General features: G+C 39.6%; 1 protein-coding gene across 1 annotated transcript; it reads right to left on the minus strand.

The window, feature by feature from the left end:
- Positions 1–37,438: 37,438 nt before the first annotated feature.
- Positions 37,439–56,301, minus strand: SERPINB5 (serpin family B member 5). Its single transcript, XM_036742228.1, has 6 exons — positions 56,134–56,301; positions 50,591–50,728; positions 46,049–46,166; positions 43,176–43,318; positions 38,422–38,589; positions 37,439–37,831 (listed from the first exon to the last, which is right to left on the minus strand). Exons 1-6 carry the CDS (start codon positions 56,299–56,301, stop codon positions 37,439–37,441), a joined length of 1,128 nt encoding a protein of 375 aa, XP_036598123.1.
- Between the last annotated feature and the right edge of the window lie 15,788 nt (positions 56,302–72,089).

Raw genomic sequence — 72,089 nt, forward strand, 5'->3', positions numbered from 1 at the left:
GAATGTTGATGTATGAGTATGAGAAGTTATTTATAGAAACCATGGTGATTCATTGTTGGTGCCCCTCCACCACCTCTCCAGGTGTTGTTGTAGGATTTCAGATTAGGGGACTGATCTTATTTCTTTAACAGAGGTGTGGTAAACTTAAAACAATCTTAAAAAAAAAAGTTGTTGCAGTTCTATAATTAGTGTGCTGTACCATCCAAATGGAGCCAGTTCAACCAGTTTAATATGTATTTTTCCAGTGTTGAATCTCACATTGTGCCCATTTAAAAAATTTCTTTTCCACCTGAGAAATGAATGAGGCAAAAATATCACCCGTTTTTCTTTGAGATTTCACAATCTTTATGTTACCTTTATGTACAATTGTTCGTCTGAAAGAATAAAAAGTGAATTCAAAGAGAAGGAGGAGAAAGAGGAGGAGGAAGAAGAAGAGGAAGAGGAGAAGGGAGAGAAGGAAAGAAGGAAGGAAGGAACGAAGGAAGGAAGGAAGGAACGGAAGAGTGCTGGATTTGGAACCAAAGGACTTGGGTTCAAATTCTGGCCCTGAAATTTACTACCTCTATGACTTAGAGCAATTCACATATCCTCTGTAGGTCTCAATTTCCCAACCTTAAAATGATGGGGTTAGATCAAATTATTTCTAAATCTGTAGTGCTATAGAAGGAACAACAGAGGAAGTGAATGTGAGGAGTAAAATGAAAGGAAAATTTGTTGATTATGGAGCAGGCATTCCAGAGGGCACAATAGAATGGGAAGACAGAGATGGGATTTTGGAGGGGTAGCATTAAGGTGGATGGGAAATGCATTGCTACTGAGGTTACCACCATCCTCCCAGTCACTCAGGCTCACATTCCTAGTGTCATCTTCAATTCCTTCCTCTCTCTCATCCCACAAAATCAGTCTGTTGCCAGATCTTGTAATTTCTTCTTTCATAGCATTTCTCACATATACTCTATTCGCTTCTCTGACAGTGTCATCACCCAGGTGCAGGCCCTCAGAACATCATTCCTTGACCATTGCAATAACTTTCTGGTTGGTCTCCCTACCATGTTTCTTCCCACTCCAGTCCATCTTCCACTCAGCTGTCAAAGTGATCTTTCTAGGAGCAGGTCAGACCATGTCACTCCTCTCCTCACACACATTCAATAAACTCTAATGACTCTCTCTCATCTCCAGGATCAAATATAAAATCCTCTGTTTGTGTTCAAAGTCCCTCTCCTCCACCATTCCAGTCTTCTTACACCTTACTCACCCCCATGTACTCTGTGATCCAGTAACACCAGCCTTCTGGCTGTTCCTTGAACATAACACTCTATCCCCTGACTCCAGGCTATTTTACTGGTTGTCCCTCACACCTGAAATTCTCTCCCTCCTCATTTCCACCTTTTGTCTTCCCTGGATTCCTTCAAGTTCCAGCTAAAATCCTGCCTTCTACAGAAAACCTTTCTTGATTCTTCTTAATTCTAGTGCCCCCCCCTCCCACCACCATTGATTATTTCCTATTTATGCTTATATATCTCATTTGTACATAGTTTGTACTTTGTCTTCCACATTAATCTGTGAACTTCTTGAGAACAGGGAATGTTTTTTGTCTTTCTTTATATCCCCAACAATTAGAACAGTGTCTGGTACAGGGCACGTACCTAATAAATATTTATTTACTAACTGATTATCCCTTAAAGAGGAAATGATAAGGGATATGCCTGCAGACTTGATTTTTTTCTCATCAAATCTAGTTACACAAAAGACCATTACAAATAGTGAATTTTAAATGTGTCCACTTATCCAAGCAATCTCCATCACCAGAGACAGAGCCAGACCCAAGCAGAATTATGAAGTAGGTAAGTAATAACAATAACATTTTATATTCAAATAATACTTTTGTGTAGGCTATCTCATTTCATCCTCACAATGACATCCCTATGGGGTAAATAGGACAGGTATTATTATTGCTATTTTACAGATGCAAAAATTAAGTCTCAAAGGGATTAATAACTTATCCAAGGTCACACCTAGTAAGTAGTAGGTCCAGTATTCCAAAATAAGCCTTTTTCAATAAGGCTGGTGTCCTTTTTTCTCTGCTACACTGCATCCAGGTAAAGCTATTCTTCGCCTTCTCCACCCCTCTTTTGGGCATGATTTTACATTTTTTAAAGAATGCCTACTCCCCACCCCCAAGTACTTAATGCCTTCATGCCACTGCAAGATTTCCCAGGGATTGGGCCTTAATGCTTCATATTTTCAACCCTGTCCTACTTCCTCCCCAATCAAAACTTGCCTCTTCCAGATGTTTTTATCAGATAAACTAAGCAAATAAAGATAATTCCTTAAGCAAGAAAAACTCAAATATCCTAAAAGTCCTTTAAAAAATGACTAAAATAGTGGGAGCTACTTTGTACTTTGAATTAGAAGACTTGGCTCTGTCTGTGTGACCCTGAACAAATCATTTAACCTCTTTGGGCTTCGGTTTCATGATCTAGTAAATAGTATGTATTTTTAAAACAAAAGATATCATTTAATATAATGGAGAAATGCTAAAAGTCTTTTATAATAAGATTAATATTAAAACAAGAATATCCACTCTCACCATTATTATTTTATATAATTTTTAAAATGCTAGCTATAGCAATAAGAAAAGAAAAAGGAATTGAGGGAATAAACAGACAAAGAAGAAATAAAATGATTACTTTTTACAGATGATATGATGGTCCACTTAGGGAATTCTAAGAATCATTTGTGATTTGAATTGAATTTTGAATTTGAATTTGAATTGAATAACTAACATTAATTAAAATAACTGATAACTTCAGCAGGGTAACAGGATGTAAAATAAACCCACATAAATCATTAGCTTTTCTGTATATTACCAACAGGAAAATGTAAAGTATTGCTCCTTTTGTATGTGAACAGTTTATTTCTGAAGGGGATAGAAGAAGAATATTTATGTAAGGAAAACTTAAAAATCCACTTTTGAAGAAACATAAATCTCTCAGATAAAAGGTGAGGAGAGATGAAGACTGCTCAGGGGACCTGATAGAGAACATCACATTGAAAGGACTTATTTGAGAGAAGAACAGTACCTTACAAAGAGAAAAAAATTCTGCTGAAAATAACTACAGAATTTATAAAATATTTGGATGCTCCCTTACCAAGATACAACCAGGGATTATGTAGATATAACTACAAAATATTCTTTACGGAAATCAAAGTAGAACTAAGTAATTGGAGAGATATTAATTGTCCATGGTTGAACAATGCCAACAATAAAAATAACCTAAACAACCTAAATTATTTTACTTATTGAACATTATATCTGTCATACTAATGAAGGGTTGTTGAATGGAATTTCAATTTCATCCTCTTTTTTGTTTGTTTTAAATTTTTATTTTCTCATTCTGAACTTGACAAACACCAACAAATATGAATATTTCCACATGCAAAGAAGAATAGGAAAAAGAGAATTGTATATGAAGCCACAAAATTCTATTAGAGTTTTTTTTTAAACAAGTATACAATGCCCTCAACATGGTTCCAAAGCTGTCTCACTTGCCTGTGTCTCCCTCTGAACTTCTCTTCTGTGCTTTTTAAAAATGCTTCACTCTCCCTCTTTTCTCTAAAGTTATTGCAATGGAGCCAAAGGGTCACTTGATCCTTTTACTCCCTCCTCCCAACAAAAAATAAATAAAAGGAATAGTCTGATTCTTTCCAGACCACACCTTTGTGTTCTTTGTTCCCAGTCTCTCCCCTGACCTTCTTAGGGAGATAAGAAGTATACTCTAAGGCAATGCAGTCTAACTATAACAATGGCTTTCTTAGTTTTAGCGTGGTGCAAAGTAGTCTAGGATAAAGTGAGTCAGCTATTTTGAGATCTTGTAAATAAAACCTATTAATTTTAAATCACCTCCATAATATCTTTTCACCATATAACTCACAGATCTCCCAGTTGGAGGCCTTTTGCTCAATAATTCATATGATGAAGGTGGGTCAGGAGGACAATCCTCAGGGCTAGGAGAGTTCCTAATACAAGAGTTTGGACAAGATGATCTCTTAAGGCTCTTTTAGGTCGCAAACATTTTGGCATTGCATTTGTGGAAAGAGACATGAATGAACGGGGATAACATTGTGTTTTGTTTATATTTTTAATTTTATATGTTTTGATACATCAGTAACTTTACAACAAACAACTCACCCTCTTACTTACAATACCATCATACAGTATAAAAAAGCCAGTTAAATAAAAATTTCATTCCAGTCTATAACAGCAGTTTGGGGACTTAAAAGAAGTTTCACACAACACTATTATCACTCAAGAGAAGGTTTTATTTGAGATACCAAGGAGTGGAAGCTGGAACAGTAAAGAACACCACCGTGGAAGTTACCAGAACATTGGGCCATGTCAGAAGAAGCAATTGGGGTTGGGTAAGGCATGATCTGAGATCATCCTGAAAGAGACCACCCTAGGAATTGGTACGCTTAGGTTTTGTTAAGCTCTTATCTCCCCTAATCAAAGAGTGACGTGGGCAGCTCCAGTGTTCCAACTCATCATGGTGAGGGTCATGGTTTTGTAGGAAGGAAGTAGATTCTTTAAGTAGGTCTTATTGGTTTCCTATCTTTAATGCCATCAATAGGAAAAACATCAAACGTTGGGCAGGGAAAAGCCCCAGCTATACAAGCATGTGTGAGAAAATTTCAAGTAAGACAGTTTCCAGGTCACTAACTAGGTTTTTGGTTTGCTTTTGGTTTTGGCTTTTTTTTTTTTCATTTTTATCTTTTTCTTTTCAAGTGTTGTTTGTTCAATGTCCAATTCGCTGATCTCTTGCTCTTGTCTTTTATTGATTAATGTGTTTAGAGATATGAATTTTCCCCTAAAGACTCTTTGGCTGCACTCCAAAATTTTTATTCTACATGGAAGATTTTTTTAAAAGGAAAGGAAATCACCACCTCCCCCAACTTCATCCGGAGTAGAAATCTGCCAAAAAAAAAAGGGGGGGGTGGGGGGTGGGGAGGAGCACAGGCCAGAAGGAAAAAAAAAAACTACAACCCAGGGAAGGTTTGGGGACTACTACATTCACTTAAATGATTATGACAACTAAGTGTCCGTGTCATTTACCACTGTTATAGTTTATAGTAAGGAAGAATAGGCGTCTTTATACTTTGGTTGTGTCAACCGAACCAAACCAGGCTCTAACCTGTGGATGGCTGGAGCGGAACAGAACAGACTAGAGACAGGAGAGTCAAGAATGAAATAGAAGTGACAGAAATGGCTTGCAAGCAAGGACGCACGTGCCAGGGCCCCACCCCTACTGGGGGGACCCCAGTTAATATGGACAAATTTCAATTCTTATAGCAATGGTTGCACAGTGAGATGTAGCCCTGACAATGAGAGGTAACAGCAGTAATGTGACAATAGTCCATAGTAGGGCTTCATGACCAGAATATGATTGAGCTCAGAGAATGACTGGTGCTGGTCAAAGCAGCATGATAATTATATGAAACAATTCCGGGATTTTGCTGTGGCTGAGATCACCCAGCTTGCTTGTTGGGCCTTAGCTCTGGAAAATAAGGTGTCTCCTAATATCTTAACAATTGGTAATTAGATTGGGCATGTGATTTCCCTGGCATAAAAACCTAACAAGGAAACTCCCTCTTACCAAAGTGGATAGTCACTGTCTCAGCAAATTAAAGCCTTAAGCCAGAAGTTCTTAACCTGGAGTCCCTGGAATGATTCCAAGGGGATCCATGAATTTGGATGGGGAAAAAAAATTATATCCTTATTTTCACTAACCTCTAATAAATGAAATTTAACATTTTCTTCACTAATGAATGTAAGCAACAACAATCTTCATTCTAGTCTTTTTTAACTTTCCAATATTTTAAATATTGTCCTAGTTATGTCAATAAAGAATTGTATATTTTATTGTATTGCAAATTATTTTAATAACTATTTTGATGTAATTGAGTGCCTTTATGTTTAATTTTGTGTGTCTAAAAACATTTTTTCTGAGGTGTCCAAAGGCTTTATCAGAATGCCACAGAGGTCCCATGACAAAAAAGATTAGGAACCTCAGCCTTAAAGAATTACCCAAGGCCCTAAGAGATAAAGGGTTTTGCCCAGGATTATGCAGCTAGATCTTGTCTGAGATGGGGATTTAAACTCTGGTCTTTACGGATTCTAGTACTATCTCTCCATCTACTACTCCTCAGCAACCTTCTCTTTTTAACCTTCCTAAACTGGAAATGAATATTTTTCCTTATATTTTCCCTCAGTCGTTACCTTTTCATTCAATCTGAGCTCCCCAAGGAACTCTGTGAGACTATTAGATTGGGAGCTTCTTGAGGACAGGGACTTTTTGCCTCTTTTGTGCATTTAGCACAGTACCAGCCACATAGAAAACACTTAATATATGTTATTTGATTGACTACAAATTGGTAAAGGGAGTTTCCTCACCTGAACGTTTCCTATACCAATGAAATCACAGGTCATGTTCCACCCCTCCAAAAAATGTTGTCTTCATTTATATTGTGGCAGTCATTGTCTATATTAAACAATGTTTAAAACAAACAGCAGTGCCTCTGCCCCACCTACCCTTTGATGTCCCAGCTCTGAGTGGTGAGATTAGGGACATGTATTTAACTAGCCCACATTCAACCACAAAGCTCAGTTGGAGAGATAGCTCACCTGGCCAAAGTCCTGTCGGTTCTACAGCTAATCCCTGCTTCCTTCAGACCCTATAGCACTTACCCCTGAGCCAAACTGGGCCCAGCAGTTTGCATCCTACAACCAAGCAATGTCTGTGAAAATTCGCTGGGCCTTCTATGCCCCTTTCTCCTCAGTTTTAATCTCTGAGGATGGGTCCTCCACCCTTTGACATCCCTAGGGGAAAAGCTCTGAAATTTGCCCTCTAGAGACAAGGTCATCATGATTGGTGCTGTTAAAATAACTTGGAATCTTCTAGGAGGAGGGGGGAGAAGGGAGTAATGTCCACCCTGGGCACTGGTGAAAGAGATCCTCCTCATGGGGAGGGAGCTGCTGACTTCTTCCTTCCTCAGAGTAAAGATGTAAAGGGGGAGATGGGAGAGGGAAACTACTGTCTGTTTAAAATGTAAGCACCGGAAAGAGTCTTTCCCACAATTTAACACCTTGTTCAACTCCTCTTCACAGAGCTATTGGGTTGCAGAAGAGGAATTTCTCCCTTATATTAGGTTCCACAAGAATGAGAAAGTAATAGCATTTCTAGCTACCATAAAGTGGTAAAGGCATTAGTGAAAATTGAAAAGGTATTAAATTTATGGTTAGAAGACATGAACCTTGATTATGTATCTATCAGTGACAAGTCACACAAAAGGGCTCTTAACCTCTACCACTGCTCAAACCCTCCACCTAAGAGTGAAAGTCTGCTGATGAGAAGGAATTCGAAGCCAAGCATTTTAAGGAATTTTTCAAGAGAACCCGACTATGTGTAATTTTGAACCTTACAGGATGATTTTAGAGCCTATGCCATCTTACCCCACCCCATCCTCAAGTTCTTTTGTTTCCCCTTCACTCTGAATCAGTTCAGATGTCTCTGAATTCATATTTGTATTTTTATTTTGGCACAACATTATTCCATTTCATTTAGAGACCACAATTTTTTCTTCAGTTATTGGACATGTGCTTTGTTTGTTTCCATTTGTTTTGGTATACATGGAACCTTCCTTTCTTTCTGTCATTCACCTCTTTAGCATGCATACCCAGTAGTGAGATTACTGGGTCAAAGGGTATGAGTGATTTACTAACTTTTCTTGATGAATCCCAAATTATTTCCCAGTAATTAAACCAAGACACATCTTTTGGGGCTGCTTATCATGGCATTCTTTAAAGAAAGTTTATACTGATTTTTTTCTTTCCTGCCACAGAGCTTTGTACATAGTAAATGCTTAATAAATGTTGATTGACCGAAAATACCTCAGTAGAAGTCTCCACTGTAACAAAGTGCTGTTTAGCAAAATAAACTTTCTCATTGACCTTACCTGACAGCACGGACCTTCTTCCACTCCTGTACCATCACCACTTCTTTACTGAGAAGAGAGGACTACGTTTCACCATTGGTCCTATGCAGTCAAGATTGGTCCTTGTGTTGATCCAAATTCCAAAGTATTTTAGTGTTGTTTTCCTTTATATTATGGTGGTCATTCATGTATATTATTCTCTTGGTTGTATTTATTTCACTCCTCATCAGTTCATACAAGCGTTCTCAAGTTGCCCTGACTTTTGCCCCATATTCTTTCTCATCCGTATAGAAATTGCACTGAATCTGCTTTCTTCTACTGTGTACTTTTAGAAGCTGCTTCTTCTTCTTCTTCCAAAAGCTCCAGAGTGAAGCAAAAAACTGGGAAGTGTTTTGATTCCGATAAAATGTTTCAGCATCACATACCTGGAAAAGTAATCCCTCATCATTCACTGGTTCTCTGACAAGCATCCAGAAAAGGAAAGCAGAGTTGACCAGAAAAGCACATTGATGGTTTGTTTTCACTAACCAGAAAAATATCTATATGAACATAGCCTAGGTTTTAAATCAGGGACACAATATTGCTATATTTAATTTGCTTGTAGGCTGGGCAGAAGGGATAGAAACTGTGAAGTATGGAGCCACCTGGTGGAAAGTTACACAAGAGGTTCTAGATTCTCCAGCTCTAGGTTCTCTAGATCTCTGTTTAATCATATACATGTATGTGTGTGTATGTAGTATAAATTGTATTAAAATTTATATAAGAATCCCAGAATCTCAGATCTGGAAGGGAACTTGGAAGTCTAACCCTCCCATTTGATAGACGAGGAAACTGAGGCCCAGAAAAGTAGAATCAAAAAGCTAACAGAGTTGAGAGTAGAAGCAAAGTCTTCTGAATCTCAATACAGTGTTATCACACCTAAGTTACCAAGACCATATAGACATGAAAAAATAATAATTCACAGTTTATTTAATTTGCATATATTATTAGCTCATTAGGTCCTCAGAAGGATAACTGACATTTATATAGCACTTTAAAGTTGGCAAAGCACTTTACACACGTTACCTCATCACAACCTGAAGCACAAGTGTTATTATTATTATGCCCATTTTACAGATGAGGAAACTGAGGCTGAGAGCCCTTCAGTGACTTGCCCAGGGTCATCCATTTTTTTTTCTTCCCTCCCCCCCATGGCTACCATTAAACACAGATAGGTGTATATATATATATGTATATATATATACATACACACACATGTATTTATATGTATACAAACATATATACTTGTATATATGTAAAATTATTCTATGTATCTAGGTCAGGGTTCAAGCCCAGGTCCACTGCATTATGCCATAGTTTCAGGCAAGAAAATAAAAGTGGCAACACAGATCTTTGTCCTTCTCAATTAAACTGTGCCTGATATATTATCAGGGAGCTAAGTAGTGCAGTGGATATCGTGTCAGGCCTGGAGTCAAGAAAACCTGAATTTAAATATGGCCTTAGACACTTATAAACTGTGTGAACCTGGGCAAGTCACTTAACCCTGCTAGCCTCAGTTTCCTTGTGTGTAAAATGAGCTGGAGAAGGGAAATGGTGAACTACTCCATTCTCTTTGCCAAGAAAACCCCAAATGGGATCATGAAGAATTGTACATGACTGAAATAGTATAAGAAAAAGATAATTGCACATGAAAGTTCAAATCTATTATGTACAACTTGCTATTCCTTTTAAATATATAATAAAGTTACATAAATTTTTTTCCATTTTTTTTTTCTTCCTTCCCCCCCATGGCTACCATTAAACACAAATAGGTGTGTATATACATATATATATATATATACACATATATATGTATATATATGCATATATATATACACACACACATGTATTTATATATATACAAACATCTATACATGTATATATGTAAAATTATTCTATGTATACTTCTATTTATCAGTTCTTTCTCTAGATGTACATAGCATTTTTCTTCATATGTCCTTTATAGTTAATTTGTGTGTTTATAATAGTCAAAAGGGATTTCACTAGGTGGCCTCAGACTCTTTCAGCTCTAAAGCTGTGATTCCATTACCCTGGGGGGCATATTCTCCCTCTTTTATGCCTCACTTGAGATGACCCTTAAGAACATTATTGAGTAAAGTTATCTCCATAGTCTTATCAAGCAAGAGTCTCGTAATCTTAAAATATCCATGAGGAAGGCCTTGTCTGAGGAAAATATTTAAGGCTGTATCAAATGCTTATTTAAAAAAATTATTATCAAACAGTAAGTAGATTCAGTTCTTGTATTCCTCACACCGTTCAGTCAGTTGTGTGACTGTGAACTGCAGAAAATCATCTCCCTTCCTAGATTTTGCTATCATGGTACTCTAGCATTGGTCTCACCCTGGAATTTTCCACAGAAACCTGGGACTCTTCGCCCATGACTACTAATTCCTTCTGTGGCATTCTGGCCCAGGAACATCCCTTTACCATGCTGGCTCTCTTCTCCCATTGTAGAGGTCCGTCAAAGCTTCCATTTTGGAGAGGATCCCAAGGAAGCCAACCTTCACTCCCTTCCAGTCTCTGTTTCTGACTTTCCAGACTTTGACACAATGCCTCTGTGCTGGTACCTTCCTCCTCCTACTCTCCAGTTTTTTCAATACCCTTTTGTGTAATGTATTTTCCCATTAGACTGTAAGTTCCTTAAAGGCAGGAACTGTCTTTCTATTTGCGTGTTTCTGTAACCCTAGCACTTAGCACGGTGCTTGGCACATAGGAAGCAGTTAACAAATGATTCTTGCCTTGCCTCCCTTCAGAATCTTTCCTCTGGATCATGTCTCTCATGTTTAACCTCTCCCAATGTACTGACTCTTTCCTTGCTGGCTACTGACATGCTCAGGTTTCCCATATTCTTAATCAAAAAAAAAATCTGCATATGGCCCTGCCATCTTCTCAAGTTAATATGCTAAAACTCTTCTCCATTTCACATTCACGTTTCAATCCCTCACAAACTGAATTAGGAACCTCTAACTTGAAATTGTTTCAAAGATCATCAGTGTGTTACCTCTTAATTGCTAACTCTAATGGTATTTTCTCTACCCTCATCCCTCTTGACCATTCTGCAGCGTTTAATGCTTTCTTTGTCCACCAGGTTTCCTGTGTATTTTCTCCTCCCTTGGCTTCCATGACACTTCAGTAGCCACAAGTGTGGCCAATCCTTCTCAGTGCCCTTTGCTGACTCATCATCCTTTTCTTGGCTCCTAAGTATGGGTAACCCTCAAAACCCTTCCCTAAGTCCTGTTCTCTTCTCTCTCTTTACTCTCTCTCTTACTTATTTTACTTCCTCTCATAGGTTCAATTATCACCTCTATGAAGATAAGCCAAAATACGTCCCCTAAGCACCAGTTCCACATTTCCAACTACCTACTGGACAGCTTAACCTAACTCTCCCACTAGCACAGCAGTATGATGGTAAACGTTTAACAACCTGCTCTCCAGAAATAAAAAAGTATGAACAACGCACTTTAAAGTTTAATCTGCATTTTTTTTTATAGTCTCGATGAAAATTGAGTTTATTATGACAATCATCCAGGACCATGCCTTTGGATTGTTACAAACAGTAGTCATCTGTCAAAAACAAAACATTTCCAGAGCATGAGGCTAAAATAAATGTTTTAAAATCCAATTTCCACACCAGTTTTGTGAATTATCTTTTGCATAATTAATGAACGATGAGATTTGGGGGCTAGTCATTTTTAAAGTAGGGCTTCAGTTACTTTCACCTACTTGTTCCCTAATGTTCATTGTTACAAACTTGTGTTTATTTCTAATATGAAAACCATCTTTATTCAAAACTCTTTCATATCTACCATGTATTTTAATTTTAATAACCTCCATATGAATTAAGCAGGGTGAGTGGAAGCATTGATATTTTACAGATATTAACATTTTCTCCATCTCTTTCTTCTTAAGTCCAGATACAGCCAACAAAACAATAAAGTCCTCATTTGTAATATTTATTGATTTCCAGGTTGTAAAAATGCTTACATTGAGAATTTAACAATCAGCTCTCCTAAGCCCAACATGAACTGGCTCCAGCATACCCCTGCATTAGTACCTGAAACTCAATGTGTGCAAAACCATGTTCATCATCTTTCCCCTTGAACCTCCTCCTCCTCCCGAATTCCCTGTGTCTGTTGAGGGTACGCCATGCTCCCCATGCACCCGCCAAAATGCTTAGATGTTTTCTTGGACTCTTCCTTCTGTCTCACTCCCTCATACCCAAGCACTTGCCAGGTCTGGTTGAATGTACTTCTATATCATCTCCCAGTAGAATGTAACCTTGAAGGCTAGGAGTGTTTCATTTTTCCTTGTTTTAAAAATACCTTAATAAAACTTACAGCTCCTCAGTACTACCTGCCCTTGGGGCCCTCCCTCCTTCTGTCTGGAGAGGGTGGAGGGTAGATATTAGAGAGCTCCTCCCAGAGCCTGCTGTACTAAAGGAAAGCCCCCAGAGCAGACATATCATTTCCCACGTGGCTGCAGGACTTTCATCATCTCCCCACCTCTTCACCTTCCATTTACCTGTTGTCTTCCCCCTTCAACTGTAAGCTCCTTGAGGGCAAGGGCTCTTTTGCCCTTCTTTGTTGCCCCAACTCTTAGGTCAATGTCTGGCATATGGTAAACACTTAATAAATGTTTGTCAATTGGCTAACTAATAATTTTTTGTTGAATTGAACTAAATCTTCCCATCCCCTTCTGGTGCCTAGTTCAAACCCACATCACCTTTCACCTTAACTACTCTAATAGCCTTCAAATCTCTATCCCTATCTATGGACTTGGAGAACATATCATATAAGGATCAGCTGAAAGAATTAGGGAACTTTAGCAGGAGAGCTAACTTCCAATATTTAAATTTGTGCTATATAAGAGGGATTAGACTAGTTAATAATAGCACTGGATCTAGAGTCAGGAAGACCTGAGTTCAAATCCAACTTCAGATACTTACCTAGGCAAGTTGCTTAACCCTGTTTGCCTCAGTTTCCTCATCTGTAAAATAAGCTGGAGAAGGAAATAGCAAATCACTCCAGTATCTTTGCCATGAGGTCATGAGGAGTCAGACAGTACTGAAACAACTGAACGACAACAACAAATACAGCTTATGTAGCTTTGAGATTTGCAGAGTGCTTCACACCCATTATCTCACTTCACCACAACCCTGTGATGCAGATGCCATTACCATCACCCCCATTTTAAAGATGAGGAAGCTGAGGCTTAGAGTGACATGCCCAGAATGAGACAGCTAGTAAGTGTCTGGAGACAGAATTAGAACCAAAATCCACTAGGAAACGCAGCTTCTCACTCTTCCCCCCTTCAGCCTAGTTCTTCTTGCGGAGGAGTTACGGCCGGACGTTGTCCTAGACCTGACCAAAAGTAGAATGGGCTGCTCACTAGCCGTCATCCGGTAGAGCGTGGATGACCTTCTGTAGGTGATACTGTAGGAGGAATTCCAACTCAGGCACAGATGGGAAGAGTTGGCCTTGGAGATCCCTTTGTCCTCTGAGATTCTGCCATTCCCGTTCAGCTGCTAGCCTATCTAATACAATCGTCATGCAGCTGCCAAAATAATCTTCCTAAAAAATAGGTTTAACCAAGCCACTGCTCATCTCAAAAATCTTCAGTGGCTCACTATTGCCCATGAGATAAAACATAAAATCCTTAACTGGGCCTCCACAACCTGGCTCCAACCTACCTTGCCAACCTTGGTTAATATCTCACACTTTCATGTATTCTCCCAGGTCACACCTGACTGCTACTAGTTACTTCCCACTACCATCTTGTACTCTTCCATCTCTGCATTCTTTTGCAAGATGTACTCCATGCCTGGGATTCACTTGCTTAATTCTGCCTTTTTCAGTATCTCTGTTCCTTCAAGGTTTGGCTCTGATACGATCTTCTTTGAATATTTTTTCCTCATCTGCCAGCTAAAAAAATGTTTCTTACATTTTCCTAGGACTTTGCTTAATCTCTCCTTTGCCCTCATGAGTGGCAATTTATATTTACGTATGTGTCCATATCTTATCCTTCTACCCCCCAGAGAATGTGAGCTCCTTGAGGGCAGGGAGTAAGTCATTTTTATCCTCCTATTCCCAAAATCTCACAGTGTGCCTAACACATGGTGGATGTTTAATAGATATTTGTTGACTTGGATTGTAGCTTCTGAATGTCACATGGTGTGATAAAATGCCAATTAAGTAGCACAGATAGCAGGTATTTTGATGTTATAAGTTCAAAAGAAGAGGTTACTGTGGTTGCAATGGTCTGGAAACTCTTAATAGAGAAGTTGGCTATGAAGTTAATTTGTATGTTTATCTTTAAGAGGAAATAACACATCTACCTTCCTCATCCCCAGCATTCCAGGGAACAGACGAAGGATAGTCATTACTGTTAGGAAGACACTTTGATGTCCCTCCATGAAAAGGACACAGCGCCTATATGGTACCAACACATGAACATGGCAGATCACCTAGAGATGGTTAGCCCAGGTGCAAAGTGCTTTGTAGGTCTTTATCCACTCAAAACCATAGATGACAAGCCCCCACACATATGTTTAATGTGATCAGAGGACACAACTAATTCAACACAAAGGCAATTAATGAAATGACATAGTAAGAAAAGTTACAATAAAATATATCCTTCCCTCATAAGGGACACACGCCCTCCCCAAAATACACACAGCATTCCTGGGAAAAGTCCAGAACATGGAGGCACACATGTAGTGACCATGTGTACATAAGGCATACGCATGGAGGCCTGCACACTGAGGGAATTCACACGGTCAGGACACACACATGGAAGGGTAACTCCTGCTTTGGACACTGTAGGGCCACTGATGTCTTTAATGGTATCCTCACCCTACTTTCTGTAGGCCTACTCCCCCATGGTTTTTGCTGTCCACTACTCCCCAAATGGTACTGGATATACAGTCTCTGCCAGATTCAGGGAACAGCCGTCTGGAAATGTGGCTATTGAGATTCTCTGCTTCCTGCTTCCAGCTCTAGCTGCACTTAGCAACCTCATGAGAACAGTGGACTGTTATTCTCATCTAGTTCAAAGTCCAAAGGCCTTTTAAATAGCTTTTTTAGAAAAGCAACCACCACGGCAACAGACTAGCAACAAGGAAAAGAGAAAGCTTCTCCATTTTTTTTTTTTTGTCCTCTACAATGAGGCCTATCTTCAGGGTCTTGGGTATGAGATAGCTCATCTCCAGCAGGAGATACTCAGCCCTAGTCACAAATCCCTTTAGAACAAATACCATATATGTTCCTGGCTAAAAAGCTAGTACACACTCAGCTTCCTTCTGACTTTTTCTTTTTTGAACAAAGCTTCTTGGTCTCTGGACTTAAAGTCTCTGTGGGCAGCTTTCCTCTGGCAAACATCTCATGTACCTCCTGATTTGAATCTCTGAAGGCCAGTCTCTGCCCACTTATTAGCCATGTGAAAGTACTATCAAATAACTACCAAATAACTCTGAGGTTCAGGGTTCCCCAGTTTTTCAACTCCAAGCCTTTTCTTTTCTCTGACACAGATAATTAGGTGGGGAAAAGATTTCTGGAGGAAAGTGGCCAAGCCACATTCCTGGCCTTTCATATGTAGATACAGCCAGCAAAGCTTGAAAAGGCTTAGATCTCCTTACATGTCAATCTCAAAAATGCAAACAGTACTTGGTGTCACTTTAAAGCACTCCAACGGAGGCAAAGACCTCCTAAATCCAGCATCAACCATCTCTGAGGCTGGCAAACATGAGGCATAATCGGGTGCTCACGGAGTGAAAGCAGGGCAGTAAGGGATATGGTGCTGAGTCCCAGAGAAGGGAATTCTGGGTGGAGCTAGGTTGAACTGAGTTTAAGGTTAAGAACTTCGCTGGCTAACAAGTTTTCAATCTAAAAACTATGAAGAGCTCCCCTCCTCAGCATTTTGAAAGACTATGAATGAATAAGTAAATGAATGAAAATGAATGAATGAATGAATATTATTTAATGCTTCCATGTAACAAGTACTAAGCGAAACACGGGGGGTATTAATAGAAAAGTGAAACAGTCCCTGCTCACCTTCCAAATGAGGAAGTCAGCACACAGAGGAGAGTTCAGCTGCAGAGTGAAAGGCCTAGTCGTCCTTTGGGTTCAGTAGCAGGATGGATAGCAAGGCCTAGAAGAGTCTTAAGAGTGTATCAGCAGGTCACGTGGCGATGCCCAGAAGTCTGAGAGTTGGGAGGGACCTCAGTGGCCATGTACTACAATACACACATGAAAGAAATCCACTCTTCCCAACCCCCCAATAACATACCCAAATAGTCATTGAACCGCTGTTTGAAAATTTCTAAGGAGAGGGAAGCAACCTCTTCTTAAGAAAAGTTGTTCTGACTATTATAAATACCCAAATTAAATGCAGAGGACCTATGAAGGAGGACTCAATCTGTATCCAGAGAAAGAACTGATAAATAGAAGTGTGTATAGAATAATTTTACATACACACACACACACACACACACACACACACACACACATACACACACACACACACACACACACAAATATTTATGTCTAATGGTAGCCATCCCTAGGGCAGGGCATGGGGGAGGGAAAAAAAGAAAAAAAAGTTCCATGATAACTTTAATAAATATTTAAAAGGAATACCAAGTTGTATATGATAGATTTGTAGTTTCATGTGCAATTATCTTCTTTTTTCCTATTCTACTATGTTATGGAAATGCTTGTTTAATTTCTTGAGTAGCAAATAAAGTCATTTTTTAAAAGGGGGTGGAGCTACTCCACTTTTGGACAGTTCTAATTGTAAGAAAGTTTTCTAGCATCAAGCTTAAATTTTTCCCGTTACGTTATCCTCCCATTGCTCCTGGTTCTTCCCACTGCAGCAAAATAGAACAAATCTCATCCCTCTTCCACATGAGTGAGTCCTTCAAATTCTTCAAGACAGGAATCATTTTCCCATCTGAGTCTTCTCTTCTCCAGGCTAGATATCTGAAATTCCTTCAGCTAGTCTTCAATGACATGGTCTCAAGTTCCTTCACCATTCTAGTTACTCTCCTCTGGATGCTCTCTAGTTTATCAACATTTTCCTTAAACCACATTACCCAGAGTTGAATATAATACTACAGATGAAGTCCGATGAGGTGGAGTCCAGTGGGACTTTCACCTTCTTCTCCCTGGAAGTTATGCCCTTCTTAATGCACCCCAAGGTCACAATAGCATATTTGCCTTCTATATCATTCTACAGACACATATTGAGCTGGCAGACCACCAAAAACCAGCAGATCTTTTCCAGAAGAACTGCCATCTGATCATGCCTCCATTTTATATTTGGGGAATTGATTTTTTTGTAGCCAAGTGAAAGATTTTACATTTATCTTTATTGAATTTCATCTTATTAGATTTAGCCCAGTGCTCTAGCCTGTCAAGATCCTTTTAGATCCTGTCTCCGTCATCTGGTGTGTTAGCCATCCCTCCCAGCTATGTGCCATCTGCAAATTTGATGTACTTATCCAAGCCACTGATAAAAATGTTAAACAGCTGGGTTTATACTCCAGAGAAGCCATCAATAAGAAGTCCCTTTATGTGCCAAAGTATTTATAGTACCACTTTTTGTGATAGCAACAAATTGGAAACAAAGTAGATGCCCATTGATGGGAGAAAAGCTAAACAAATTGTGATGAATGTAATGAATTGGGATAGAATATCCCTATTCTGTAAATAGAGTCAAGAAAGCAATGTACACAATGACAATAACAATCTAAGTGGAAAGAACAACTACACATACACAAACTCAAAAAGGAAGAGGCAAAATTATAAAGATCAAGCAAGACTCAAAAGAAGGGATATGAGAGAACACTCCCAATCTATTCCTTATTTGGCACAGGCACATCTATAGGTAGTATACATTGCAAATGTTTTCAAATTTTTCAATGTATTCATCAATTGTGTTGATTTTTCCTTTTTTAATTTTTAAAAAGTACTATTTGTTATATGGGAGCTCTCCAGAATGAAAAAAGAATGGATAGTAGAAAAAACTATGAGAGTGTAAAAAAAATCAACAATTTTTAAAAAATGAAAACAAAACCAAAAAATGTTATACAGCCCATGACCAAACACAATTCCTGGGGTACTCCATTAGATACCTCCGACAACAAAGGCATTGAACTATTAACAGCTACGAATCCAGACATCCAACAAGGTCTGAACCTATCTGATTGTGTTATTGTCTAGCCTACATCTCTCTATCTTCTTTACAAGAATAGTATGAAATGTTTTGTTAAAAGCTTTGCTGTAATGTAGGCAAACTCTAACAATATTATTTCTCCCTACTGATAGTTTGGTTATCTTGTCACACACAAAAAATGAGATGAATCTGGCATGACCTGTCCTTGAGGAAGCCATATGCTGGCTCTGTGTATCACTGTTCCCCACTAACCGTGTCTTTAATAATTCATCCTAGAATTTTCTTAATGGCTTTATAGTTTACATATTCTGTTGTCTTCCCTTTATTGAAAATCAGGACATTTGTTTTTCTCCAATCTTCTGGTGTCTTTCCTATTTTCTATGATCGCCATCTCTGTACCTCAGAGGTCACGGTTTCCAATAGTATCAGGATGCAAGGATGCAGTTCCTTTGGTCCAAATGACAAATGTGTCAAGAACAACTAGATGATGTCTTACTCTCTCTTTATTTATCTTGGGCATCAATTCCTTGGTAGTCACTTTCATTCTGTCATTTCCAAAGTGAAGGTCATTTTATTTTGCAGGGAAAATAGAAGAGTTGAGCATCTCTGTCTTCCCTCTGGTGTCAGTGTAACCTGAGGCTCAAAGTTCATTTACATGAGATAGACATTGATTCTTCAATGCTCTGAGCCTGCATGAGGGACAGACAGCTTGACAGAAGAGAGATCCTGTCTTCTGGCTTCCAGAGAAGATGTGATCAAGGTGCTGACTCCTCTACATATCGGCTTCTTCCCAGTCTTTCTCTCCCTTCAGGGGTCTCTCCCTGAGGAGAATCTGGAGTCTCACTGTCTTCTCACTTATTCCAAGTTCTTGCCAACCATTCTCCTTAGCACTGAGGAATCAATCTCTACCAATGAAAAATCTTATGCATATAACCTCTGAGCCAAGATGGAATTCCATTGATTGAAAGCTATCAATCAATCAATCAATAAACATGTATTAAACATCTAGTAAGTGCCAGGCACTGTGCTAAGTGCTAGGGATACAAAAAGAGGTAAAATACAGGGTGTTCCTAAAATCTGGGCACATAGGCAATTGATGGCAAAGTGGAGTTATTGCATCAAGTTCATGTGAATCTTGCAACTTTTGTATCACAAATGATGGAAATCATATTGAAGATGCTATTTGTTAATATTCCAATTAAATAAAATATTGTTGAAAATTTCATTCATTTCATTTCTTGAAAATATGCATTTTTGCCTATGTGTCCAGACTTTAGGAACACCTTGTACAGTCTCTGCTTATAATATATTGGAGGAGAAAATGTGAACAAATATATACAAAGCAAGCAATGTACAGGATAATAGGAAATAATTAATAAAAGAAAGGCACTGGAATTAATAGAGGTTGGGGAAGACTTCCTGTAAAAGGTGGGATTTTAGTTAGGATTTAAAGGAGCCAGGGAGGTCAGTAGTCAAAGCAGAGAAGGGAGAGAGTTCCAGGAATGGGGGATATCTAGGGAAAATGCCCAGAACCAAGAGATTGAGCATTTTGTTCATGGAGCAGCAAAGAGGCCAGTGTCACTGTATCAAATAGTATGTTTCAGGAAGTAAGATGTAAGAAAACTTGAAAGGTAGGAGGGAGGCTTCGTTATGGAAGGACTTTGAATGCAAACAGGGAATTTTCTCCTAGAGGCAATAGGGAACCACTGGATTTATGGGGGGTGGGGGGAGACATGATCAGACCTACACTTTAGGAAAGTCATTTTAGAGGCTGAAAGGAAGATAAACTGGAGTGGAGAGAGCCTTGAGCATGCAGACCTACCAGCAGGTTATTACAATAACAAAGACCTGCGCTAGAAGAGGTGGCAGCATCAGAGGAGAGAAGGGGGTGTATTTGAGGGATTGTTATAAAAGGTAAAATCAACAGGCCTTGGCAGCAGATTGGATATGGGATGTGAGAGGTGGCGAGGAATCCAGGACCATTCCTAGGTTGTGAGCCTGAGGGACTGGGAGGATGGTGTTGCCTTCTATAGTAATAGAGAGGAGATTAAGGGGTAAGATAATAAATTCTACTTTGCAAATATTGAGTTTAAGATGTCTACTGGACATCTAATAAAGAGATGTCTGAAAAATAGTTGGAGATGCAAGATTGAAAATTAGCAGAGAGATTGGGCAGGAAAAGTAGATTTGAGAATTGTCTGCATAGAGATGGTAATTAAATCCATGGGAGCTGATGAGATGACCAAGTGAAGTAATATAAAAAGAGAAGAGAAGAGGACCCAGGACAGAACCCTGAGGGATATCTACCATAGAGGGCATGATCTGGAGGAAGATTCAACAAAGGAGATAGAAGAAGTAATCAGATAGATAGGAGGAAGATCAGGAGAGAATGATGTCCCAAAAACCTGTCAAGGAGGAGAGAGTGATGAACAGGTTCAAAGGCTGCAGAGAGGTCAAGGAAAATAAGGAATAAGAAAAGGCCATTGGATTTGGCAAGTAAGAGATCATTAGTAACTTTGGAGGGAGTCTGTTCATGGAGTGATTAATGTTGGAAGTCAGATTGTAAGGGGTTGAAAAGAGAGTGAGAGGATAGAAAGTGAAGGTACCTTTTGTAGAAAGCCTTTTTGAGTAATTTAGCTACAAAGGGAAGAAGAGATATAGGAGTATAGATAGCAGGGATGGAAGGATCAAATGAGGGATTTTTCGTAATAGGAGAGACATGGGTATGTTTATAGGCAGTAGGAAATGAGCCACTCGAGAGGGAGAGATTGAAAATAAGTGAAAGGAGGATGACACAGAAGGTGTTCTGTTGGAGGAGATGGGGTGGGATGGGATTGCTTGAACAAGTATGAGGTTAGCCTTGGTAAGGAGTTAGGCCCCTTCATCATGTGAGACATAGAAAGTGACAGAAGACTTCCAAGTGATAGGAAATGAGGAAGAGGGGAGAAAATGGAGATCATGGTGAATGGCATCAATTTTTTCTATAAAATATGAGGCAAGGTTCCCAACTGAGAAAGTTGGAGGAAGGGGAACCATGGGAGGCTTGAGGAGGGATCAAAGGGTTACATCAATTATCATCACCCCATCTACTGCAAGGAAGTGTCGTACTCCTTTTTCGATACTCTTTTTTTCTTAATACAACTTTAAAAAATCAGTCTTTTTTGTTGTCCTTTGCTTTCCTCCCCAGCCTCAGCTCATTTTGAACCTTAACATTCCTGACACTCTTTTTACAGAATTATATCACATTTTTATATTTATTCTCTGTTACCTAGAGTTGCTTCCATCTTCTGTAAATTTCTTTTTTTTTTAATCCAAATTGGTCAATGAGTTACCTATACGTACACATTGATTTCTTCAGGCATATCCAATTTTTCTTCATCATTGAGGTTGTATACTTTTGTTTCTTTAGAATTTCATCCTTAAGAACATCTCTTCCCCCTTAAACAGATATCCTTTAAAGCTTTGGACTCCACGAGATCTTACCTATCTTTCCTCTCAATCCTTTGAAGTCTCCTCTCCTAAAATATAGGGTGTCTGTTGGACTATGCCTAGATTTCCTCTACTTTATCACAAACCTCAAAAAGGACTGATCACTTCTCCCCACCCCAAGGTTTCATCACTTCCACCCCCAGCAACTATATTTGTGAGAATACAATCCAGAAAAGGATCTGCCCTTACTGGCTCCTCCACTCTTTAGAAGGATGAAATTATCACAAATCACAAATACAAGTCAAAAAGTTATTAGCTGTTCTGCTCCTTTTTCTTTTCTTTCAAGAGAGATTCAGCAGATGTCTGCATAGCTGAGGTCTTCCATTCCCACTGTATATCTCTGTGTCAGACTTTTGGTCTATTTCCCAAACTCCTTAACCATTTCTTCTTTCTGTCCAGGTAACTGTCTCTACTTTAGTTACAAAATTATAGGACCATAAGACCATAGGACTGTAAATCTAGAACTTTCTCCCTCTTTTGACCTTTACCCCCAAACTGTTTATTATATTTCCCCGCTCTGGTTCTTGCATTCCTTGACACATTGGTAATTCCCAGTTCGTTCAAGTGATATGAGTGACTAGAGTTGTTCCTCATCCCCAGGGAGAAGAGGAAGGGAGTAGGAAATGGCAGAGGGACCAGGGCCATGACCAGTGGGTGGTGGGGAATGAACAAAAAAGTTGTAGTAAAGCAAGGACTATGGGTTCCCTCCAAAAGGAGTGGAGGTAGGGAATAATATTTAGTTGGAAGAAGGAAAAGCGAAGGGAGCCTTGGTAGGAAGGATGAGAGGAAAGTTTTCTCATGAGACTTGCTCCAGCTGGGCCCTATAGTGTCTGGTATAGTCTTGGTGGGAAATGGGCTGAGGTGGGGGAAGGGCAATTCTTCCCATGAGACCTATTCCTCCAGGGCCTTCTGGCCTCTAAGGGCACGGGACATTCAGCTTGTGACATACTTGAGAAAGCTCAGCATTTTAATAAATTACTAAGTTCTAATTGATCATTAGCCCAAGCTAATTAAATAAATTTTTAACCAAAAGTATTTTAGCTCACTTAACTATTTTCATTTAATCATTCATTCGTAAGATGAACATGAGAACATCCTCTCTTGAGAGATTAGGGATTTCATTTATTAAACTTGTCATAAATGATGCAATCATGAGATTCACAGTTTGCTCTATCCTCCAGTGGGGATTTGATAGAGTTTTTATTTACAATGAATGCTGAATTGTAGCCAGTCTGTGAAGCAAATGCTTGTTTGGCACACAGCATGTTGTGTCGCATCAGTCGGTCAGTCAGTCAGTACGCATCTATTAAGCGCCTTCTATGTGTCAGGTACTATGCTAAATGTTGGAGAGACAAAGAAAGGCAAAAGACGGTTCCTGCCTTAGAGGAGCTCACAATCTAACGCGAGAGATAACATGCAAACAACTGTGTATAAACAAGCTATATCCAGGAGAAATAGGAAATAATTAACAGAGGGAAGGTGCTGGAATTAAGAGGGGTTAGGAAAGGCTTTCTGTAGAAGGTGGGATTTTTAGCTGGGACTTGAAGGAAGCCGGTGAAGCCAGTAGGTGAAGGAGAGGAGGGCTAACATGGTAGACAAGGAGAACAGCCAGTAAAAATGCCGAAAGCCAAGAGATGCAGCGTCTTGTTGAAGGAACAGCGAGGAGGCCAGCATCACTGTCCTGGGAGTGACAGGTGGGGTATAAGTTGTAAGAAGACTGGAAAGATGGGGGAGGGGCAAGTTGTGAAGGGCTTTGAATATCTAACTTGATCCTGGAGGTAATAGGGAGTCGCTAGAATATTTTAAGTAAGGGGGCGACGTGGTCATACCTGTGCTTCAGGAAAATTACTTTGGTGGCTGAATGGAGGATACACTGGAGCGGGAAGAGACTTGCGGCAGCCAGACCAACCAGAAGGTTATTGCGACAGTCCAAGTGTGAGGTGATGAGAGCCTGCACCAGAGTGCTGGCAGTGTCAGAGGAAAGAAGGAGGGTGTACAAGAGGTGTTACAAAGATAAAATTGACAGGACTTAGCAAGAGTTTGGATATAGAAGGTGAGAGTAAGGAACCAAGGATGACCCCTGGGTCATGAGTCTAAGTGACAGAGAGGATGGTGATATCCTTAATAGAAGTAAGGAAGTTAGGAAGAAGGGATGGTTTGAGGAGAAAAGTAATGAGTTTAATTTCGGACATGTTGAGTTAAAGATGTTGTCAGGATCCCCATGCCAAGACCCCACCCCTTTTTTAAACTCCTCTCTTTTTGCTATTAGGAGACACCCTGTTTTCCAGACCTAAGACCCAGCAAGCAAGCTATGCTTGGAGCTTGGCATAACCATAATCCTTTGCGCTCATTCTCTGGATGAACACAGCCACAGCAAAATCCCAGAATTGTTTCACAAGAGCCCTAGGTGGTGCCTGAGCTCGGACAAACACCTGCAGGAACCATGTACTGGTCATGAAGCCCTGCTATGAGTCAGATTTGTCTCATTGTGGCTGTGACCCCCTAATTTCCACTGCTACAACTCTCTGCATGTTTCTTTGTCTAGCTGTTGCTATGTGTGTCAAGGCTTGGCCTGGTTGTAGTGGATCTCCTCAGTATCAGAGCAGACCCCAGCACATGTGTCTAATTTCCCTCCTACAACAGAATAAAGAAAACTTTTTTGCTCATAGCCACTGTTGGTGCTTTGATTTTATTTTTATTTTATTTTTCAGAGTTAACAGTAGGGGTATTACCTCTGTGAGCTCCTTGGTATTTTTTGCAGAGTTAAGAGCAGTTTCGTAACTTCTGTGACTGGTAATTTATTTTCAGAATTGACATCGTCTAGGCGGACATTGAATTTGAAGTATCCAGTAGGAAGATGGAGATATAAGTCTGGAGGTTAGGAGAGAGGTTACGGCTGGATAAGTAGATTTGAGAATCATCAGCATAGAGATGAAAAGTGAATCCATGAAAACTGATGTCACCAAGTAAAGTAATATAGAAAGAGAAGGAAAGGGGGCCCAGGACAGGGCTTTGGGGGACACTCACAGTTAATAGACATAACCTGGATGAAGATCCAGCAAAAGAAATAAGAAGAAACAGTTAGAAAGTAGGATAAACAGGAGAGAGTAATGTGCGGAAAACCTAGAGAGAACAGAGTATCAAGGAGACGAGCATAATCAAAAGTGCTAAAGGTTGCATAGAGGTCAAGAAGAATGAGGATTGAGAAAAGGTCATCATGTTTGGCCATAAGAAATTACTGGTAACTTCAGAGAAGGTGGTTTCAGTTGAATGATGAAACAGGTACTTGATTGTAGAGACGTAAGAAGAGAAGAAGAGGAAAGGAAGTGGAGGCACCTGACCTAGGCAACCTTCTGTAACAACAATGCTGCTAGCAGCTGCTGCGGAGCTGGAAGACCAACAACACCAGCACACAGGAGGGCTGCTAGCACAGGTTCTTTGATCTGCTTTTCTAAGGAAAACAACTTTAAGGGGTTTACAATCTCGCTTTAATTAAATATACTTATATCATTCACTTAGTTCAGGGGGGAAAGTCAGCACCCTGAACTTCAGAGAAAGCACAAACAAAAATTACAAGCAGAAATTATATAAACAGAGCGAATAACAGAAATCATTAGACAGGGCTTCTAACTGTCTGTCCATAGCAATACATACATAGTTACCAGAGAAAGAAGAAGAAACATCTGGGTTTGAAAGCCAAGGGGCTCCTTAACAGCTACCCAGAATCTCCACATGAACACTTTTCCAATGAGTGAGCCCCCAAAACAAAATGCTAACCTCAGAGTATATATACACTTCTTCAGGGTCTGCCCACAGAAGGCATCACAACCATGTGACTTGAACTCATGTAACTGCATGTCTGCCCACAGAAGGGATCACAACCATGTGACTCAAACTCATGCTTTTTTGTGACTTAAGCAGATCATCAAAGACTCCTGATTCAAAAAAAGGCAAGTCCCAATCAAAGGCACTTGATTCCTTTAGTGCTGAGAAGAGCTAGAACTCCGAAAGAAAAAAGAGCAAAATGAAAAGTCCCATTTTGCTTGCTATTACACCTTCTCAAGGAGTTCAGCCACAAAAGGCAGAAGAAATATGGGATGACAGCAGAGATGGAAGGATCAAGTGAGGGAGACATAGGCATGTTTCTAGCAGCAGGGGAGATGAAAGATAAGGGAAAGAGTGGAGGTGATAGAACCGGCAATCTCCAGATGAGATGGAAGGGAATAGGACCATATGTTCAGGTTGGCCTTGGCAAGGAGAAGGGCCACCTCTTCGTGTGAGATAGGGGTGAAGGAAAAGATAGTGGTAGAAAGCATATGAGTGATATGAGAGAAAGGGGTGAGGATGGGGCTCTCAACAAATGGCCTCAATTTTTTCAATAAGATGTAAGACAAGGTTCCCAAATAAGAGGGTGAGTGGAAAGGGAAACCATAGGAAGTTTGAGGAGGGATGAAAAAGTTTGGAAGAGCTGCTGGGGAAAGTGGGAGAGTGAACTGATTAGGGAGGCATAGGATTCCCATCTACAGCAGTGAGGTCCCAGTTGAGGTTATGTAAAATAAATTTGTGGTGGACCCAGTCAGAATGTTTACATGATTTTCTCTACCTTCCTTCAGTAGTACTTGTTTAGACACAAAGTTAATAAATGGTAGGAGTAATATAAAGCTGCATGATCTGTAATATGTAATAAGGAGACTAGGAACTCAAGAGAAAAAAATGGCATAGAGTTGAACTAGTTCACCAAGGGGTCAAGATGAGGAAAGGAGGAGAGTGTGGCTAGTGTAGGGACAATGGCCTGGGACTGAACTAAGTAGTTGAGGGATTGGAGGTCACAGTGATGATGAAGAGCAACATTTGGTATGGGAAAGCAGAGGAAGACAGAAAGCCAATAGGCTGTTATTAGGTAAGGGAATTTCAGAATTCTTGAACATGTAGGTGGTACATTTGTGGGTGATGGCAAGATCCAGGGTATGACAGTCTTTGTGTGTAGCTGAGATGGGATGGAACAGTGTTGTTGTTCAGTCATTTCAGTCATACCTGACTCTTCATGACCCCATTTGAGGCAAAGATACTAGAGCAGTTTGCCATTACTTTCTCTAAGATGGAAGAGTGGGTCATGGGAAATGAGTAAGTTGAGGAACTGGAAGTTTAGGGCATTTGAGGGAGTATCAATATATCTACTGAAGTCCCCTAGTATGAAAGTAGGAGTTGGGGAAGAGAGAAAAAGATTGTGAACCAGGTCCTGAATTCTTTGAGAAAGAAAGGGAAGTGTCCTGAAGGTCTGTAGAAAACAGCTATCAGAATTTTGATTGAGGTGTGGAGAGGGGTAAATGTAGATCACATGGACCTCGAAGCAGGAGATGTTACAGTGATAGTGGTAGGGAGAGAACCTGGAAGTACCAATGGGGAACAAAGAGTATTCTACTTCCCCTGGAGAGAAGGAAATGGCAAACCACTCCAGAATCTGCCAAGAAAACCCCAAACCACATCACAGAGTTGGACACAACTGAAAAACGACTAAACAACAAACTTTGCATTGCAGAAGTGAGTGAAAGTACAACCAGCTCTGAAAAGAGTGGCCAGGGAGGCTGTGTCATCAGGAAGGAGCCAGGCCTCTGTGAGAGCCAGAAGATGGATGAATGGTGAGAGGAATGGTTTAGGAATGAGAGGAATGGTTTATTGTACCTCTATTTTATTCCAACACTATTAATCAGTTTAATGTGATTCCATAGGGGTAGTGATTATATTTGCCTATTGATATACATTTAGTCAGTCTAGTCTTTCTTATAATACACCACAAACTTTAAACTACAAGATTGTAAGTACACTTTCTTGTTATGAAGTTCATTTGCTTAATCATAGGAAACTAACTAGAGGACCTCCAAGCCTTGCTTTTCCTTGTTATGGTGGCCAAACCCAGCATGGCAGAGGTGACTCAATGACATGGAAAATCCCCCAGCTAGTTTTGTTGCCCCTCTATCGCCCAACATGGAGAAAGGGCCATGAGCACTTGACTAACAAGTGGCCCTGTTTGCCAGCCTGTAGCCTGCCTGTCCACTGGCCCATTGACCCATGTGGATGTTTTGACATCCATTTATTAGCCCAGCCCATGAGTCTACTTGTCAGCTCAGTAGGACCTCCTGAAAGGACAAGATAAATCCGTCAAGGTCTGCTCATTGGCTTAGTGGGACCTCCTGGAATATGGAAATATAGGTTTGTCAACAAATGGGATTCTCTGTTTTATGTAGACCCTTCTAGACTAGAAATGTGATGGAATGACACCCTCTCCCCACACCTCAGCAATGAGAATCTGGTAACATGGAATGGGACTTCTCTTCCCATGGGAAGCTAGAAACAAGGCAAGTGAGGAACAAATGCAATAGTGAGGCACCCACCTATCCACTACACAATTCCAAGACAGACTCTAGGTTAGGGAGGAAATACAGGTAACATGATGGACGTGTAGACTCCGTGAAGGGAGAAGAAGACTCTCAGGTTCAGAAGTCATGAAATATCCCTTGACCTACATGTGTGCCTCACTACCTTGTACTTTCAATTTGAACCCACTTTCCAAAGGGATTGTGTATGCACAACCCTGGTTTGGGGAATATTTTGTAGCTTCTATCTTTCTCAGTAAATATTCCTTTTGAAAAAATTGAGGTTAACGGGTTGATTACTATTGAAGAGCGTATCAGACTCTCGCTCATCAGCAACAGTACCAGAAACTCTGTCCACTCAGAGTTACCCCTAAACCCTCTGGAGAGAGGTAGTCATTGCCCTTTGGGAACCTAACCCACCAATGCACTTCAGTTGGAAGAGTGAACCCAGAGGGGGTGCATTTAGTTCTAATTTTACACTGTATAATTCAGATGGTCAAATTCTAAAGCCTGCTTCGTGCAAATGAACTTACCAAGCAATTAATTTTCTATATTATAGGATTGTAGATTAGAGCTGAAAATGACCTTAGAGTGCAGCTCCTTCATTTTTACCGTTGTGGAAATAAGCCCAGAGAGATTAAATGTTTTGTAAGTGGTAGAGCTAAGATTTGGATCTGCGTCTCCTGATTTAATCTCCCCAAGGCCTCAATTTCCTCATCTATAAGATGAAGGGGTTAAATTAAATGGTTTTCATCGTCCAAATCTAGATCTATGTTCCTATTTGGAGCTTTTTCTGTTGTATCTTGCCATACACCTAACTGTAGGTGTTCTGCCTTTGTACTAAAGATCATAGATTTGTAACTACAAGAAAACTTGGAGGTAATATAGTTCACACTCCTCATATTAAAAATGAGGAAACTGAGGACCAGTGAAGTGACTTGTCCAAGTCTGACTCTGAATTTAATGTTCTTTAGATTCAAAGGGCTGTGATCTGTTGTATTTATCTAGAAAAAGCTCATAACTGTTAACCAGGTCTGAATATGCTGTTCACAACTTTAGGAAATTCAAATACAGTTTTCAAATGCATATTTCAATGCATTCTTCAAATGTCATTCTCCTACATACACATTATTGTCATCTGGAGAGAAAATAGCATAGTTCATTGAATCGAATAAATGATTATCAAGTGAAATACACCTAGGCTCACTAGATGGCACTCTAGCTACATTGGTTTCCCACCACCAGGTCTTTTCTAACCTTGGATGTCAATTTAAAAAAAAAAAAGTTTTCCCGATGCCTCTTCTTTTTATATCAGTTTTTTCCCCAATATACCCCACCTTACCCCACCCCAACATAGAACTCTTATAACAAAGAAAAGCAGTTAAGCAAAATTGTCTAACATAGCCACCATGGCTCGAAGAAAATGCAAGATTTTGTTCCTACAGTCCCCAATGTCTTTATTGAGAGAACTATATCTAATTATGTGTTCTCCATGGCCATTGCATCTCATCTGTGTTAAGCACAATTTTAGTCTCAATTTGGTTTCCATTATTAAAGTTGTATATTTTGTTCTTTCTAGTTCTGTTTTCTGTTCTGTATTCATTCATGTTTTTGTCTCATTTCTCTCAATCCCCAATATTTACTATTTCTTGCATCACAGTGATATTCCATTTTTTTTTTCAGGTACCACAATTTACGCAGAATTTTCACCATTTGATGGCCAGCTACATTCTTTCTAGTTTTTTGCCACCACAAATAGTTTGATATATATAGCATGGAGCACTTTATTTAGAAAGTGTTATAGTACTCTGGCTTTTGCAAACATTTTTCTTTAGGCATTGGCCTTATGGTATGGGACCTGAATAGAGTTGGTCTCTTGTTTTGATATGGATCTTATGATCTTAGATATATGAGTGGTGACAAAGTTATGGGTGGCACACTTATCAAATTTGCTGTTAACAAAAATTTGGGAGGAATGGCAAACACATTGCATCAGGATTCAAAAAGATCTTGATAGGTTGCAGGGGCAAATCTAATAAAACAAAATATAATAGGTATAGGTATAAAGTCTCACACTTAGGGTCTAGAAATGAACTGGAGTTAAAACTTATAAGAAAAGCAAGACCAGAGAATAGTTTGTCTGACAAAGATCTGGTGATTTTAGAGTGTGACAAGCTTAATGTAACCTTAGGATGGATTGAGAGACAGCGTCCAAACATTCCTGCTATGTCTGGAGTATTGTGTTCATGTCCATATACCACATTTTCAGAAGGGCTTTGTGAAGGGCCTCAAAATCATGCCTACAAGGCTCAGTTAAAGGAATTCCTGGAAGATGGGTATTTACTCTGGAGAAGAAAAGAATGGGTGGGGTAGGGGGAGCATGATAGATAATATCATATGAAAGAGGGATTAAATTTGTTTTGCTTGGTCCCAGAAAGTAGAGTGAGGAGCACTGATTACAAATTACAATGAAATGAATTTGGGCTTGCTGTCAAGAAAAACCATAACAACCAGAGTTATGCAAATGGATGCCCCCTCATTAGCCATCTTCAAGTAAAAGCTACTTTACTACTTATTGCATAAGTTGTAGCAGGGATTCTTGATCAGCCATGAGTTAGTCTGGATCCCCTCTGAGCCTCTAATTCTTAGATTCTGCAATTCAGTGCCATATTATCTCATGCAGGAGCTTTGTCACCTACCTCTTTGTAAACCCCCATATAATTTTATCTCAGGGCCTCAAATATAGTAGATGATCATTAAATATATTTTTGGTGATGGAATATAAGCTCCCTGAGGGCAAAGACTGTTTCATTTTTGTCTTTGTATCCCCAGAACCTAACCCAGTGCCTGGAAAAAAAGGAGGTCCTTAATAAATGCTTTTGCATTGATTGATGATCAACAGCCACGGAAGCAGCAATACTCCCCAGTCCACTGCTATCAGCAAGCAAACGCATTGTTTTATTCAGGTATTCCATTCCCCTGCTGGTCTTACATTTGTTTACTACCAGGCATTATTAATTTTTTCTAGGGAGAAATACGGAATGGTCTGCTTTCTACTTAGGCAGCAGCCCACTGTGCCAGAGAATGTGTAGGTTGCCACAAAATTCCCTAAGTGGAAACCTGCCTCCACCTGTATAAAGAATTTTGATTAATTATACAGGATTACAGACACACAACATCTGTGATGACTAACTTTGATAGACTTGGCTCTTCTCAGCAATACAAGGTTCAAAGACAGCTCAAAAGACTCATGATGGAAAAAGCTATCCACATCCAGAGAAAGAATTATGGAGTCTGAATGCAGATTGAGGCAAACTATTTACTTTCCTTTTTTTTGGTTTTGTTTCTTCTTTCTCATGGTTCATTCCATCGGTTATAATTCTTCTTTACCACTTGACTATTGTGTAAATAAGTTTAATGTGAAGGTATATGTAGAACCTATATCGGATTACATGCCATCTTTGGGGGACGAGGGGAGAGGAGAGAGAGGGGGAGAAAATTTGGAACTCAAAAACTTGTGGAACTGAGTGTGGCAAACTAAAAATAAAAAAGAAATTAAAAAAAAGAATTTTGATTAGAAGTGATGGGTATCAGGAAGGCCAGTCATTCCAAGACTAGGTAAGGCACCAGTGAGGAGTAATGCCTACTTACGATTAGCTATAGTTACCCTTGATAGGAATCAATACAATCTGAAATTGTCAGTCTTAATTTCCATGCTCCAATGGGCTGATCTGAGCATAGATTTTTCTTCTTCTCCAGTAGACATCAACAAGAGTTGCAGACACCTACCGCAGCAGAAAGAGTAAGATTATAGTATCTAAATCAGGGGTGGGGAACCTCCAGCCTCAAGGCCACATGTGGCCATCTAAGTCCTCAAGTGTGGCCCTTTGACTGAATCCAAACTTCACAGAACAAATCTCCTTAATAAAAGGATTTGTTGGGGGGGGGGGGGTGGAGCCAAGATGGCGGCTGGTAAGCAAGGAATAGTGTGAGCTCCGTACCGAGTCCCTCCAAAAACCTATAAAAAATGGCTCTGAACCAATTCTAGAACGGCAGAACCCACAAAACAGCAGAGGGAAGCAGAGCTCCAGCCCAGGACAGCCTGGATGGTCTCTGGGTGAGGTCTATCCCACACGGAGCTGGGAGATGGGAACGGAGTGGAGCAGAACCCAGCCTGAGCGGCGTGGACCATCCAGACCAGAAGCCGGGTGGAGGGGGCCCTAGCGCCCTGAATCAGTGAGCTGCGGCAGTTACCAGTTACTCCTCAACCCACAAACACCAAAGACTGCGGAGAAGGTTAGTGGGAAAAGCTGCGGGAGTGGAAGGAGTTCGAGGTTCGGCTTCCAGCCCTGGGGGCAGCGGAGGTGGGGCAGCTACGGCTGTTGCTGCTTCCGGCTCCAGGCCCACCTGGTGGGAGGAATTAAGTGGCGGATCAGAGCAGGGGTGCACAGCCTGCTGAAGATCTAAGCCCAGTTCGAGTTGGGGGTTCTTGGGGAAGGAGCAGTGCTGGTGTGGCAGAGCTGGCACCTCCCCACCAAATGTGGAACATAGAACTCTGTAGTCTACAAGCAGTCATACCCCACTGAAAAACTCAAAGGTCAAATTAGTTGGCTGGGAATATGGCCAGGCAGCGAAAACGCAACGAGATTCAGTCTCAGACTTTACATTCTTTCTTTGCTGACAAAGAAGACCAAAACATACAGACAGAAGAAATTAATAAAGTCAAAGAGCCTACAGCAGAAACCTCCAAGAAAAACACGAACTGGTCCCAGGCCATGGAAGAGCTCAAAAAGGATTTGGAAAAGCAAGTTAGAGAAGTAGAGGAAAAATTGGGAAGAGAAATGAGAAGGATGCAAGAAAACCATGAAAAACAAGTCAATGACTTGCTAAAGGAGACCCAAAAAAATACTGAAAAATACACTGAAGGAAACAGCACCTTAAAAACCAGACTAACTCAAATGGCAAAAGAGCTCCAAAAAGCCAATGAGGAGAAGAATGCCTTGAAAGGCAGAATTAGCCAAATGGAAAAGGAGGTCCGAAAGACCACTGGAGAAAATACTACTTTAAAAATTAGATTGGAGCAAGTGGAAGCTAGTGACTTTATGAGAAATCAAGATATTATAAAACAGAACCAAAGGCATGAAAAAATGGAAGACAATGTCAAATATCTCATTGGAAAAACCACTGACCTGGAAAATAGATCCAGGAGAGATAATTTTAAAATTATTGGACTACCTGAAAGCCATGATCAAAAAAAGAGCCTAGATATCATCTTTCAAGAAATTATCAAGGAGAACTGCCCTGATATTCTAGAGCCACAGGGCAAAATAGAAATTGAAAGAATCCATTGATCGCCTCCTCAAATAGATCCCAAAAAAGAAATCTCCCAGGAATATTGTCGCCAAATTCCAGAGCTCCCAGATCAAGGAGAAAATACTGCAAGCAGCCAGAAAGAAACAATTTGAGTATTGTGGAAACCCAATCAGAATAACCCAAGATCTGGCAGCCTCTACATTAAGAGATCGAAGGACTTGGAATACTCCGGAAGTCAATGGAGCTAGGATTAAAACAAAGAATGACCTACCCAGCAAAACTGAGTGTCATGCTCCAAGGCAAAATATTGACTTTCAATAAAATAGAGGACTTTCAAGCTTTCTCAGTGAAAAGACCAGAACTGAATAGAAAATTTGACTTTCAAACACAAGAATCAAGAGAAGCATGAAAAGGTAATCAAGAAAAAGAACAAGAAAAAGAAATTGCAAGGGACTTACTAAAGGTGAACGGTTTTGTTGACATTCCTACATGGAAAGATGATGTGTATGATTCATGAGACCTCAGTATTAGGGTAGCTGAAGGGAATATACATACATATATGTTTATGTATATATATATATGGGTGAATGTGTATATATGTATATATCTATGTGTATATATATATGTATATATATATATATGGAGACAGAGAGAGAGAGAGTGAGAGAGAGAGAGAGCGCGGACACAGGGTGAGTTGAAGATGAAAGGAAGAGATCTAAAAGAAATAAAATCAAATTAAGGGATGAGAGAGGAACATACTGAGAGAGGGAGATAAGGAGAGATAGAATGGGGTGGATGATCTCGCATAAAGGAGGCAAGAGCAAGCAGTTCTGTGGGAGGAGGGGAGAGGGAAGATGAGGGGGGAAATGAGTGAACCTTACTCTCATCAGATTTGGCCTGAGGAGGGAATACCATACATACCCAATTGGGAATCTTACCCCACAGGAAAGAAGAGGGAAGAAGATAAAAATAAAAGGGGGGGGATGACGGAGGGGAGGGCTGATGGGGGTGGAGGTAGTCAAAAACAAACACTTTTAAAGGGGACAGAGTCAAGGGAGAAAATTCAATAAAGGGTGATGGGTTGGGAAGGAGCAAAATATAGTTAGTCTTTCACAACATGAGTATTGTGGAAGGGTTATACATAATGATACACATGTGGCCTGTGTTGAATTGCTTGACTTTTTAGGGAGGGTGGGTGGGAAGGGAAGAGGGGAGAGAATTTGGAACTCAAAGTTTTAAAAACAGATGTTCAAAAACAACAAAAATGTTTTTGCATGCAACTAGAAAATAAGATACACAGACAATGGGGTGTAGAAATTTATCTTGCCCTACAAGAAAGGAAGGGAAAAGGGGATGGGAGGCGAGTGGGGTTACAGAGGGGAGCGCTGACTGGGGAACAGGGCAACCAGAATATACGCCATCTTGGAGTGGGTGGGAGGGTAGAAATGGGGAGAAAATTTGTAATTCAAACTATTGTGAAAATCAATGCTGAAAACTAAATATGTTAAATAAATTAAAACAAAAAAAATAAAAATAAAATAAAAAATAAAATAAAAAAAATAAAAGGATTTGTTCTGTAACACTTGGACTCAGTCAAAAGGCAACACCCAAGGACCTAGAAGGCCACATGTGGCCTCAAAGCCTCAGGTTCCCCACCCCTAAATCATAGCTCTAGAGCTGGAAAGGATTGCAGAGGTCATCTAGACCAACCTTCTCATTTTACTGATGAGAAAACAGACCTAGGAAGGAGAAATGCCTTTTTCCCCTAGATTACACAAGTGCCAAAGGTAGGATTTCAACCCAGGGCCCCTAACTCCAGAATCAATTCTCTTTCTTTTACACCACAAGACGAGAATTGCCTAAGGGCATCATAATTTACTTTAAACCTAAGCTGGTGCAGAAACTAATTCTCAATAAATGGAAGCAATCTTCTTGAAAAATGAAACATAATTTATTATACAAAAAGAAAACAATTTGTTTGGTCCAGAGTTTGATATAGAAAGGGACTCCAGGGGTCCCTTGCGGGTCTTTTTATTTCATTCCATCTTAGTGGGTGAAAACATCACAGAATATCCTATTTTGTTTTCTCCACTTTCCTCTCTGTGATAAGAATTTTAAAAGAGGATGATTGGGGGTGGGGAGGTGGAACATGAGAAGGGTTTGGGGGATGGATGAAATGAATGGGGAAGGAAAGGAAGAAGGATGTGCCACTTGGGAGCTATGGGACCATAGGCATCCAGGATGAGGAAAGGCCTTGAGTCCATGCCTTTAGAGAATCTGGTGAAGAAAGTGAGGTAGTTTGGCCTGTGGGGAAAAAAGATTGGGGAAGCATAATAGCTTCCTTTGAGTATCTGAAGGGCTATCTTGTGGAGAAAGGATTGGATTTGTTCTATTGGGCTCCAGAGGGCAGAAGTAGGAGAAAATTGGTAGAGGTAGCAAAGAGACACTAATTTAGACTTGATATCAGGAAAAACTTCCTAGCAATGAGAGCTGTCCAACAGCTGTCCAGAGCAATGATGGATTCCCTCCTCCTTGTAGGTCTTCAAGAAGAGGTTGAACATCCATCTGTCAGGTAGGGATTCTTTTCATGTATGGATTGGACTGCATGGCCACCAAAGGTCCTTTCCACTCACAAATGCTCATTTGAGCTTCAAAGTTTCATCATCCATAAACTTAGGGAGTTGGACCTCTCTATCCCCTTCATCTTTGATATTCCTACATATTTCCCCCTACAATAAGGCTTTATTATGACATTTAAAAACAGAGAACATTATGTAAAGCCACAGAATAATTGTGTCCTTGTAAATGGCAGACATAATAGAAAGAAAACAATGGACAGTTAATTTAATAATATTTTTATTATGAATAGGATAAGGTGAACTCAATACCAAACACATGCAGCAAGAAAATAGAGATGGAAATTAAAGCTATTTATAGGACACTCAACAGAGGATCCCAGTCACAAAGTAATCCATTAGTCAAGGAATCATATTCCTTTTGCCCAGAATTAACAGATGAATCTGTGTTGTGCTAGTATCTTATCAAAGTTGCTTTACAAATGCTCGCCGACTCCAAATCCCAACTAAACCCTTTGTTGAATCAATCCCTCAAGTCAGAAAAATTATAGAATGGTAAAGGGTCAAAAGCCCTTTAATAATTTGAGTTTTATTCTGCAAAAACCTACCAAGTTCCCCTTCTTTTCCCACCACCATGCCAGACAAGAGTCCAATTCCCAACCCTTTTTCTTCCCAAGCTCAAAAGGCCTTCTAATTTCAAATTGCAAGCGATTACAAGCATTGGAGGGACCTGACATCAGGTGTCCAAAACTGTTTTGTTTTTGGTTGGAATCCACTGCTACCTTTTGGTGGGCACAGCACCAACCAGATACACTCTAGGAAAGAGTTCACTCTCTGAGCAGGTCTGACCTTCCCATCAGGGCTTACACTCTAACTCCTGCTGCAACAACAAACTGCTTTACACTCTAGCTAGAGCCACTAAACAGAACTGAACCAGATGAAAATTTCTGTCAAGATCCAATTTTGCATGGTTTTGAAAGTCTGCCACAGACCTCTGTATTCCCAGCCCAGTCAACCCTTGCACTGCCCTCTGTACTAACATCAGTGACTCACATACACTAAATCTTTCACTCCATCCAAATCTGCACCTAGAACTAGCCTTACCAGAATTTGTTGCATCTGAATGACCAATGACAGAAGCTTATCCCCTGTAGGTGGCTCTTCTGGAGATGTTTGAGAGTAGTCCCCAAACAAACAATTACCAAATAAATATTTATATCTGTATGATGACTTTTTTTGGCTAAAATTTCACCTTATTCTCTTTTTAAAGAAAGGAGTGAAATCGAAAATAGCTTTTAAAAAAAGAGGGCTATTCTATGTGATGACTGCATATGAAAAGTATTTATTGCTCCCAGCTCCAAAAATATTAATAACATGCCAAAGTTAGAAAGTAATTCTTTGGGTGCAAAGTTTATAGAAACCTGCACCTGTGTAAAAGTCAGACGGGGTTGATTATATACTGGGTTAAGGAGAACAGAATTTTCCGAAGAAAATGATACTGCGTGTTTTGTTGTGCCTGATGATATAAATAAATGGGTGGTCAGCATTGAATTCATCTTTATGTTGCAGGATTCGAGATCCTGGTACCTCTATAGAATCGCCACCATCTTCTGTTATTTCTAAACAGGCTTTGTGGATGACTTTGGACAAAGCCACTCCCTTAGTCTCTGACAGCCCTGAGAAATCACTTGTACTTTCGTCAAAGACATTTTTCATTCCAAGGCTTTCCAAATCTGTTTTAGGGTCGATAATTTTTTCCACCTTAAATTTGGGAATTGAAAGTTTCACTTTGGCGCTGGCCATTGTACTGGGATTGGTCCACTCCTGCAGAGTCTCAGGGCTGAGCTCTTTCTCAACCTGAAAGAAGAAAAAAGCAAAGCACAGTTTATTACTAAGAGACGTAAAAGAAAAAAAAAATCCTTCTTCACCTCAACCCCAAACATAAAGAGGACCAATTAATCAATAAGCATTTATTAAGTACCTACTATATACCGAGAACTGGGAAAGGCACTGGGGATACAAAAATAAAAATAACACCGTCGCTGCCCTCATGGAGCTTACAGTCAACTAATAGAAATAACACATGCATGTCTAAGTAGATACAAAAATATATGGAGTAGATTGAGATGATGAGGTTTTCTTGGCAAAGATACTGGAGTGGTTTGCTATTTCCTTCTCCAGCTCATTATACAGATGAGGAAACTGAGGCAAACAGTCTTAAATGACTTGCCCCGGGTCATACAGCTAATAAGTGTCTGAGGCCAGATTCAAACTCAGGAAGAGGAGTCTCCATGACTCCTGTTCTGACACCCTATCCACTATGCCACCTAGCTGCTCCCCATCAAGGCAACCTAGGTTTCAACAAATCCCCAAATGGTGGATTTTACAACTATTTTCCCCATTACAAGGTAGCGATTATATATGAAAGCATCACCTGGATTCCTTACCTTTTCCAGCCCAGTCGAATCATCCTCCACATCTTTTGGTAGTAAAATGAGCATGCTTAGGTGCTTATTTTGAAAGGGAAGTTCTATGATCTTGCAATTTATATCTTTGATGTTGCCCATGCAAAATGTGGCTTCTATATTCATCATTTGCACTGGCTTGGTGTCTGTCTGTAAAATATAGGAAACACGCAGGTATCTGCCACAATCAGGAAAGACAGCATGTGCGCATAACTTAATTTGCCTTTATCAAAGGCACAGAAAGCTTAAAAATGACATCTAATCTCTCTACCTACTTCCAAATAAGACCACTTCCTCAAAGCTCCATAGAACATTTACACTCTCACTCGCTAAGACATTCCAGGCTTTCATAATAGGCTGTGTTTGGCTAGGCAGAGAAACTGTTAACAGCAGTCTTTAAAGCATTCATATCTTAACAAATAAAATAAGTCCTGCTGTGTTAAAACCTAAAACAAGGGTTGGGAAGCTGCAGCCTCCAGGCCACAAGTGACCTCAAGGCCACAGGTTTCCCACCCCTGGCCTGAAGTCACCTTAGAAATCATCGGGGCCAGGGATTTTTAGCCTTTTTTGTGTCAGGGACACCTTTTGGCAGCCTAGTGAAACCTACGGAGCCCTTCTCAGAATAATGTTTTTTAAATGCATAAAATAAAATACATAGGAAACCAATTATAATAAAATAGCTATTAAAATATTTTTTAATAACCAAGTTCACAGACCATAGTTTAATAGCCCTTGGTCTAGTCCAAATTTCATTTTTACACACCCAGAAACCGAAGCTCATGGAGATTATATGACTTGTCCAAGATCACACAGTCCAATGCTTTCAGTGCTAGGATTAAAATCCCAGGCTCTTGACTCCTAGGCCACTTACTCTTTCTCTCCATTTGTACTATGCTGCCTTCTCTTCCATCATTCCTGCTGGAGCTAACTTCAATGCCAATAATGATGCAAAATTGTATGTCCTTTTTAAAATCTACCTTACAAAAGAACACCCATGTAAAGTAGAATAGGCTGACTCAACCTTTCCGATTGTGTTCCTTCTGGGATGGGGTTGGTCCTGAGCAATGTCAATAGCTAACTTATATTTGCCAGTCTGCTTCTCTTTTTTTTTTTTAAAGTGTTCCTCTCCATTGTCCCTTTGCCGCATGGTGTGGTAGAAAAGAACATTAGATTAGGAATCAAAAAGCACAGATTCTAGTCTCAACACTATTACAACTTGGGCGAATCACTTAAACTTCTATGGACTCCACTTTTCTTCTTTGTAAAATATGGATTAAATGGTCTCTAAGACTCCTTCCAGCTCTAATATCCTTTGACTTGCAGAAAATACTCAATTTCCATATATCTCTCTCCTTGCTCCCTTCTTCTACACACACACACACACACACACACACACACACACACACACACACACACATACACACATATGCACACACACATAATACACACTATCAAAAATTACCTGTACTTAGTTTTTTTCTCTTGTTAGTCTATGATCATTTAATTTAAGCTATGGAGTAGAGAACTGACAACTCAGTGATTCACCCTTCCCACATGGTCTTTTCAAAGATTTGAAAATTTTCTGGTAAAAAATTCAATGGTCATGTTAAGTCATCAGAGAAGATATTCATGGGCAATCTTCAAATCACTGCAAGGCGGTCACCTCCTTCACTTTTCTCATATGACCGGAAACCTCTAGAGTCAGAATGGGTAAAGTAGATGACCAGGCTCTTCATCTGGATTTACTATACTTAAAATGGGTCAGGGATTAGACTCCAGTTTTAAGATCTCTATCCAGTTAAATAATTGACAGCCCCTAAATTTAGATAAAGTTGTGGTTTCCCAAAAGCTTCATTTATTTCATATGCCAGAACGGAATTTGGGTCACCTATGTAGGAATAGCCAGATGTACTAAACTACTCATAAATAGCTTCAAAAATTTAGGGCAAGCCTTGAAGGAGATGGCATAAGATGTGAGAAAAGCTTTAATAATGTGACTCAAAAGTGCAAGGACTGACAGAAATCCAAGCAATCACAGGAAAGTAATAGCTTCTGCTGTCCTCAGGAAGAAAGCAGCACCAGAGTCTGCCAGTGACATTTTATTGCTCTGTTAGGGGAAACAGAGAAAGATCGTCTACATCTTAGTCCCTTATTAATCCTTTTCACAGAGTCAGGGTATCAGGCCTGGATCCAACTTGAACAAGCTTTAAAATTTAATAAATGAGAAAGCTGGAGTGCTGAGGTTTTCCCCCATCTCAAAGGATATTCATTCATATTTTTGAAAATTCAAAACTGGAAAGCCCATGGACATTTCAGAGAAAAAAAAAAAGTCAAGGGCGCTCTGACCTTGCCCTCTTCTACCCCTCCCCCCACCCATTACAATCTAATCACAATGTGCTTCATTAAGCTTATGACTGGCACTAAAGCCTACTAGGGGGTACTACTGAATGGCAGGTTCGAATTTTCATGTAATTTTCATGTAAAAAATATAAATAAATATATAGATATAGATATGTAAATATAAATATCCTATATATCCTATCTATCTCTATATCTATATCTGTCTATAGGATTTTTTTTTTTGCAGAAATTACTCCTTAGATAAAAGGACCAATAACCAGCCCAATGATAATCCAACATGATGTAGGAGAGGCTACCCACTGTACGAACTTGCTTCATTAGGAATCTGGCTAGCACTAATGGGTTCTACAGATAGATTCTGGTAGATCTTTAGAGAGTTCTTAAAGGTCACATGGTCCGATGCCTTTATTTTCAGAAGAGAACACTGAAACCCAGAGAAATCAAGCCACTTGGGCAAGTCATTTAACCCTTATTTGCCTCGGTTTTCTCAATTATAAAATGGTGATCATAAAATAACACTTTCAATTTGTGAGGATCAATTGAGGTAATATTTTCAAAGTGTTTAGCATAACTCCTGGCATATAATAGGTACTTAATAACTGCTTGTTTCCTTACTTCCTTTCGAACCCAAATCTCCAGTTCTCTCTCTCTTTCCCTATACTTTGCTGACTTTTCAGTCACCACCTAACCCACAACAAGGTCAGTATAAAGTTCCGTACCCTCTCATCTCAGAATGAAAGGAAACAATGAACACGTAATTCACAAGACATTTTGGAAACTGGGAGATTTGTTTGTAAAAACTAAGAATAAAAGTTGGGGTTTTTCCCCTTTGGCACATCAGGCACCCCTATCTTAATGAAAGAGGGGGCAGATATTGTCTCCTACAGTCAGTACCGTTGATATTGTAAAGACCAGGGGTCCCCAACTTTTTATATTTTTCTGATTAATTATTTTATAAATGTAACTGAGACCTGTTCTCATTAATTGCTGTAAAGGATCAACCCTGTTTTTTAGTAACTATCAGGTTTTTTACTATACTGATTTCACAACTAAGGAAACAGAGAAGTAAAAATTCTTTTCCTAATGTTACTCTCTGAGACATTCCTTGTATTTTGGGCCTCAATTTCAAATCTGCTCCTTAGTGTCAGGCAATAAGTAACCTCTCATCAAAAGCAGAAATGTCAACATGCTTTTTAATGTCTTTTCCTATGTAACCCAAGCCCCAGAGTCCATTGATATGGGACTCTCCTTATTTGTAGAGATCCATGCCCCACACCTGTGTAAGGGCAGGGTGGAGCTGGCAAGAGCAAGATAGAGGAGAGATTCAGTCTCTCTAGTCTTTTGGGCTTCTTTCAGCTTCCAGGATGGAAAGAAAAGATGCATAGGATTCCAACCTCTGTTCAGGAATACGAAGAGAGAAAGACTCCTGGAAGAAGCTGACATAAGAATAGTTTACAGCCTCCATCATGTCCCTACCCACAGTTTGCTGCCCTAGGGACTTAGGGAATTTCCCCTGAGGTGAGATCAGGAACTTTGCCTCTTGGTAGAGCTGAGTTACCCCACTCCCAATGGAAGAGCTCATTTACTTCTGTGTATTGTCTTGATATATATATGTGTGTGTGTATGTATCTATATCCATTTATTTATATTCTCCTATGTATACTTTCTCTGATTGCTGTTTCACTACTGACTTGGATAAATGGATTTTTTTGCTATTTGATACATGTATTCTTTGTGGACCTAGCGTTTGATGGGAAGGGAGTCAAGCCTTCGATATAAAGTTTGGAGTCATCCTTTATCCTTTTACATATAGCAATCAGGAGTTTAGATTGAACCCAAAATTACATCCCCCTAGACTAATAATATTTAAGGGAGAAGATAGAAATAACTCTAGCTCAGTCCCCCTCTCTCAGAGGAGACCAGAGTGGTGGCCAGCCTGCCGACCTAGCCTCCTACTTTCCCTCCTAACAGAAATTAAAATCTCCCTTGGAGAAAGGTGGAGGGAGGAGATGCTAGATATATAAATATTCTAGCCATACATGACATTTATATTTACATTTACCAAATGGCTCAGCCATTTTACAAACCAAAATACGATTGTTCCTATTTCACAGATGAGCAAAGGCACTCAGAATGTCAGTGGCTGATTGTGGGAACACCCAAAGGTGGGGCTTGAAATATAGGTGCACCAGTATTCATTATAATCTACAGAATTATTATTTCTTTTTTTAGAGGCCCAAATAATTTGGGTCCTTTTCTAAGGGGTCATAACTATATGGGACCTCTCCCACTGAAATATAAGTCCTATAAAATCTCCCCCAGTGCAGCCTTTGGTGATCAACACTCATGACCCCTAGGATACCTGGAGCACATACCTTGTTGATTCTAAACGGACATTCTTTTGTTTCAGATTCAGGAAATTTCTTCATCCATTTTCCTATGAAATAGGCTGCGTTCACAACAAGGATCTTGGTTTGATCGTTTACACTATCTTCAGTCAAGATGTTCTCAAAATGGCCTGAAAAGACATTTTTTAAACCCATGCAAATTTCACAAAATGAATTTTCTAAAGTTGACATCTATTATTTACCTATAGGTTCATGAAAAGTCATTCAACACCTCTACCTTTTTCCTCAGACAACCTCGGGCAGGATGTCCATGACCACGTGGGGTGGGAATGGGAAAAGAAGCACATGACATGCTGATTCTGACTCTGTGTGGCAGTTGGGCAGATCCTTCTCAGGCCTTTATTTTTTTCACGTTTCAAACGAAAGAGTTGGACTAGATAATGTCTAAGGCTAAATAACTTAGCTGTGTGATCCTAGGGAAGTCATCTAACCCTGTTTGCCTTAGTTTCCTCATCTGTAAAATGAGCTGAAGAAGGAAATGGAAAACCACTCAGAATCTTTGCCAAGAAAACCCCAAACGAAGTCTTGAAGAGTCAGACATGACTCAAACGCCTGAACAACAACAAAGGAAACCTTAGTAGCTTCAGCTATCCCTCACTGGAGGTCACGAAGCAAAGTCAATATGAGAGCTTGTCAGTTATGGTCTAGAGGGGATTCTTGTTGCGTTCGGTGGCTTCTAAAAACCCTTCCCACTCTGGTCTTGTGTGATTATATGATTCAAACCTTGAGAGTTTCAATGGGACTCCTATTTCCCCATTCCATGACAAATTACCTACTGACTGAAAAGAAAATGATAGGAATGTTCTAAGTACAGAATTCAGTTAAGAATTTTCAAGAAGTAAATGGTACTTTTTAACCTTCCAGTCTGACTTAGGGAAGCCCTATTTTTTGTTTTTGGTTGTTTTTTGTATAAATGTAAGCTGTATCCATTCCAAAGTGTGCCCTGTTCAGTGAAAGTGAAAACTAACAGTTATGTCTTCAGACATCATCCCTCGTCTCCCTGAGTTTCAAACTATTGAAACTTTCAAGAAGATATCTGTTAAATTGTCCTAAGAACAAACTGTTTAAGTGACTATGCCTAATAAAGGAAAAACTATTTGCACTGTGACAGATGCTTTAATCTGTACAAACCTGCAGGTCTTTATACCAAATTTTCATTTAAAGTAGGGGTTTTTTTGCCTTTTTGTGTGTCATGGTCCCCTCTTCCAATCTAGTATAACCTATTGCCCCTCTCACAATAATGGGTTTTTAAATTTATAATCGGAAGAAATACTAAATTTCGATTAGAAGTTAGAAAAAAAAGCATGTAAATGTTTACCTTCCAAGTTTATTTCCCCTGAAATCTATCCATGGACTCATCAGAGGCCCATGGATCTCAGGTTAAGAATTCCTACTTAAAGGGAAATCAAGAAAAAGCATAGTGGAAGGGAAAAAAAAAACATAAGGAAAAAATACTGTGTGACAGATTGTCAAATCACAAAATCACACTTGAGAAGAAGAGAGTTGGTTTCTCACAAAGGCAAAATAGGCCTCTGCCTATGAGATTTGATTTGAGAGCTTTCCCCTTGTCTAAAAGAACCTCTCGTCGTCTCAAATTCTATAATCCTTGAAATGCTCCTCATTAGAATTACTGCCCTGGGTTAAAGATTTGTCCCCAAAAGGCTCCCATTAAAATACAACTATGCTGCCTGGGAAGAGAAGCCCATAATCATATCATTTTAGATTCATTTAGAGATTCTGTAGGGAAAACAACACGGAGGCTCTGTTGAACACCAGATTCACAAGCTTTTAAAGGGGACAGGAGAAGATGTGCTCAGGTAAAGAAGTAGGAAGATGGGAAAAGTGCGTAGTATTATGAAGCACTATGAGAGGCAGGCGAGCTGGGTAGGCCCCTGAAGAGGAGCCTTTCTTGGGTTATGATGATGCATCAATAGATTGTAAGTGCATCAGTAACAATACAGGGAAGGAGGTAGAAGTAAAGCTGACATAAGAGGAGGCTTGAGGACTAAAGGCACATTGCACCTGCTTCACAGTTCTGCCTAGATTTGTCCTGGAAGAAAATAATCTTTTTTTCTTCTTTCCATTGAATTTTTGGAGCAGAAGGTAAAGGAACTGACATGGGGTATATTATTTAGTTATTTTAAATGTAAGAGGGTAAAGAACACTGACCCAGAGAACCTGAATCATGGCTCTTAACCTATGTGACCTTGGACAAATGATTTAAGTTCCTCAGGCCTCAATTTGTTGATCTATAAAATGAGGTTAGGTGGTACAGTAGATAGAGCACCAGGCCTGGAGTCAGGAATATCTGAGTTCAAATCCAGCCTCAGAGACTTACTAGTTGTGTGACCCTAGGCAAGTAGCTGAACTCTGTCTGCCTCAGTTTCCTCATCTGTAAAATGAGCTGGAGAAGGAAATGGAAAACAACTCCAGTATCTTTGCCAAGAAAATGCCAAATAGGGTCATGGAGAGTCAGATACAACTGAAACAACTGAGCAACAAAATGAAGAATTTGGACTAGATGACCTCCAGCTCTAGATCCTGTCATCCTATGTAGACTTGCACATGTAGGCTTAAGCAACGAGAGCTGAATCAAAGGGGAAAAATAAAGGTAGAAAAACTATAATATGAAAATGAAAGGAGAAATGCCTGGATGCTGGGAAATCACCAAATTAAGACTATTTGGGTCTGCCTGAACAAAGAGGATTAAATTAAGTGGCTACTCAAGTTTCTTCCAGGTATGTAATTACAATTGATCTGATATATGTTGGCTTTGGATGATAGGAAAAAAAAAAGCAGCATCTGGTCACTGCTACAACACTAGATTAAAAGGTACTTGCCATCTGTAAGGTCTTTAATAGATTTGTTGATCTGGCCTTTAGTTTCTTCCAGTTTATCCTTAAAGTCAACAGTTTCCATTTCATTTGCATAGGGCCTTTTGGTGGCACTGACAAATTCCTGAAAAACACGAGTTTTTGCAATGTAGACTCATTACACATTACTTAACAAAGAAAATAAAGTCTTGACATACCACACACAACTGTAATCATTCTACCACATTTTACACAATTCTGTAAAAATCTTTCTTTGTCCAATGCCTTATTGTGGCATGGAGGTAGCTCTGAATCCCTGGAAACTATGATAACAAAGCTTATGTTATAACAGGTCCTACCAAACTAGAAAGATCCCAAGTACCAACTCAGCCACAGACAATGCTTCTACTTTCTGATGTGTTTGTAGAAGCTCAACACCAAGAGATTGGGCACCAGGCTGTGTGACCACAGCAACTCATCAAACTGTCTATTAAGGAGTGAAGAGCTTGTGATCTACATTTGTGGAGAGAGTACCCTCATCCATGAAAACACAAGGCTTTTGAAGTGTTGAGGAATAATCACAACTATCTTTTCAAATGCTGTACCACTATATATTTTGAAGAAGAAAAGGAAGAGAAAAAAGAAGAGGAAGAAGAGAAGTGAAAAAGGAGTAGGGAGAGAAGGAAAGGAAGAAAGTAGAAGGGAAGGAAGAAGAGAAAGGGAAGATGATAAAGGAGAAAGAAGAGGGGAAGATGTCAGAGAAGGAGGAAGAAAAGGAGGTAGAAAACAAGGAAAGAGAGGACATGGAGGCAAAAAGATAGAAGAAGAGGAAGGAAAGAAGATAAAGGAGAATGAGGAAGAGAAAGGAAAAGAAGAAGGAAGGGAAGGAGACAAAGAAGGAGAAGAAAGGAGGAGGAGAAAAAGAGGAGGCAAAAAGAGAGAAGACTAGGAAGGGGAGAAGGAGAAGAAGGAGGAGTGGAAGAAAGAAGGGAAAAAAAGGAAGAGGAAAAGGTTAAGGAAGGTTAAAGAAGGAAGAGGAAGAGAACTGATCATTTATATATACAAGTCAATGGATTTTTCTACACAGGAAATAGAATTACTAATGAAACATGCAAATAGTACACAACCAAGGCCAGCAATGGAAAGTAAGTGGCAAAAACCAAGCTCCATGAATTTAGTCAAAATGATTCATAGTCTTCCAAGGTACAGTTTACCTTATCACTTTCCCTCCAAATATTATCAAAAATCTTATGTAGTATTACACCATATAAGAGCTCAATAGTAACTACTATAGTGGTTGCCACCTAAACAGTATATAATAAGAATCAGCTTAATTGCAACTCCCAGAATGAAGTAGCTCCCTCTAAAGTCAGTGGCAGCCACTCTCCACCACCCCAAAAGAAGGGCAAGGAATAAGTATTTATATGACATCTATTATGTTCCAGGAACTGTTCCAAATTCTTTACAACTAACTGAAAATAAGGAAACTTCATCCATATCCTAAAGATGGATTCTCATCTTCAACAAAAAAAATATTGTACATATCATCTATTATGTTTAGACATTAATATATTACAGTGAAATGAAGCCTGTGTAAATATTACTTTAGACCAAGGTTGGCAAATTAGGGCAGCTGGGTGGCACAGGAGTTAGAGTCCTGGGCCTAGAGTCAGGAAGTTGTTGTCAATTCAGTCATTTCAGATGTGTCTGACTCTTTGTGACCCCATTTAGGGTTTTCTTGGCAAAGGTACTAGAGTGACTGGCCATTTCCTTCTCCAGTCTTCCTATATCTTATATAGCTCATCACTGGCTCCACTGACCATATGGTTCTGAAGGAGAAAGTGAGACTGATGACTTTGCACAGCCCTCCCTTGCCTAAATCCAATTCACTAGGATGTCATGGCATCACCTCCCTGATGTCATGGTCCTCTTTGAGAATAAGGGACAAACAAAAATAAGTGCTGCCCCACTGGGGACCCAAATGGAACTGGCCAACTGGGTAACACATCTCTCTCTCTGTCTCTCTCTCCCTCTCCCCCCGCCTCTCTCTCTCACTTTCCCTCTCTCTCTCTCCATCTCTCTCCATCTCTCTCTCTCTCCCTCTCTATCTCTCTCTCCATCTCTCTCCCTCTCCCCCTCTCTCTCTCTCCCTCTTTCTATATCTCTCTCTCTCTCTCTACATATCTCTCTCTCTCTCTCTCTCTCTCTCTCTCTCTCTCTCTCTCTCTCTCTCCCTTCCTTCCTTTCTTCCTTCCTTCCTTCCACCCAAAGGAATGTAAATTTTGATCACTGAAATTTTTTTTCTTATGGACCACACCTTAAAGCCAATTCACTAAGGGCTCTCATTGATTGGCCAACAATAGGTCTCAGGCCAAGCCCCACTTGGTCATTGTTTGGGTTCTGATTGACTCAGCAATTGTTTCTGTTTTGGCCAGAAATCCTGAGTGTCTTCCTCTTTCAGAATGATTTTTATTTTTAATTGGTAAAGAGGACACATTCTCTGTTTCATTTCTTACCTAGCCTTAATCTCTGAATGGGCGATACCTCAATCAAACTGAGATCTGTTAAAGACCTTAGCTTAAAAAGACAAGGGCTCCCACTGCATCCAGGGCCTTCTCCAGTTGTCTTGATCTCTGTCACACCACTGGATCCAGATGGCTCCAGAGGAGAAAAAGTGAGGTGACTTTGCACAGCCCTTCCTCACTTAAATTCAATTCACTTGCACGTCATGGCATCACCTCCCTGATGTCAAGGTCCTCTTCAAGAACAAAGGACAAACAACAACCAGTTCATTTTATAGATGAGGAAACTGAGGCAAATGGGGTTAAAGTGATTTGCCCAGGATCACAGAACTAGTAAGTGTCTGAGGGCAGATTTTAATTCAGATCTTCCTAACTCCAGGCCTGGTGCTCTATCCACTTCACCACGTCTCTGCCCAACATTTGAAATTACCTGAGCCTTAAGAATGGGCATCTTTCTTATCTGCTGCCCAAAGCAGTAAAATTATGGTAGGGTAATTAACTTAGTGGTCTGGTTATCCAGTTTAGGATGCTTGAGTCCCACAATGCTTTAGGGAGAGAGAACATTCTATAAGGGACTTGCCAAAATTCAGGACACTTTTCTGGCTATTAGACTCAGAATCGATTTTCATTCAACCTAAAATGACACTGCTAAAGTTCATTTACGATTGGACTAGCCAGTGATAGACTGGCTCCCATCTACAGACTGACTCCTGACTACTGAAATCTATACTCTGATGTAATTGTTCTTCAGTGGTACTAAGAAAGGTTAAAAAAAAAACAAAGAAAGAAAAAGTCCTCTGTGTGTAGTCAAAGTGAAGCAGAGAGATGAGGGAATATTTGAAAGAAAACACTACTGAGAAAGAAGTGGGTTTGGCTATCAACACTGATTAAATTAACCAGAATTTGTTTTGCACCCCAGCTGTTTTTGCCCATGTAAATGGAGTCTGGCAGTGAGAGTAAAATGGAAGTATGATGGAGATAAGATGTGAAAGAAAAATAAATGACCTTCTACCTTGTCTGTTTCTTGTGCTAATTGAACCTAGCCCCTTAGGACTGGATTTTTAAAAATAATCCACTAATGATAGGAAATAGTAAATTTGGATCATTCCAATAAAGCTTCCTTATAACACTGTCGGCTGAAATAAATCTAGGGGATGGACTTTGTGCAAAAATTTGTATAAATGTGGCACATAAAAATAGAAGGGAAGGAGATTTCCTCTCCTGTTATATTAATACCACTGGCTGGATGAATGATCAAAGAGCATTAGGAGAGGCAGCAGTGAGTCAACTTGTTATGCCATCAGTGGCTGGCCTAATATTTACCGCAAGGAGATGCAGGAGATACCAGGCCTGGAGTCAGGAAGATTCATATTTCTGGGTTCAGATCTGGCCTCAGATTTACTAGGTGTGTGACCCTACACAAGTCACTTATCATAGTTTGCCTCAGTTTTCTCATCTGTAAAATGAGCTGGAGAAGGAAATAGCAAACCATTCCAGCATCTTTGCCAAGAAAACCCCAGTTGGGGTCACAAAGAGTTGGACGCAACTGAAAACAACTGAACAAAATGCTTATTCTGTCAGCCACAGGCAGAAATTTTTCAAGTGCTGAAAGAGGATATACATATCCTCCTCACCTTAGGATCACAGATCTGGAAGTGGAAGAAACACCTTTGAAGTCATCTAGACTAATCTTATTTTACAGAATATACGTGACTTGCCTAAGATCACGTAGTAAGGGGCAGAACTGAGATTTGAACCTAAGTTCTCTGATTCCAAATCCAGGATTCCTTACACTGAGCCACTCCATGATTCGACACAATGTGAAGGTGCCAGGCAACAGTCAGGGTATGTCTGCTACTTTAGAAATCTGGGGGCAGCAGCAATTACTGCCACATGCTCAGGCTTTCACTGTCTCCCTAGTCACCCATAAATAATTAAGGAGAGGGTCAGCTGAAGCTCGGGTGTCCCCAAATGCCACTGTCTACAACTCTAAAAGTGTTTAAGGAAACATAAGCCAAGTTTTGTTTTGCTTTTTCAAGCAACTTACCGTACACGGGTTTAGAGATTTATCTACGTAGAGTCGCTTGATTAGCTTCAGAGAGTAGAAAGAACTAAGTTTGTTTACGTCGGAGGTCACTGTTTGAAACCCAAAAGGTGCATCTTTGACGTTTTCAAAGTGAAGGACCTGTGAACAAAAAGAAGATGCTTAATGGAAGCCATTAATCTTTTCTGTCACTGTAGGACAGCTCAACTCAACTTTCATTTATTAAGTGCTGGCCAAGTTCAGTGTCCTGTGCTAGGCACTGGGTGGGGAATGTGCTTGGGGGAAGGGGACCAAGATACAAATCACATGACCCACAATCCCTGACTTCACAAAGCTTGTAGTTTATTAGGGGAATATGGTACATGCATGAATAACTATACTCCATTCTCTTGGTTCTGGGCAGCTGGGTGGTGCAGTCAATAGAATGCCAGGCCTGGAGTCAGAAAGACTCATCTTCCTGAGTTAAAATCTAGCCTCAGACACTAGCTATGTGACCCTGGGCAAATCAATGAACCCTTTTTGCCTCAGTTTCCTCATCTGTAAGATGAGCTGGAGAAGGAAATGGGCAAACCACTCCAGTATCTTTGCCAAGAAAACCCCAAATGGGATCATGAAGAGTCAGACGTGACTGGAAAAGGAACTCTAATAACGTTCTCCCGGTTAGTTACGTTAGGAATGATGTTCCTAATGTTAACACCGGATGATTTCCAAGGATGATTACGTTTCAAGCTCCCTTCAAAGATGAAACTAAGATCATCATTTGGAGAAGCACTATTTCATGAAAATGGCAATATTTAATAATAATAAATTATATTTTTATAGCACCTTAAGGTTTCCAAAGTACTTTACACACATTATCTCCCTTAGACTTGGAAAGACTCTGTGAATTGGTTATGAAAGGTATTCTTGTGGCCATCGTACGGATGAGGACCCCGGTGCTAAGAAAGGTGGTGCCTCGCCTGAAGTCACACAGCCAGTGATAACCCGACTCGGGCTCTGCTCTCAGTACTTCTTCAGTCTGACTCTATTATGGCACACTACAAAACCCTGGGAAACATGAGCCCCGGATGGTCAGTATGATTTAAACAGAGCCTCACACAGTGAAGGGGGCAGCGTTCAGGGCGGGAGGCAGAGCCAGAGGAAGCACGGACTCCCTGCTATCCCCAGTCCTTTTGGAAACACTCATTTCCCCCGAGGAAAAATGGACTTATTGCCAAGGTGCAGCCAGGGAGATAATGCTATAATGAGAGTTGATTTCAGTCATTTTTCAGTCCTGTCTGACTCTTCATGACCCCATTTGGGATTTTCTTGGCAAAGACACTAGAGTGGTTTGTCATTTCCTTCTCCAGTTCATTTTACGGATGAGGAAACTGAGGCAAACAGGGTTTTTTTTTTTTGTTTTGGCAGGGCAATTGGGGTTAAGTGACTTGCCCAAGGTCACACAGCTAGTAAGTGTGTCAAGTGTCTGAGGCTGGATTTGAACTCAGGTCCTCCTGACTCCAGGGCCGGTGCTCTACTCACTGTGCCACCTAGCTACCCCGGCAAACAGGGTTAAGTGACTTGCCCAGGGTCACACAGCTAGTAAGTGTCTGAGGTCAGATTTGAACTCAGGAAGATGAGCCTTCCTGACTCCAGGCCCAGCACTCTATCCACTGTGCCATTTAGCTGTAATATAATAATATAATATGATATAATACGATATAATACAATACAATACAATACAATACAATACAATACAATACAATACAATACAATACAATACAATATAATATAATATAATATAATATAATATAATATAATATAATATAATATAATATATAATTAATATGACATAATATGATATGATATGATATGATATAATACGATTAAAAAAAAGGTAACATTTACATATGCTTATTATGTGCCAGGCACTTTACAATTTTCATTTCACTTGACTCTCACAGCAGTCCTGGGAGGTAGGTGCTATTCTGTGCCCATTTTGCAGACGAGGAAGGTGAGGCAAACAGGGTAGTGTCATACAGCTAGCAAGTATTCGACACGGGATTTGAACTCAGGTTTCCCTGCCTCCAAGGCCCAGTGCTCTATCCACTGCACCACCTTGTTCCAAGAACAGTTATGTGAGTACAGATCTCTTCTACTCCATTGCTAATGTTTCCTAAATAAACTGTAGAGCTTGTTCCAACTGATCCACCACAGACATATCTGAAGTAGGCCATGTGGGGTAGAAGAAAGCACAATGGATTTGTGATCAGAAAAAAAACTGGGTTCGAATCCTGGTTCTGCAACTTACTATGCCAGGCAAAGTGCTTAAAACTCTCTGGGCCCAGAGTTTTCTTGTCTGTAAAAGGAGGGGGTTGGATAAAATGATCTCTAAAGTCCCATCCATCGCCAAATCTGTGACTCTGACATTTGTTAAATCTCTTAGGGACCTCCCTTCTCCTCTAGTTTGCTCTTGAGGGAAATAAACTTTGGGGAGTTTGGTGTGGAAGTTGCCTCCTGCCGGGCACTGTGATGAGTGCTTTATCATCATCATCGTCATCATCATCATCTGATCCTCACAACCACCTTGGGAAGTAGGTACTACTATTATCCTAATTTTACAGATGAGGAAACTGAGGCCAATGAGTTGCCCAAAGTCACACAGCTAGTGAATGTTGGAGGCTAGATTTGAACTCAGGTCTTCCTGACTCCAGGTCTGGAGCTCTATCCACTGTACTACCTCGTTTTCATAGCTTGCCACCCCATGATCTAAAGTAGCATTTACACGTGCTTCATTACATTGCAACGTGTAATAAATAATCAATACAACAGATTTGGGTTTTTTGTTGAAGGTGAGAGTCCATCTTTAGGATCTGGATGAGGTTTCCTTAGGTTCTAATTTAGTTGTAAAGCATTTCTTGGAACACAGTAGGTGCTCTATAAATGCACATATACAAGATAGTGGAATTTTTCAGAAAGCAAGCTTAAGAAGTCTTTTGGTAGGAGCCTCTACCTCCTTAACTGTAGCAACAAATGCCAGGTTGTCTTGCATTTTATTCCAAAATCAGAGCCCCAGCCGGGTGTTATTATCAACCCATAATGAAAACAACAGATAAGCAGTTGGCAGAGAGAGTAACAATCCTGGAGGAGGAGAAATGCATGGTAAACCCAAGAATGCTGCTCTGAACTGCTCTAGAATTGGCCGTATGAAAAAACTAGCTTCATAAATCCTACGCCCTACCTCCTCAAGGCCAACGTGCCAAGGCCCTCTGTAATCTAAACTCCACTCAGCCTTGTCAACCTTGTCTGCTGCTGTTCTTCTGTATGCAGCTTCCTGCAGCCTCTCCTCACTCCCTTCTGGTCACTCGCTATTCAATCCCACCTTCATCTTCTTCCCCTATCTGGCCTACATTTACTTCTCACTTCTCACCAATACCTTTCATGGAATCACATGTTTAGAGCTGGATAGGAGATCAGAGGCTGTCTAATACAACAGATAGGGAAACTGAGGCTCAGGGACATTAAGTTTCTTGCCCAAGGTCCTTCAAGTAGTAAATACCAGAGCCGAGATTTGACCTAAAGTTTCTCTGACTCCACACGCAGAGTATCTTTCACCACACTATGCTGCACAAATTTTTCCCACCCTTCAGGGCCTTGCTCAAGTGCCGTTTTCTCCCTAGAGCCTTCTCTAATCTTTCCAGCCCTGGTGACTCTTCTCCCCTGAACTCTCACTGCACTTAATTTTAATCCTCCAGATTAGCAACTAAGAATTATCTGATTGTTTCAGGTAGTTTTGTTTTCTCAAATGAGTGTAAGAACTAGTCTTATAACCTTTCTGTGTCTCATCCATTGCAGAAGTCTGATGGAAGTGCATATAACAGACTCATGGAATATTCAAGGTAGAAGGGGCATGAGATCATTAAGTCCAACCTTATCACTGGAGTAGGCTGAGGCCCTAAGAAGCTAATGGCTCGTGTTATTCCGTTGCTTAGTGGTGTCTGACCTTTTGTGACCCCATTTGGGCACATGTCTTTTTTGTTCTTTGGTTGCCATGTTCCCCTTAAACTCTATGTAAAGATTTATTATCATTGTTGATAATAATAATAATAAATTAGTACTTCAAGCATTGAAGCATTATTTTCAACTCATTATTAATTTTTAACTTTAAGGAAATAAAGTTTCTTTGCCAGGGATAATACTCAGGGAAAGGTCTTAATTCAGACAGGCCAAGGTCATCTACTACATTCCAAGCCTTCAGCAGTCATCTTGATTTTTGTCTTGCCACTAGACTCCAATAGCTCTGGAGAAGAAAGTGAGGCTGACAGCTGTGAAATTCTGCTTCACTTAAATTCCAATTCGCCTGCAAGTCAAGACATCACCCTCATGATGGCATCGGTCCTCTTTGAGAGCAAAGGGCAAACAACAAACAATTCTCCTGTGTCTGTACTTTCCAGAAAAATGGATTAGGGGGTCAGGGTGGAGGGTGGATAGGGAAGAGACAGATAAGGGCCTTATATCTCTAGGCCTCATGTAAACCATGACCCAGAGAGCCCTAGCAATGTTGAAGGGCTCACCCAGAGACACTGGGCTAAAAGTTCTTAAGAGTTCTTCGGAGGAGAAAAAAGTGCTATTGAGCTACAAAATAATCACTAGTAAAGTAACGCTAGATTACAGGGAATTTCATCTGATGATTAAAAGTGAATGAGGGTGTGAATAAATATAATAAGAAGCTTGGAAATACACTATGTGGAAATAAGCTCTGGGTAGAGATAGACAGCAAAATAATGATTTGCAAACTTTCCCGCACATTACCACCTAAGGAACTAAGTCATCAAAAAGCTTTAATTAGGTCTGGTACTTTATTGGGTATTGACCAAAGCTGCACCGACTAGAGGAAAATAATCATATTTTACATTTGCACAGTACTTGGTGAGGAATGTCTCCAGGAAGGTGGGTACACCCCCTGTGGCCAAGGTATAGGAGGATATATCTAAAAGTTGGCCTGCACAGATGGGGGGTAGTATGTGTTACTGGAGGGAACATCCATCTGTATGAGCTAGTACTCCTCAAAGTGTTTTCAAATGTATTAATGTTATTCGACCCTCACCACATGCCCTTATGAAATTGTAGGGATAGGAACTATTTTCTCCATTTTACAGATTAGGAAACTGAGGAAGAGAGGTTAAGTGACTCATTTTTATAAGAGAATCACATTAATTATTGGCAAAGTTTGGACTAGAACCCAGTTTTAGAGAGTTCGGAGATCTTTCTACTATACCGCAAGGCCTGATATAAATGAAACACCTGTCTTGGGGCTCTAATGGTCTGAATCAGATAGAGACCACCAGAACCTATTTTTATATAGCGGATTAAATTCCACAGAGCATAATTCAATTATGAAAACTTCCCGTTCAACATTGAAATGTAAGTATAAAGAAAATTGGCCGTGCCTTAATTCTTATAGTGTTACTAGGCTAAAATTCCTCCCGATTTCCCCCTAGATATTGTCCAAGTGAAAGCAAATGCCACTGGCTCTTAAAAATGAAAACAAAGAATCCAAAGCTCACCTTTCCAATTTCATTCGCTGTGTCACCTTTGGTTCCTACTTGAGCCAGGGACAGGGAGGTAGAAAGACATATTGGAGAGAAAAGGACATTGCCCGCTGCTTCCTTGTCACACAGCTGTTTGAAAAGGTCAACCGCAAAAGCTGAGTTTGCCGAGCGTAGAGCATCCATTGTGGGCCTAGCACAGAAAAGTAAAGGAAAACATTACATTCACACAATCACAGGGCGTCTCAGAGTGGGGAGGTCTCTCTGAGTCCATTCAATCCACTAAGAATCTAATCTACAGTATAGGAGATAATCTAAGACCTCCGAGTCTGGAGGATAGGGAGGCCAAGCGAAGGGGGCACACAGGATCCTTCAAGCTAGGAAAGCTAAGTGATCTTTTCAAAGGAGAGTCTTTCTTTAAAATGTTGGTGTTTAAAGTATTCCTGAACCATGCAACTTCAACACTATAGTGATTCTGCCTTCAATAAGTAATTGTTATTAAGCATAGTGGCACACACCCATGAGTCCAGCCAAGGAGACTGAGGCTGGAGGATTGTTGAGCTCTGGAGTTCTGAACTGTAACGAGCTATGCCAATTAGATGTTCACACAGAGTTTGGCCTCAATATGGTAAATGCCTGGGACGGGGTGGAGATTGACTAAAGGCAAAGGGGCCCAGGTCAGCTGGGCAAAGCTTGAGCACCACAGAGAGTTCCCCTTCTCAGAATAGTGTTTTAAAATGTATAAAATAAAATAAACAGACTACAAAGGACAACAATTATATTCTGCATCCAGAGAAAGAACTGATAATTAGAAGTATGTATAAAATGATTTTATGTATTTGTAAATTATATTTGCATATTTGTTATTGTATTTACATATCTTTTTATGTCTAATGATAGCCGTCTCCTGGGGGTTGGGGGTGGGGGGAGGGGTGGGGAAGGAAAAAGAAAGAAATTTACATGATAACTTTATTATATATTTGAAAGGAATAGCAAGTTATACATAATAGATTTGCAGTTCCATATGCAATCATCTTTTAAAAAATTATACTGTGTTATGGAAATACTTGTTTTATTTCATAAGTTAAAAACAAAATGTAAAAACAAATAAATTTAGTTATCAAAATAATTTTAAAAACAAATTTACAGACCCTTGAAATCTATACATGGAAATCTCACCAGGACCTATGGACCCCAAGTTAAGAATTTCTGTCCTAGACTGTTCCTGAACCTAAATTTTGACCAATTCACTCACAATTATCATTCATTAAGAATACAGTCATGCCAATCATGGCAGTGTATTTACTCATTTATTCAACAAATGAGAATATAATATAGTAGTAACACAGTTATAAAGAAATTTACAGTTTGTGAAGTGCATGTGGCAAAGGTATGTTATTCTCATAACAAACCTGTGAGGAAGGCAGTGTATTATTTTCTCCATTTTGCAGATGGGGAAACTGAGGTCCAGAGAAGTTAAGTAACTAATTAGTGGTCACAAAGCTAGTGAGTATAGGTGTGAGTCACTGTACTGTATATTTCAGTGGTCTACAAGAGGAATAAGGCATGGTCCCTGCTCTGAAGGAGCTTAAGTAGGGGGGTTGTGATATATGCACACATAAATATTACTATAAAACACAATGTGAAAATGCAAGAGAGGCATAAAATACTATGAGAATACAGGGAGGGAGAGCTTACTTTGGGCTAGTGGATCTCTGGAAAGGCCTCATGAAGGAGGCGGCATTTGTGACCAAGCCTTAAAAGATGGAGAAGAACTGAACGGGCAGAGATGAAGGAAGAACATTCTAGCCCAAAACAACAGTATTAGCAAAAGCATAGAAACAGCAAAATGAGAAGTGCATTCAGAGACAGCAATAGTAGTATGGTTGAAGCTTAGAGGGCACCAAGAGAAGGAATGGGAAATGAAAGACTGGGCCAAATTATGCCAATCCTGGGCAGATTCTATCTCTTTTAGGATTTTATTCTGCGGGCAATGGGGAGCCGTTGAAGGTTTATAATTTCAAGAAGTATTTGACAGGATTAGATTAATCTCTCTCAGAGTTTCTGTTTCTTTGTAAAATGGGGATACTAATACTGGCACCACCTACTGCACAGAGTGGTTGTGAGGAAAGCTACAAAAATGTGAGTTTGGAAGCTGTAGTGGGCAGGATTTGGCCACTGACAGGTTATGGAAGGGGCAAGGGAGAGGGTAGAGTCAATGACAATAGGGAGCCCAGGTGAGTGACACAAACAGGGAAGTCAGAAGGAGGGCCAGGTTAAAGGACAGAGCTGAAAGATAGGCATGGGAGCATCTCTCTGCAGAGGGGCAGCAGAGGAAGGCACAGGAGCAAATACAATTACCAAATGAGACACCCGAGAGAGAAAAGAACAGGACAGAGATCTGAAATCTGAGGAACAAGATAATTTGAGGGTGGGAAGAGGAACCATTGGAGGAGGCAGTGAAGGAGCAACTCAAAAAAGAGAAGAAAACCTTGAGAATTCAATGTCACTTAAACCAAGAGAAGAGTTTCAAGGACCAGGTGGGTCAACAGACCGTCAAAAGTAGCAAAGAGTAAGAATGAATGGATTGTCCCTTGTGAAGTTCTGAGCCAACAAATATTTGATTCAATTCACCAAGCCCTTATTAAAACCCTATTTTTGGATCTCTGTCCTGTTCTTTTCTCTCTCAGGTGTCTCATTTGGTAATTGTATTTGCTCCTGTGCCTTCCTCTGCTGCCTCTCTGCAGAGAGATGCTCCCACACCTACCTTTCAGTTCTGTCCTTTAACCGTCCCACCCCCACCCCCATGCAGACCTATAATTTTATCAGTGTAAGAAGAGGTAGATTGGCAACTCACCTTGGTTTTAGGCAGTTGTCTGGGTCACTGAGAGCACAATTACACAGGGGAACAGAATGAACATTGCCTACACTTTATAAATATTACTTCATTTGATTGTCATAACAACTCTGTGAGAAACCGAGGCAGACAGAGGTTGACTGACTTACCCAAGATCACACATCTAGTAAAGGACTGATGAAGGATTTTAACTAAAGTCTTCCTGACTCCAGACCCAGCAGTCTATCTACTGAACCACCTAGCTGCCTCAGGCAATGTGTGCCAGAGGAAGGACTTATACCTTCTTGACTCCAAGACCCACCCTCTATCCATCATGCCGCTCCAGATTAGGTTGTTCAGTCATTTCAGTTGTGTCTAACTTGTCATGACGCCATTTGGGGTTTTCTTGGCAAAGATACTGGAATGGTTTGCCATTTTCTCCTCCAGCTCATTTAACAGATGAGGAAACTGAGGCAAACAGGGTTAAGTGATTTGCACAGGGTCACACAGTTAATAAGTGTTTGAGGTTTGATCTGAATTCATGAAGATGAGTCTTCCTGAGTCTAGGCCTAGCAATCTATCCACTGTACCACCTAGCTGCCCAAGGTTAGGTGTGGTCAATCAAATTAACACAGTCCAGTAATGAAGAAGTATAAATGCAACTTCAAGCGCTATACTGTCATATATGTAAGTTTTGATACACATTACTATCAACTACATTATGTGAAACATGATTGAGAACTTTCTTTTAACCCATCTTTAATGACAGTCCAAAATCCCAAGACTAGTCATGTGCATGAGTATGACCTAAATTTGCAATTTGAATAAAAATGTCAAAAGCTATGAACTGAGAAAGAATGTCACTAGTCAACCCCCCAGAACTGAGCTCTTTACTAGTAACTGTGCCTTTTCACAGAACACAGCACATGATGACAGGCGTAACACAAAGCTAACATAAAGCATTTTTCCCCAAAATCTCAGCCTGAAAAAGCTATTCAGAGGAAAGAGATGTTTCCACTGACAACATTCAGGCTTTCCAATGTAAGCATCCTCTCCTAGACATGCTGTCGTCTTCTTCCTCCTACTCTCCACATCATCAGATTAAGGAAACAGAAATGCAGCCAAATATTTTCAGTGCTGGTTCCCATTCAGAATTCTCACTGGAAGCACAGGGAATCTAAAGGAGGGACAGAACATCTCCAATTTCTTTAAGGCCTGATTTCTTTTGCCCTCTAGGCAGGTGAATTATTTGCTGGCAAATCACATGATCCCCACATAATGGGATTATACCGTCCATTAGATAAGTAAAATTCTTAAAGAAAGAAAAAACGTTATTTATTGAAAAAGATCAATAGATATATCTTGAGTTGTTCAACTCCCCAAGTTAAATTCTATCTTTGAATCTGTATTGTTTTTCCCTTTACAAAAGAGAAAATTCGACTATGATTCATTTCGACAAAGATTAAGTTCCTGCTCTGTGTACAACATTGGATTTGGGAATTTCCAAGCTGGGTTCAAAGCAGATCAATAAACTTTTTCTCTAAATTAAAATACTTTAATCTGATAGGAAAAAAAAAACCCTGGCCCATTTCATCATTTTTTAAAAGTAGGTGTTTGCTTTAAAGACCAGGAAGGTTCACAAATGGTTGTGCTCTGTATGACTCATAATTTCATTTAGCTTAGCTGACATTATTAAATTGATAAGAAAAAAAAGAGGTTGAAAGTACGCCAAACAGCAAATTATTATTAAAGGTAAAGCACATAGTATTCCTTTCTATTAATGAATAGTGAACAACAAAAGTAGGAAATGCCATATACTATCAGAGAAAATGACTATTATATGCAGTTTTGCTTAACTCTTTTGTGGAGATTTCTTTGGATGCTTGTCATATGGAAGTGACTGTGTAAAAACAAAATGCATCAATATTTCCTTTTAAAAGAAAGCACACCAAACAGAAAATATGGGGCAGGAATCTCAAACCAGTAGCTGTCAATGAAGCAGTAAATCTTCGAGTTGCATTTAGTAGATTTTCAAGCAGTTGCCAGCCAACCCTACCCCGCCCCACCCCAAGGGAAGGCAAGCACCACCGATCTCAGCACCCTTTTCCCAGCACTCCACTGAAGTCAGCAATTCCCCCTCCTACCTACCTTAAAATGGCACTATTATCAACCAATCATCTCAAATCTTCAAGAAAGTGAGAAGTAGCTCCAAATATTTTCTTAAAAGATTGAGGGTCCCTACTATAGGATCCTATCATCTCATCAATTCAGAAGCTGGCACTAATGATCCAGGTATCAATCCATCCATACCTGCCCATTCTGTGCTACCTTTGCCCATATCATTCTAAAAGATTACCTCAAGTGGTACCCCTTTGTTATGCCAGAGACCTTGTCCCAGTGTCCCCAAGGTATCTATGGAGAACAGTGGTTGAATGACATAGAGGATAAAAATCCCTAATCAGACAGCAAAGCAAGCTTGATACACTGACAAACTGGGAGGTTTTAAACACCACGCCCCCACCACCACCACCACCCCGCCACACACTAATAAAAACATTATTTTCATTTTTAACTGTTTTCTCTTGCATTATACAAGCCCTTCCAAACCCGGAAATAACAGCTTCCCTAATATGAAGTGGCACCTAACCAAAATGGTTTTAAAAATCGATGCTTAGCAGTGCCACCGACTAATAAATAACTCCCACATGTCTTTTTTGGGTTGTTCCCTTGGGAACCTAAAGTGGATGTAATCACATCATCAATAGTAAGTTCTTGTTAAAAAATGTTTTTTTCTTTCCATGGAAAGGAATGCTCTGAATTTTTAGAATAATTGATGAGGGCATTTGAACGCAAAGCTTCTTGTGTAACTGGGGCAATATTGTTCTATGAGAGCATTTGGATACAATGACCTCAACCTGCAAAGAAGAAAAATTAACTTTAGTCTCTCTTGTGTAGCCCAGGCATTATTCATTCTCAAAAACATTTTGCAACACACTTAACTGAATGACACTATATGAATAAAAGACTCTAGTGGCTTTTAAGGCAATTCATGACATAATTTAATTAATACTGTGTTTCAATTAAAGGCTCAAAGCTAGCTGCTTGTTAGAAAATTTAAGTCAGTGGATACCTCACTAAGGATGATGTATCTCAGAGAGAGCTTCGCCCCAACAACCAACCTTTCCATTGAAGGTGTTTCTTCCTGTTAGATAGGAATGACCATGCATGAGTCACACATGAGATCAGGCCTCCTCAATATGATGACCTGTGCCTTTCCATTAAAAATTCTTCTTTGTATTTTAGGAAGGTCATTTCAACCATTAACATTTGATTTACAAACTAAACAGCCTTCTTGAGCACTCCCTTCTAACGCTGGACAGCATTCAACCAGCTTTCATGTAGCTTAGGCTCGGTGCTAGGGAGGCAAAGACAAAAATAAAACATCCCTTGCCCTCAGAAGCTTGAAGTCTATTCATAATGAACATAATCAGAAGCATCAACACAGTAGAGGACAAAGCAAACAAATCCCGTGCCTAGAGGCTGCATGGCTGAGTGGCTAGCGTAGTTAGTTACTGGCCTGGGAAAGCCATTTAACTGTCTCCTAGTCTCAGTTTCTTCATCTGTTAAGTGGGGATAATGATAGGACCTGCCTCACAGGGTTATTATTAGAATCAAATGAGATAATATGCATAAGGTACTTTTCAAACTTTCAAGTGCTACGTAAATGTTAGCTATATATATTTAAATAAACCCTACCAGGCTCTATAGTTCTATATGCTTCTTTAAAATAACATTTTATTTTTTTCCCAATTACATGTAAAAACAATTTTTGGTTCCATATACTTTTCAATCCTATTATCCTATAACCAAATTAACCACTGTTTGGGTTATGATGACCAATCACACATGATGTTTAGAATCATCTGCCTGGTGATTGGCTGTAAGTGACTAATAATAATAAGTTCAGTGTTATATCCACATGGGACCTAAGTTATCATATCACAAAGTTTGCCAGTGATCACAGCCAGATATCAACCCAATGATACGAGACACAACAAAGTCATCTTAACGAAATGTCAGCACCATTAACAGCACATCAATTTCCTACAAAAACAATTATCATTTTAAACAGGAACATGTCAATGATGGTCAATAGAGAAGTGGGAATGTGTCCTCCTACATCGTAGTAGTTCAGTGTTTTTATGAATTCCGTCCAAAGTCCTTCATGTGGCCAATGGGCTTCCAATCAGTCACTGCCTGACTTCAAACAGCTTTTTCTTTACTTGGTTTCTTTTGTGATCCTGCATTTTAAAAAATTTTATGATTTTAAAATATTATTGTGAGAAGGGCTCCATAAACCTCACCAGACTGCCAAAGGAGTTCAAAAGGCCACAAAAGCTCCAAATGAAACCTAAGGATTCTGTTTCTAAAACTACAAGTCTGTACATCTTCAGGCCTCAGTGAATATGCTCTATCTCTCTGTTAATCATGCTGACTTTCAGAAACCACAGTCCTTTCACACTTTCTGGGCCTCTCCAGCCTTGATCTCTCTTCCTCTTCCAGTTCTCCTTCATATGTTGTCTTCCTACATTAGAATGTAAGCTCCTTCAATTTGGAGCTTTGCCCAAAAGGCTATAAAAATGTGCATACCCTTTGACCCAGCAATACCACTTCAAGGGCTGTATCCCAAAAAGATCATACAAATGGGAAAAGAACCCACATGTACAAAAATATTTATAGCAGCTCTTTCTGTGGTGGCAAAGAAATGGAAATTGAGGAGATGCCCATCAATTGGACAATGGCTAAACAAGTTGTGGTATATGAATATAATGGAATACCATCATGCTAAGAGAAATGATGAGCAAGAGGACTTCAGAAAAACCCAGAAAGAGTTATATGAATTGATGCCGAGTGAGGGGAGCAGAACCAGGAGAATATTGTACACAGTTACAGCCACATTGTGTGATGACTAACTTTGATAGACTTGGCTCTTCTCAGCAATGCAAGGTTCTAAGATAACTCCAAAAGGCTCCTGATGGAAAATGCTATCTACATCCAGAGAAAGAATTATAGGGTCTGAGTGCAGACTGAAGCATACTTTTTGCTCTCTCTCTCTTTTGTTTTGTTTCTTCTTTCTCGTGGTTCATTCCATTGGTAATAATTCTTCTTTACTACGTGACTAATGTGAAAATACATTTAATATCAATGCATATGTAGAGCCTATATCAAATTGCATGCCATCTTGGGGAGGGGGGAAGAAAGGGAGGGAGAGAAAAATTAAAACTCAAAAGCTTGTGGAACTGAATGTTGTAAACTAAAAATAAATAAATATATTTAGAAAAAAAGAAGAATGTATGCTCCTTTAGGGCTATCCTGCTTGTTTTTACTTGCATCCCCAGCACTTAGCACAGTTCCTAGAACATAGAAAGCACTGAGGAAATGCTTTATCTACTTATCTTCCAGAGTAAGTTGAGTAACATAAACCTAGTTTTAAGAGAAAGTACCGATCTTAGAAGCCATTTCATGGGGTCACAAATTTTTAGAGCTAGAAAGGACCTCAGATATAATTTTGTATAATTCCTGTACTTTCCAGGCAAGGAAACTGAGGCCTAGAGATGTACAGACTCATAATTTTAGAAACAGAAGGAACCCTTGATATCATCTGGAGGTTCCTAACCTCTTTTGTCCCATGAACTTCTTTCGCAGTCTGGTGAAGGTTATGGATCCCTTCTCACAATATCTTTTTTTTTTCTTTATTTTATTTTTAATTTATGGAATAAAACAAGTATTTCCATAACATAGCACGAAGATGATTGTGAACGAAACTGCAAATCTATTATGTACAACTTGCTATTCCTTTTAAATAGATAATAAAATTATCATATAAATTTCTTTTTTTCCTTTTTTTCTTCCCTTCCCTCCACCCTAGAGATGACTGCCATTAGACACAACTATGTATGTATACACACACACACACACACACACATACACATATATACATACATACATATATACATACATGTCTTAAAAGCATAAAATAAAAACTGTAGGATTACAAAGGAAACTAAATATATTAAAACATAGTTATCAAAATATTTAAAAAGCAAGTTCATGGTTTCCAGGTTACAAAACCCTGAATCACACAATTACTCAAAGGCTGAGTAAAGACTAGAATGTCAACCTCCTATTTTCCCAAACAGTGCTCTTTCCAGTATGCTACTCTGACTCCTCAGCTCCTTTCCTGATATTATGTCCTGGTGACATAATTAGAGGCTCAATTTTTAGAAGTTCTAAAGATTTGAGTCTTTATGTATCCAAAATTATTTCTTTAGGAATAGAGATTTTTGGCATCGCAGTTTTTAAACCAACACTGATTTTTCTTACTCAGAGGCTATTTATCACAGAACTTGTAGTGTTGGAAGGGACATTAGAGAATACCTAGCCTGACTTTGTTTTGACAGGTGAGAATTCTCCAGATCACAGTAGCAAGTTAGAACCTGCATATCCTGTCTGTCAGTCTAAAGTGGGTTCCCATACATCACAATGCCTTTTTCAGTCATTCTTGTGGTAGATCCATTGGCAATGTATTTGTTGAATCGTTTCATAACTGCCTCTAAAGTTTTTGTTTGTAGACTCTGTCAATGCTCTTCTGCCACAATGCATTATCATCTTATACTGAAGCCCTGCCTGGAAACAGAGGGACAAAGGCCCATAACAGAGATCCTCTTCCAGGGATCAAAAGGGTTGTTACATCTTGCTTATATATGCATAGGGTTTCATTTGCTTCTCCTTGGCTAGGTTAAAAAAAAAACCAAACCAGATTCCTTGACATTCGCCAAACCTCTCTTGGCATGTCCAAGTCTCAATGAGCCCCAGAACACCGTTTTTTTTTTTTAACCAGCTATGTGGAGCCTCATAACTTCATGTTCTGACACTGGTGACTAGTTCTTCATCTTAAAAAGTAAGCTATAATTTTCAATCCGCAAATGTCTAAAACCATAAGATTGAAAGCCTCACCACTGTCTAGGCAATATTTCATTCAGTCTTGGAATCCAATTCATTCAACATATCCTCCTTGTAAATGTTATGCATTTGCTACCCACATTGAGGTGTCCCTGTTGGCTTACTGGAAAGATGAGATCACTGTGTGTATAAGGAAAGATAAGCAGAGGGGATAGAGAAAGAAAAGTGAATGATTAAGGCACAAGAAAGTTAGTGCCTTTCGAAGTAACTGATTTGCTTTTACTTTCTGGTTCTGTTCATCATTTATTGTGCCAGCTCTATAATTCTTTTTTGCTTACAAACATTGTCGTGTATAGATATTGACTACAATATTCTGTCTCCCACATCTGTCCCCTCTCCTCACCATCCTCATGGCCATCACCCTGGTTCATATTCTCATGACTTGAGGGTGGGAGGTCAGAAGAAGTGGTACAAGGGACACTCTCAAGGTCTCTCTGAAGCACTTTGGTATCAATTATGAGACATGGGAGACACTGGCATAGGATTGTCCAGCATGGCATGCCTTCATCAAAGAAGGCACCGTGCTCTATGAGCAAGGCAGAATAAAAATAGCTCCAAAAAATGAGATGCTTAAATTTAGAGACATCTCCATCCCAAATGGTCATACAGACTATTTGTGCAGAACTTACGGTAGAGCCTCCCAAGCTTATATTGGTCTGATCAGCCACAGCTGAGCACACTATACACTGACCCCAACATAGTGATGTCATTTTGGTCCTCTTTGAGCGTGAAGGACAAACAACAACAACTTGGGGGGAGGGGTGGAGAGCAGAGGGCTATTGACATAGCTTGCCTCTGCACCCCCAGTCATTCTCTCCTCCAGGCCACCTTCCACTTGGCTGCCAGATTAATCCACCTAATGCACAGCCCTAATCACATCACACTGTCTTCAATGTTTAGTGACTGAAAGCCTGGCCTTCAGTGTCCTCCAAAACCTGGCTCCAATCCACCTTTCTAATCTTATCTCATATGGCTTCCACACATTCTCTATATTCCTGCCAAATAGAACAACTTACTGTCCCCTGAACACACCCTGTGCTCTTCTGGCTACATGCATTTCTTTGTACTATTCTTTAGGACTAGAAAGCTTCATTAGCCAATCCATTTTACTGAAATTCTACTCATGACTGAGTTCAAATGCCAACTCCTAATGAAGCCTTTTCTTATCCCACCTAGTGTTTTTCACTAGTATTACCCATTTTATGCACTTATGATAGGCTCTTTTTCACTATATTTCTATGTTTGTGTCTCAGCTATCCTACTAGATTGTAAGCTCTTTAAGGATTAAAGCTCTATCTTAGTTTTCTTATCTCCGCACAATCTAGTGTAGCTTCTTTGTCGGAGTAGGTGCTTCATAAATGGTGAATGAATGAATGAATGAACAAATGACATTTGTCACTAATACATAACACATTTGCCAATAATACATTTGTATTTTAAAATGACAGTGAGGGCTGTTGCTGGTAATCAACTTTGAACTAACTTGCATCTTTTCTAATTAGCTTTCTAATGACTTGGTCTTACTTTTCCAAATCAGTTTGCTCACATGGAGTTGCACTTCATGACAGGCCTGCCAACCTTTCTCAATGTTGAGAAAAATGAAGCCACCGATACTATTCAAAGAAAGGAATTCAACAGTCACAGGAATAGAGATGATCAGTAACACAGACTTTCAAAGGTTTGGATAAAAGCATTTGCAACCATAAACCCAGAAAAGCAATATTCCATTTGACCTAGTGTATGAAGCAAAACTAGAAAATTTGTTCTCCTAATTAATCAGTCAAGGAGTATTTATTCAGTGCCAACTTTGTGCTAAATACAGGGAGACAGAAATGAAATAGTCCCTATCTTCAAGGCGTTTACATTCTACCTGGCGTGACAACATGCACATATTCAAATTCATACAAAACATATAGAAGGTAATGTGGGAGAGGCCCTGTTAACTGGAGGAAGAGATCTGTAAAAACTGATGTGGGCCTTCCACAAACCCAGAGACACACAAAAATAAAATCAAATAATTTTGCTTGGATAAATAACCAGTTTTATAAATACGTCTTTTAAATATTTTTATGCATTTTAATTTAGATTTAGTGTTACATTGGAAAATACTTTTTAAAATGTATTCTACTTTATTCTAATGCACAATATATTGGGAATTCATGCTATAAAGAATTTAAAACAGTCTATAAAGAATTTAAAACAGTCTAATTTGTATGCTATGTACCTAGCACACAGCATATAACTCAAGAACTATTTTTGTGCACCTACTATGTAAAAGGCATTATTCTAAACACTGATGATGCAAAGAGAAAGAAAAAAAAATAGTTCCTACCCTGATGAGAGGAAGAAAGAGTATTAGATTTAGAATCAAAGGCATTGGATTCAAAACTAGACTCCACTACCTAATTTCTGTATGACCTTGGACAAGTCTTTTAACCTCTCTGAGCCTCAAATTCCTTCTTTTCAAAATTAAGGCGTTAAACTAGATGACTTTAAGGTGCCTTCCAGATCTAGAGCTATGATGCTAAGAAATTTACAGTCTATTAAATGGCATTAAGAAATGTGAATTGAGTTCAATCACATCAAATCAAATAGATGCGTGAAATGCCTAACAGACAACTTCTGATTTGTAAGAGTTCTGTGCAAACCCAGAGCCAGATTGAAGAATAGAAGTCTTAGAAGCCCCTGAGATAACAGAAATTTTAGAAATCCATTATTTGACTTCATGTGTTTAATTACCCTCTGCTCTACTAGAATAATCTAAAACACCAGCTTTCTTTACCATTGCTATAGAAGACAGATCTATTGCCACCATCGATGCTTGGTCATTTCCCAATGACCACAATTTACTACAGAGCAGCAGCAGCAACCCGAGAGGGACTGAAATGATCACTTCCAAAATATAACCAAGCAAAGTTAGAAACATAGGGGAGCATTTTCTGTTGGGAATCCTTAATCTGGATTAAGCAAACCCATAAGACAAGGCCTCTGCTTCTCCACCCACAAGGAAATTACTCAGCATCCGCCATATGGCTGGGAACTGGCATAGTCTTCTTAAGATCAGAGCTCAGTTAACTTTGAGACCCACCCAACCTGATTCAAACTTGCTTGGCTAAAATATATAGGCATTAAAAGAAAAAAAAAAAGAGTCTGGAAATACCAGTGGTTAGAGTACTCTGCATATGCAAGATTAGTGTGGATGTTGAATAAGCATTATAACAGTTAGGAAGAAGACCCAGTAAATTATCCAATTCATTTGCCCACGGCAAAGTACGACAAATTAACCTCTCCAATTTCATGGAGTCCAAGCTTTAGTGTTCATAGCAACACAGCTTCTGTCATTTCTTCATTTTACCCCACTCTTCTTAGTCTCCATATCCTCAACCATCCAAAAATTCTTTGGGCCTCACTTTCCTTATAGAAGAAATGAAGATGTTAGATTATATTACATCAAAAATTCCTGCCCAGTCTAAGTTGATGATTCCATGAGGCCATGACAGCCTTTTACCAAATTTCTTTTACCGTGGTTGGGATGTAACCACAATGATTGTGGGAGAGTATGATGCCTTGTTGCCCACTTCCCCATAAGAGAAGATTCGTCTCTTTAGAACAATAATAGCTAACATTTTTGTAGTTCTTTAAGGTTTGCAAAGCATTTTACAAATATCATCTCATTTGATCCCCACAATAACCCTGGGAGGTTGGTGCTATTATTATCCCCATCTTACAGTTGAAAAAACTGAGGCAAACTGAGTTGAAATGATTTTCCCAGAGTCACGTAGCTGGTAAGCTTCTGAGTTCAAATTTGAGCTCAGATCTTCCTGACTCCAAGCCCAAAGCTCTCTCCATAGTACTACCAAGTGCCTCTTTTGCCACTTTACATGTGGGACCTTGAACAAGTCACTTATCTTCCTCTGGGACTTCAGTTTCCTTATCTGTAAAATGAGAACATTGGACTACATGCTCTTTAAGTTCCCTTCTAGATCTAGATCTAATCCTATGTTCTCTGAAAGAAACCAAATGAAAATAAAGCTTTTACTGACTCTGAATTAATGATTTAATTTATTAAGTTAAAAAAACTTGTATTATTAAAATACTGAATTTTGGTACTTTGGTGTATCTACGACTTTACTAGTGTGAACACTCCTTTCACATGCGCAGCTCACAGCCTTTCTCCATGAATCCTACAATCTTCTAATCATTTTCTAATATACGTTTTCCCAGAAGCAAGGTCAAATAATGTAGACAAAGCATTTTGCAAACTTTAAAGCAATATGTAAATGTTAGTTGGGTATTATAAAGTATTAGTAATGTTAATATTAAGCCTCCATAAATTATCTATCTATGTGCTAGAAGCCTTCCTCTGATTTTCCTCCATATTTAGGATACAAGAGTATTATATTAATAAGGTTAAATCCCAGTTAAGCAGTACCTGCTAATAAGAGTGAACCAGTCATGCCAGTGTTTCCCTTGTAATTAACAAATTAAGAAGTTAAAAAAAACTCACTTACTTTTAGGGATACACACCCTTTCTGAACGGATAAGAAAAAAAAGAAGGCTTTAACAAAATGGATCGAAGACCAACAATCTGAATTCTAAAGCAGCCTCAGAGAACATAATCAGAATACAGGGCAAACCATTTCTTCCTTCATGAATCAGTAGTCACCTACCTGAAGAGATTATCTCTATGTGTTTCTGCCTTGTCTGGTTCAATCTGATTTCCGTCCCAGAAGCTGTACTCCCATTTCACAGTGGGAAAAAGTAAGACTGCCTGGCTTGTGTCAAAGCAAAGTGATGGGTAGGAAACCAACATTCATAAGAACTTGCCAATGCATTGTTTGCATTGCAAAGCATTACAGCTTCTCTTCTTTCCTACTCAAAGTTGTTATTTTCTTTTAAGATTTCAGAAATTAAGAAGGAAAATCCACCCATGTCCCTCCCCTCCCCTTACCTTGCTATGCAGTAATCCTGGGAAAAGCAATGGCAAAAGAAATTTAAAGAATTGAGCTGAGAAACTGGTTGTTGAGGCAATGCCTTTCAGAACAGAAAGAGCCAGATAGCTCACCTGAGGCGTGAGGCCACTCCCACTGTAACCGCTCCTAATTTGCACTCTCTGTGTCCCTCTCCTCCCACTTGCTTTCCCTTCTTAGTCATACACCTTGGCAACCTTTCCAAAATTGAAAAAAAAATGATTCACCCTAAAGTTGCTGTTGTCTGCAGAGCTTCCAAAGGCTAACAACATGCTACAGCAAGGAGGAGATGTGGAAAATTTGCACTAATGCACTATTGGTGGAGGTGTGAATTAGCACAACCATTCTAGAGAACAATCTGGAACTATGTCCAAAGACTTATAAAATTGTGCATACCCTTTGATCCAGCAATACCCCTAGTAGGTCTGGATCTCAAAAAGATTTTTTTAGAAAAGGAAAAGGACCTAAGTGTATAAAAATATTTTTAGCAGCTCTTTTTGTGGTAACAAAGAGTTAGAAATTGAGGGGATGGTGGGGAATGGCTAAACAAGTTGTGGTGTATAATTGTGATGGCACACTATTGTGCTATAAGAAACGAAGAGCAGGATGGTTTCAGAAAAACCTGGGAAGACTTATATGAATTGGTACAAAGTGAAGTGAGCAGAACCAGGAGAATGTTGTACACAGTACATATTGTAAGGATGATCGACTATGATAGATTTAGCTACTCTGATCAAGACAACGATGCAAGACAATTTCAAAGGATCCATGATGGAAAATACTATCCATCTCCAGAGAAAGAAGTGATGAACTCTGAATGCTGAATGAAGCATACTTTCTGTTAACTTTCTTTATTTTTATTGCTTTATTTTGTTTGTGTTTTCTTTTGCAACATGCCTAATGTGGAAATATGTTTGACATGACCTCACAAGTATAATTGAAATCAAAGTGCTTGCCTTCTTGAGAAAGGGGGAGGGGCAGAAGGAATGAAGGGAACTTAGAACTCAATTTAAAAAAAAAAGATTGTTAAAAATTATTTTACATGTAATTGTGAAATGGTTGCTGAGATTAAAAAACAAACAAACCATGCTCCAGTAGGAAACAACTGTCTGTGAAGTTTGACTATCACACAAACACAAACACAA

The sequence above is a fragment of the Trichosurus vulpecula genome, chromosome 1 (genome assembly GCF_011100635.1).
Source record: "Trichosurus vulpecula isolate mTriVul1 chromosome 1, mTriVul1.pri, whole genome shotgun sequence".
NCBI lineage: Eukaryota > Metazoa > Chordata > Mammalia > Diprotodontia > Phalangeridae > Trichosurus > Trichosurus vulpecula.

Excerpts from the sequence above, each read along its gene's own strand:
- SERPINB5 (XM_036742228.1), bottom strand. The coding sequence starts at position 56,301 with ATGGATGCTCTACGCTCGGCAAACTCAGCTTTTGCGGTTGACCTTTTC. Across the intron at positions 38,590-43,175 it reads GTCCGTTTAGAATCAACAAG|ACAGACACCAAGCCAGTGCA; the intron begins GTATGTGCTCCA and ends TATATTTTACAG. Across the intron at positions 37,832-38,421 it reads ATTCGACTGGGCTGGAAAAG|GTTGAGAAAGAGCTCAGCCC; the intron begins GTAAGGAATCCA and ends TTCTTCTTTCAG.